Source organism: Nicotiana tabacum, chromosome 14 (assembly GCF_000715075.1).
Source record: "Nicotiana tabacum cultivar K326 chromosome 14, ASM71507v2, whole genome shotgun sequence".
In the NCBI taxonomy this organism is placed as follows: domain Eukaryota; kingdom Viridiplantae; phylum Streptophyta; class Magnoliopsida; order Solanales; family Solanaceae; genus Nicotiana; species Nicotiana tabacum.
In genome coordinates, this window is record NC_134093.1 from 8,984,321 (window position 1) to 9,056,409 (window position 72,089).

General features: G+C 35.6%; 5 protein-coding genes across 7 annotated transcripts in view; 1 reads left to right on the plus strand and 4 right to left on the minus strand.

The window, feature by feature from the left end:
* Positions 1-807, minus strand: part of LOC142168799 (F-box/kelch-repeat protein At3g23880-like) — a 1,089-nt gene extending 282 nt beyond the window's left edge. The window contains exon 1 of the mRNA XM_075229953.1: positions 1-807. This exon is cut by the window's left edge and continues 282 nt beyond it. Within this exon, the coding sequence (XP_075086054.1) occupies positions 1-807 (807 nt within the window).
* A 6,106-nt stretch (positions 808-6,913) lies between these two features.
* Positions 6,914-12,987, minus strand: LOC107763212 (ER lumen protein-retaining receptor). Its single transcript, XM_016581680.2, has 6 exons — positions 12,703-12,987; positions 9,704-9,969; positions 9,447-9,562; positions 7,616-7,689; positions 7,362-7,425; positions 6,914-7,275 (listed from the first exon to the last, which is right to left on the minus strand). Exons 1-6 carry the CDS (start codon positions 12,791-12,793, stop codon positions 7,239-7,241), a joined length of 648 nt encoding a protein of 215 aa, XP_016437166.1. The 5' UTR covers positions 12,794-12,987; the 3' UTR covers positions 6,914-7,238.
* A 7,607-nt stretch (positions 12,988-20,594) lies between these two features.
* Positions 20,595-29,589, plus strand: LOC107807820 (purple acid phosphatase 15-like). 2 transcript variants are annotated; one of them, XM_075229126.1, is made up of 8 exons: positions 20,595-21,979; positions 22,833-23,024; positions 23,720-24,053; positions 24,300-24,517; positions 24,696-24,886; positions 27,375-27,659; positions 28,571-28,687; positions 29,392-29,589. In XM_075229126.1, the coding sequence occupies exons 1-8, from the start codon at positions 21,709-21,711 to the stop codon at positions 29,401-29,403; spliced, it is 1,620 nt and encodes a 539-aa protein (XP_075085227.1). In that variant the 5' UTR covers positions 20,595-21,708; the 3' UTR covers positions 29,404-29,589.
* Positions 29,590-31,586: 1,997 nt separating this feature from the next.
* On the minus strand, positions 31,587-35,186 carry LOC107807818 (uncharacterized). Its single transcript, XM_016632252.2, has 3 exons — positions 33,821-35,186; positions 33,254-33,287; positions 31,587-31,945 (listed from the first exon to the last, which is right to left on the minus strand). The coding sequence occupies exons 1-3, from the start codon at positions 34,131-34,133 to the stop codon at positions 31,690-31,692; spliced, it is 603 nt and encodes a 200-aa protein (XP_016487738.1). The 5' UTR covers positions 34,134-35,186; the 3' UTR covers positions 31,587-31,689.
* Positions 35,187-35,641: 455 nt separating this feature from the next.
* Positions 35,642-43,533, minus strand: LOC107807819 (ubiquitin carboxyl-terminal hydrolase 2-like). Of its 2 annotated transcripts, none has more exons than XM_075229282.1 (3): positions 43,164-43,533; positions 39,192-42,028; positions 35,642-36,302 (listed from the first exon to the last, which is right to left on the minus strand). In XM_075229282.1, exons 2-3 carry the CDS (start codon positions 42,020-42,022, stop codon positions 36,068-36,070), a joined length of 3,066 nt encoding a protein of 1,021 aa, XP_075085383.1. In that variant the 5' UTR covers positions 42,023-42,028; positions 43,164-43,533; the 3' UTR covers positions 35,642-36,067. The 2 variants fall into 2 exon arrangements, with proteins under 2 accessions (XP_075085383.1, XP_075085382.1); XM_075229281.1 differs by having other exon boundaries at positions 39,165-42,028; positions 43,164-43,489.
* Between the last annotated feature and the right edge of the window lie 28,556 nt (positions 43,534-72,089).

Here is a 72,089-nt window from a genome sequence, read left to right on the forward strand (position 1 = left end):
TTTCCATTCATCTTGTTCCATGATCCAAACATCCAATTCTTTGCTACGGTTGTTGCCACCATATAAACCAACACGACCTTCCAAAGAAGTCAAACGAAACAATTCCTGACGATATCGATCACGTGTAAAATTTGGTTGCGGAAGCACCTTCAATTCATCTGACTTCAAGTCAACGTATATAATCCTATAATAATAACTATATACTAATTGGCTAATTTTATTAACGTTGAAACCCCAAAATACATAACCGTCAACGCTAATCCCCGAACAACACTCACATGACTTTGCATCAAGGTCTCGTACTTCTTCGGAGAAACTAATTGTTTTCTTCCTCCAATAATTCCTCTTTACATAATAGACAGCATAAAAAGATTTAAAGATTAATATAACCTTATAGTCATCGTCACTAGGATCATAACACAATCCGCAACCATGTGGAGTCATCCCATTCAAATATGGACATGCAATGGTTTGGCATTCATTGGTATAAGGATTCCACAAAGCATATTCCTTATAATCTATATGTGTTTTCATTAGTACCAAACTATTATATGAGCACAAGGCTGTAGGATTTCGAAATATCTTTAGAGGAAATTGTTGTTTTCCCCTTACAATTTGGGGACTTTCCAAGTCTCGAAACTCGAACATACTATCATCAATTTGTACCAATAAGAGTTTTTTAGGATTCGACACTTTAGGTTGATCGGATATTATAGTATTCCATGACTTAGAAACAGATTGAAAACGTAACAAAGATTTAAGTGGAAGCCTAGTAAAGACGGAAAATAGAATATCATAGGATTCCATGGTTGGAAAAATTGGCTTTGCGGCTAGTTGTGGCGGAGGAGAAAGCTTTGTATTAGGTTTGTTCGACTTTGTTTTAGTTTGATGTAAATTATAAATAGAGATGTTTTACCTCAATGTGGAAAAGGCTAAAAAGGAAAGAAAATAAAAGTGAAGGTATAGAGCTGAAATATGATTCTCAAGACCTATTATAGAGTTTTTTGTGTTTCGTACTCCCAAAGTATACCATTTTTTGTTTATTTGTACCATATTGCATTCTGTTATTTTCTACTATTTACCCCTAACGTGTTAGGAGTACAATTTATTTACATCCCTAAAATTCATAAACCTCTAGTTTTTACTTTTGTACTCATTACATTTTTGGAATTATAAGTTCAAAAATAATTTTACCTAAAATAGTAATGTTCTTACATCTATATCTATATTCCGTGTCAAAAATATTGGGACTAGTTGAATTCATTGACTATATGCTATATCATCCACTGCTACTAGTTTTAGTATCCAGATTCTATTAATCATATAATATTTTATGGTGACAGAAGAAGAATAAAAATTTTAATTTGTGAAAATTTTGAAAGAATAAACTAAATAAAGAAAGAAGAAGAAAAGTACTTAATTAATACCCAAAAAGTGACACTAGACATGCCCATCTCTCTTGGACGCTAGTTCCAGGGGATAAAATAATAAGATTAACATAAGATCTAAACTCAAAATCTCACTTGGATGTGCACCCAATAAATCGTATCATATATTACTTTGAGCTTGGGTTCACACACATATATTTAAGTTTCTTTATAAGAAATATGATATTACTATACTTCTATGCTCATTGCATTTCTTGTGTATTGACTCTTTATTCTCACATGGAATTGACCATTGCAACAAAAACAACAACAACAACAACAATAACAAAAAAAAAAAAAAAAATGCCCAGAAAAAATATCACAATTAATTTTCATTAACAATTTTCATTCATCTTTTTCCATGATCCAAATGTCCAATGCTTTACTATAGTAGTTGCCACCATATAAACAAACACAACCTTTCAAAGAAGTCAAACGGTACAATTGATTTCCTCATATAAAATCTGGTCTCGGAAACTCCTTAAGTTCATCTGATTCCAAAATAATCACGTACTAATTGGCTTAACCATCCAATACGACATAGACGAAAATACACAACCCTCAATGCTAATCCCCCGACTGCACTCTCGGGGACTTGCATCAAATGCTTTTACCTTACTACTTGTTTTCTTCGTCCAATAATTCCTATTTACGTAATAGATAGCATAAAAAGATTTATAGATCAATATTACCTTATAATCATCGATACTAGAATCATAACACAATCCACAACCATATGGAGCTCTATAGCTGTTATAAGCTTTCCCTTCAAATATGGACATACAAAGGGAACTGTTGTTTTCTCATTGCCATTTGGGGACTTTCCAAGTCTCTAAACTCGAATATACGATCATTCGTTGGTACCAATAAGAGATTTTTGGGACTCGGCGCTTTGGATTGATCATGGTGAGTTTTCTTGAATTTTTGGTCGGATATTATAGGTTTCCATGGTTTAGAAACATATTGAAAACATAATAAAGATTTAACTGGAAGCCTAGTAAATATTGAAAATAGGATATCATAGGATTCCATTGTAGTAGTATCTTCACCAAACAGCAATAGATGTGGCTGATGTATTATATTGAAGGAAACGTGCTTTACTTCAATGTGAAATAGGAAGAAAAAAGATTCGAGAATTAGAACTGAAATAGGATTCAAGACCTTCTTTTTATTTTTTTTTGTTCAATCTCTCCGACTCCCTCATAGAGAGTGGAATCATTTTATTAATAATTATAGTAAATACATAACAGAAGAGTTATATAAGCTCGCTGCACCTACTAAGAATGGAACAAGCTCCATTCTATATGTCAAGTAGGATTTCAAATAAGCTCTCAAAAATATCAAACACTCTGACAGAGAACCTCTTCTATACAATATGCACACCCACTAAGGGACATCAAAATTATAGATCCTATATAAGTTTTTATCTATCCAAAAAGAGCTTTTTTGAGTCTTCCTCCTCCTGAATGAAGGATATTGAATTCTATCCATGTGTAGCTCTCCTCTAGCCTCCCTAAGCATATTTTGAGACTCGAAAAAGAAAGTAGCTTCAGAACATTCAAGATCATAGTTAGCCAAAATATCTGTCACTTTGTTTCCTTCTCTATAGCAGTGTGTGATAGACCAACTCTGCATATGTGAAAGAAACCATTGTATGTCTTTGATAGTATTCAAAATATTCCAAGGAGGATCACTGATCTTGGAAATCCAATCAGTAAGTAGAGGTTAGAATCACATTTCTAGATTTTTTTTTTATGCCAGCCACATTATACCATTGAATTTCAAATTTGAGGGCTATAGCTTCAGCTTTATTATTGGTCATGTTACCAAAAGGAATAGCATAAGCTTTTACTAGATGTCCTCTATCATTTCTGATAATACCACCTCCTGCACTAAGACCTGGATTACCTTTGGAGAACCCATCAGAGTTGAGTTTCATGAATCCAGTTTGAGGAAAGGTCCATTTGACAGCCACAGAAGTAACGTGATCTCTAGCCATTTCTATGATCTCTTGAAAAGTCTTCCAATTTAAAAGAGGTGGAATCTTTGAAAATTGTTTGTGAGATATAATGATAAGTTGATCATAAATTTGGAGAATAATTATGTGAGACTGCATACGTACATTGTCAAACCTGCTCCTGCATCTAACCTTCCAAATATTCCAAATAATAATACGAGGGAGGATTTGTAGAGCCATCTTCTGAATATCATTTTTCCCTTTAGTCATCCACCAAGTGATAATCAGTTGCCCCAGACAGTGATGTTGTTGACGAATCCCAAAGGCCTGGTTAAAATATTCCCATACCCTCTGGCTAACCATACTGTTAAGAAATAAATGTTCTTCATCTTCTTGGTGATGAATAGTGCAACAGGAATATTTAGAGGGTAGGTGAATACCAAATCTTCCCATATTTTGATCAACGGTTACTTTATGTTTCAGAAGCCTCCAGAGAAAGAAGGAGATTTTAAAGGGATTTTTCTTATGCCAGATCATTTTATAAACTAAAGTACAATCATGATACTCCCTAATACAATTCCAAGCAGATTTACAAGTGAATTTTCCATCTGTGTTAGCAGACCAAATAGGTTGATCTTGCAAATGAGGAGATTCAATTATAATTCCATGAATATGGGAAACTATATCATTAGGTAGAACCTGATTAAGCTTAAATGTATCTCGGCGACAATTGAAGATATAGTCACACCTGACCTTTGACACAAGTAGAGGCATTTTCATATTGTGCTAATCTTCCTTTACCAGACCAATTGTCCCACCAGAAACTTATATTTCCTTTATTGATTTTCCACATAATCAAGTGATCAATTTTATCTCTACTTTTCATAAGTCTCCTCCAACAGTGTGATTGAGTATAAATCCACTTTCTGGCTACAGGATGAATTTTGCTGGCATATTTAGCATTCAGAAAATCAGCCCAAAGACTCTTCTTAGTTCTATACTGCCACCATATCTTAGCTCCTAAGCTGTCTGAGATGTCTTGAATGGATCTAATTCCAATTCCTCCTTCCCCTGTAGGGTGACATAATTTATTCCATGCTACCCAGTGATGCTTATTTTTCCCATCTTCTTTATGTTTGTACTCCTAGTGTATACATCATTTTCTTATGGGATCTTACATAAATATCCCAAAAAATCCCAACTTACCAACCTCTAGCCACTAATCATATATAGACTTACCAAAACTAGTCAAACACATATAAAAACTGAAAATTCAAATAAATTAGATTCTTTCTCTCCAAGAATCACACACAAAGATCTCCTTCCATATTTTTAAGCATGATTATATATATATATATATATATATATATATATATATATATATATATATATATATATATATATATATATATATATATATATATATATATATATATATATATATATATATATATATATATATATATATATATATATATATATATATATATATATATATATATATATATATATATATATATATATATATATATATACAAAAACTTTTTTCAATGGGTATGGTTGAGATTCATTGAAAACATATAGATGAATCAATATACAAAATTTGAGGAAGATTGGAGGTGATTTGGACTGAACTAGTATCAAAATTCGTAGTTAAAAAAATTCTTCTGCGACACATATATCAAACATGTATCTCACACGCAAGGTATACATGGATATACACGTGATATATATTTGATACAAATATGATATATCTCTGATACACGGTGTGATACATATATCATTTTTTCATGTTCATCTTCTACTTCGAATTTTCAATTCAAACCACCTCAAAACTCCACCAAATTATCCCAAAACTGAGATTCAAACTCCTTAAGATGTATCCAATCAATTCTATTAACACTCACTCAAAACAAAGCAAAATTTTGACTTTTGTTTTTGCTACAAATAGCTAATTGTCCAATATTAGTAATATTTTATAAATTGGCCAATTTTTGTAATAAACTACTTATAAATGGAAATAGCTTGTATTTTTTTTCTTATTTACACCATATTATTTTCTACAATCTCTCCGCCTAACCTTTACATATTTTAAGAACACTATTAATAAAATTATTTTAAAAAATTAAATCAAATTTACAATTGTTCTTATAAAAACTAAAAGACAAACAGTCAAATATCAATTTGTAAGGATTTGAAATGTAGGAAGAAGCCATTGGATTGGAATGTAATCAAAGGATCTCCTATGGAATAGTAATATATATGTAGAGTGTCCCGTCACTCCTTTCTCCAACCAAATATCAATTATTTACTCCGTTCACTTTTACTTGGCACGTTTTAAGTTTTCAGGCCCCTTAAGAAATAATAAATTAAATGCATAATTTATCACGATACTCATATTAATTGATGCATATTTTATTGAATTTGAGAAAATGATTTGAAATGAGTAATAAATATTGTGGGTATAACAGGAAAAAAAAATTATCTTCTCTTGATATGAGTAAAGTGACAAGTAAAAATAAAAATCTATTTTTAGTATACCTGCTAAGTAAAAGTGAACGGAACGGAGGGACTAGTACTTTCTCTCCTCCTGATTAATAACATATTTGGAAAATCAACTTATTTTGAAAGTACTTTTCAAAAAAATATTTTTGGAGAAAAATAGCTTTTATTTGACTAATCAACTTAAAAAGCATTTTTGAGCAATAATTTATATTTGACAAGCTTTTCAAAAAGTACTTTTAAATATCAAATTACGAGTAAGGACATAAAGAGGGACATAAAGAGATGTACTTAATAGTTAATATTATATAAATATATAAATAATTATAAATATTTATTATTAAAAACAATACCTAATTTTTTATTTAAGTAAGTAAATATAAAAATAAAATTGAAAAGTACTTTATCTTTCGAGATGATTTAAATATATCAAAAAAATTAGTCAACAAATATGAAAATTCATCCCAAAATTCATTATATATTACTTAATAGTTTAAACTAAGTAAAATTAATTTGATATATACAATATTTTGCTAAGGGTATTTTTGGTTGGAAGAAAATTCAAAATTACTTCTGCTTTTGGTGAGAAATTACTTTTTTTGCATCTCAAAAGTACTTTTTCCACCAAAAAACTTGGCCAAACACCAAGTTAAGAAAAACACTTTTAGCCTTGAAAGAAGCTTGGCCAAACAGGTTAATAAGACTACTCTACTGTGAGAATGAACGAACGACGATTCATTTAAATTCATAACTTTTGCTCTCTCTATATATATATATATATATATATATATATATATATATATATATATATATATATATATATATATATATATAAAGACGTATTAAAAACTCAATTAAAATTAAATCTGAATGCATAATTTAAACAAATATTAAAAGTAAAAATTATTAAATTTAAATTTTGAATTCACCTCTAATATGTAGGTGGTTATCAATTGGACTCAAAAGTTGTTTGCCAATGAAACGAAAAAAATATATATATTTTTTATAAACTGGTGAGGGATAGAAGTTGTGATAATTTTCTCTTTTTCTTGAACTGATAAGAATGCTTCCCCAAGCATAAATAAAGTCCAAGAAACAATTTCTAGTACAACAAAAATGAAGTCACAAAGTTTTCCTGTTACATAAAGAATATACTTCAACAACTTACTAGCAAAAACATGTTTCTTGATAAAAGCAGATTCTAAAAATTATGATATATGTATCTGGTATCTTACTCTGACCTAATTAGCCAACAAAATAAGGATGTTTTTAGCTCATTAAACATCCAGATGTTCATTGGATCATCTTCAAAGTTTCCGACCTGCTCCTGTTTTCTTCGATATGAGGCGAGCTCAGGCAGGAAGTTCGAGTTTGGTGTTATTCTTCCAGCTGCAACCGATTATTACCAATGAGGTTATAACGTTACAAGAATGTAGCCTGTATGCGGTTTTACATGGAAATGCTAATATTTTTACCTTTGGAAGTAGTAATAGAAGAAATCAGCGTAAAGCGCTGTCTGCACGAGGCCTGCAATCCAAGCTGCAATAACAAAGACCAATGAAGCGCAGAAAGTTGTCATTTCATAACAAAACACATGAAACAGGAGCCTTAAAGAAGATGTCTGTCTGGAGGTAAAATGCTAGTTAGATCTACAAACACAGGCATTGTATCTAAGCAAAGAATAAACGAACAAACAAAGAATTGAGAAGAGGTAGGTGGTGATTCGCACTTATCCAATGTACAAAGTGTGGTTCTGTGAAGTAGCGATATACCCAGTTCAAGATGTAAAGTGACCGATACGCACTGCAAAACAAGAATCAAGAAAACAAGTCAGGCAAATTTGTCAGGACTTCCATCGTCACATAAATGAACACCATGAAGAGCGAGATCAAAGAATGATTGCTAATCCCATGTCTCCAAACTTTTCCAGGACACTCTTAATCCAAGAGCACCTATTGGTTTGTAATAGCACAAACCATTGTTACATATCCTGTTGGTCTGTAACCATCACATCTAGGCAAAATATTTGTTACATCGGCCAAGCACGTGGCTTCTTTTATGATGAGGCAGAGAGCCAGAGACTCTTTAATGAAGGAAATCTGTCAATTTAATACCTGATGAATTATGTGACCATCTTATATAATAGCTTAATTATGTATTTAACCCTTAACAGGTCATGTGCTACAGCAAGAAGAATTGTTCCAGGGTCTGAACGAAGATAATGATACAGGGATGGCATGGATCCAACTACTGAAGAAGAAAACGAGGCGGCAAGTCAAGTAAGTAAGCAGTGATCTGAACCAAAGCACAAGCTTTGAAATAGAAAGAAAGAAAGAAGGAAAGCAAGAAAGAACTATCTGACATCACTATCTTTCGTAGAGCAGGAGAGTGCTCAGGTCCGTCTACGTGTGATTCCTCTTTTAGTTCCTAAAACGTGAGATGAGCTGCTGATTCTACTCTTGGAGTGACTCAACATAATTCTTCCAGAAAAGGATTTTAACTGGAAATAAGATAAAAGAATTAAAAAACCATAGTTTTGAGAGAAAGACGGGGGTGGATTGTTTTTTGCTCAACTGGCTGTGGGCTTGAAAATTGTGTTTCCGAGCAGAGGGCGGAGAGGAATTTGGTGCTGCAGGTTTGATGACTATGAGACAGGTTGAAAATTGCTAGTTGGGCAAGGTAATCTACGATCAGATCATACAGAAATAATAATAGTATCAATAAATTATCTTGTAACATTAAATGACCTTGTCAGCCAATTGAAACTAGTTCAGACTTCTCAACCTCTAGAGAATCAATGTGTTACACTCCAGCAGGCTGACTTTAGCCAATCCCAACTAATCATTCAATCAACTACACCTCATTCCTAAATTAGTTGGGATTGGCAATAATGAATCCTTGGTATCCTTTCCCTCTATCCAGGTCCACATTGTCAACAAAAGATTACCCGGGAAATTACTTTAGCCCATGCTATTATATCAGTAGATAACTGGTTCACTTCTCTAATGACCATTTGTCAATGCCCTTAACTATATGCTCTTCTCATTCAGTCATTCCTATATTTTAAGACGTAGTCTAAACCTTTTGCCCACTTATCGTAATTTCTTCTATAAAATAGATAGAAAAACAAACACCGAGAGCCTGTTATTTGAAGTTCATTTAACTTTCTAACCAATCAACAGAGAGAAAGAGAGAGAGAGAGAGAGAGAGAGAGAGAGAGAGAGAGAGAGAGAGAGAGAGAGAGAGAGAGAGAAAGAGATGTGTCTCTCCATGTACAAAGACAGTTATTCAAAAAGGATTTCAAAGAAAAGGAAGACTACAATTATGGATCCAAGGATAGCTTATCACGCTTGTTCACATTAATATCCAATCGCCTTAAGAATAAATAGCATCTACAAGTGGATAAATAGAAACTGAGATTTTCATTTTAACAAACAAACAAAAAAAAAACCGAGATAAAAGCCCTTAGTAAACAACATAAAGAAGAAGAAAAAAGTAAAGAGATTGAGATGTGAGCATAACCAACTCTTGCAAAAGGTAAGAAAGGAAAGATACATCACCCCAAGAGTAAAATGTATTGTCCAGTCAAGTTGTCTATATTTCTCGTTCTTTGCAACAAGACCAGCTGAGGAAGGATGGCAACAGCTTCCAAGAATATTGAAAAGGTCCACATTACCTGGTCAAAAATGCAACCACATGTCCTTGATAATGAATATACCAATTAACGAGAAAGTGGAAGCACATCCAAGTGACATAATAATATGAAATGCTACAACAAAGATTTAATTCCAATGAGCTATAGAGAGTGCATCAATACCTCTTTGAAGGTAAACTTCTCATGTATAACAAGAGCCAATACCAGGCAAGGAAGCACAAGGAAAATGTGACGAAACGTATCCTGGTCTTTGTCATAAGATCTGCGGACAATTTTGTGATGCCTCATGTACCACACAATTGATAAAGAGCTTCCCAAGAAAACCAACTTCATTGTAGTATTGTATAGTGAAATAAAGTCTGTAAATATGTCCAAGTAGCGAGTAACAAAGACGAGAGCATATAGCTCTTGAGTCTTCAGAGAAATACCTGTGAATAAATAACTCTACCATTAGTTAACACAGTCTAGTCACTAGATGTAGCTTTATACGGTCATAGGCCAAATTAACAATTTCATCAAGCAATAACAATTATGCGTATACAAACATTCGACAACTATAAAAACTATGAATGAACAAATTACATGTGCTACTGTACCATCTACATTCTTCTACTGCAACCAATCTGCTTGGTATAGATAAAAAGAATGCTTTTGTAGCTTGGCAGATTCTTTAAGGGATAAATCTCGACCAGCATAATGCAGAATGCATCAACAGTTCCAACAGTCCAGGTAAAACCCCTCTAGGCCAGTGTTCGTATTGTATCCTGCTTAAGGGCAATCAAAAGGGCCAAATTTTCGATTCACATGCCTTGATCCACTGCTTAAGTGTCAGTGGGTTTAATGAAAACAAGATTATTTGGATGACTTAAGCACTTTGAAACTAACATTCCAGCTTGTTCACTTTAACTTTCACTGAAACATTAACAAACCTAGCCTGCTTTTCCTTTATCTTAGTACGCGTAGTCACATCAAATAATTGATAGAATAGGCATCCATTTCAATGTGCTAGTAGGAAATTAAACATATGCAGATGTGAAGTCCCAGGCACGACACACATATGGCATATCCATTATAACCGCTACATCATTCTGCTTCTTCGACCTATTATTTCTATAATACTAGTACACACAAAAGCAACTAAATCCTTACTGAGATATCTTCTCAACCTCAATACTCCATTGTTGCACCTGGACTTTCAGATTCTTTTTTGTTCTGCTTGTTTTTTTTATGGGTGATTAAGGCTCCATATAAAAGTTCCTTTCAGGTTGACAAGCATTTCTTCTCCTCGAAATACACAATTCTAGGACAGATTGCTCTAGTAATAAAATACAGTCCCGAAAAAGTTTTCTAGCATATCAAAATTAAATTTAAAGTAAATGAAATAATATAACTCAAACAACAGGCACACAGGCATACAACATGACAGGTTTTTTCCTTTCTGTACCATTCCAATTTTATTGGATGTCCGACAAAAGGAGATTTTTCCCCTTATCTAAAAGAAAACCAAAGAAGCACAGACCCTTAAAATGAAGGCTTCCACAGCCCACCACCTACTTTTCCTTAAGTATCCCATATCCTTGTTTGAGATTTAAACCTTGCGAAGGAACCTTCAGACGCAAATTTACTTAACCTTCTGAGGATAATATCGTTCCACTAAAAACGTTAACCAAAAAACATTTAAGATCATGTTTCTCTCAAACAATTTTCTCCCTGTTTGTCATGATATTTATTCCTCTCCGAAAAGCATACTAGTGATTTTAACTTACTAAACTACTCTTCTCTAATTATTTGCTCTCAAACAATCTAAAAGAAAAGGACCTCTCAGGTGTTATAATTTCGTTTTACTCTACACACTTCTCATTTATTTTCTAACAAATATCACACCATTATCTAATGAAGCATTAGACTCTGCTTTCTGCAATATAGGAGCTTTTCGCCCAAATGAGAGCTAATTAAAGCAGCGGAAATGTGACATTTCTGTTCGCCGAACATGTTATTCATCGCGTTCTTCTATTGAAAGTGGTTAGATCTTTGATACTTTCTCCCATTTTTGGGCCACTTTTACATAAAATAACAGTATCTAGCGCAAAATTTTACATAACAAGTCAAAACACAAGTTAAAATTTCGAGAATAAAACAAATTATGAAAACCAGCCGGCACAAACAGATTGCCTCAAATAAAGTCTGCCCAGATTTATAATTAAAGCACAATAACATCCCTCAACCAACATAACCAAAAGCAATCATCCTCAATTTCAAAGTACAACATTTCTGTGTGCCTGTGGGGCACGCTCGAAACACGATGGATAATAGGCCCACCCTCTACTCTTCTCCACTTAAATACCGAGTTGTTGTCCGCGGAAAGGTTCGAGCTCATGATGTGTGCCTAACCTACACATCACGCACTACGCTGTTACCACTAGACCAAAGCCATTGGGGCAACATTTCTGTGCAAAACTGAATCTCTAATTTAAAAAATCCAACATTTTTATTCAAAGTTCTATTTATGAAGACAATTTTCCTACAAGAAGTAAGAGAGCAGCTGAATAACACTTTAAAATGAAAACTTAGCAGGCAGAAACGGATTTCCTCAACGTCTATCCGAATCAAAACTAAAGCAAAATGACATCCCTTAACCTCAAAAAGCAAAAGCCATCATCTTCAATCAAGAATCACCATATTTCCAATAAAACCCAATTTCAACAACAGGAAATACCAATCCATTCACCTCATCAGCACAAAAAGAAATTCCTTCCAATAAAATGGCAAGACCACAAACAAGACATTCCAATAAAATGCATTTATAAATCCAATTGAAAAACAAGGGAAAAAAAAAAAAAGGAAAATACCAATATAAGCATTATCCCATCATAATAAATAACTATAACTGTACACATCAATATATACCTATAGCTGAAAAATGGACAAAAGGATACACATCGAATGACAGCCAAAAAACACATAAAATGTAACAATATACATTAATTTTAATTTCTAAATACTAAAAATGCAGAAAAGGGTGCACATTGATGACAGCCAAAAAATAAAAATGTAACTATAGCACAAATATTACCCTATACAAAACACAAAAAATAAAATGTAACAATCCACATAAATTTGCTAAAATAATGGAGAAAATGTTTGGAAAATAAAAAAAATACCAGCACAAGATTTAATAGTATGGATCTTGAGGAGCAAAACAAGAACACTAGCCAAATGGGTCATGTCCCCAGCAAGCCTGAATATATTCATCTTTGGTTATATCCAAACCCACCAACAAAATTTTCACAAACCCCAAAAACAGATCTACTGAGAAAGTAACAGATCTTGTCCGATTTACACACACACACTGCCACCAGTTTTTTGTTCTTGAAAATTTTACGGGCCAAAAAGAAGGATTTTTGGTTGGGTAACGGTAAGAAAACGGGTTTCACGGCGTTAGGCTAAAGAGGGAAGTGGTGTTTGCAACCACCTATGTACGTGTCTTATCCAATCAAAATTTAGCTTCAAGCGTGTTAAAAGTGTTGATTAATAGTACTCCGAATTTATATGGCACGCTTGAGGAGTAATTAAAATTAAAATTAATAAAAAAAATTGCATGTTTAGTGAATTTCACATTCTTTTTATTTGGAAGTTAGTTTACTTTAGCATTTATAGAGAGCGTTTGGATTAGCTTTTAAAAAGTAGCTTATAAACTACAAGTCAAAAGTCATAAGTTGGTAATACTCAACTTTTGGCTCTTGGCTTATTTTTGTATTTGTTTGTCGTACTTTTAAGTATTTTTTATCATTGTCAAACACCACAAAAACTACAAAAGTATTTAAAAGCCAATAAATACTTCAAATTAGTAAATCCAACCACCATCTTAATGGTCCGACTAATTCAAATTTATATCATGTATAGCTTATCCCGTTTGGCCAGATAAATATTTATTTTTTACTTTTTTCGGAATCAATGTTTGTCCATGAACATTTCAAATTTTACTTGAAGTTCAATTTGGAACTTTCTGAAATTTGAAAAACTACAAAAAGTTATTTTTCATAATTTTCACTCCAAATCACTCACAAAAATTCAAATTCATATCCAAACACAACTCTAATTTCAGTTACTATTTTCACTTTTAAAAAAATTACCTTTTTCCGAAATTTTACCGTTATTATGTCCACTAAATATTCCATATGTGGAGCTTTTCCGTTTTTAGAGCCCTTGATTAAAGATGAAAGTATTCCATATATCCTACCATATCATCAATGTGATTAATTATATGTCGTATTCATTATATTTTTATTGTGTGGTTAGAAAGGGTAGTATTTTATATCAAACTATACTATAACAAGTCTCCTTGCACATATTTATTCATATATTTAAACAAAATAGTTCCTAATTTGTCTACGTTTCATACGTTTGCGATACACATAGGAAGAACAGCAACGAAGTATGACATTGGTAATAGTAGTATGCTTGACATATTTTTTTTGGTTTCTCATCCGCTATTCTATAATTTTATTATAGCTCGTCAAATTTAAATTCGTATTGCTAAATCCATTAAAGGGGAAAGTGTTCTCTACAGAATTTCAATCTTAGACATCTCAATCTATGGAATCTATGGGTACATAATAAATTGGAACTTAACACCTCACTATAAAAGACCATAGAAACCAAAGCATTAATTAGCTTGAGTATTAATTGCTTCAAAAAAAATTCAAATGCTAAAACCTTCAGATCCAATCTAGAGGCCATAAGCACATTGATTAGTTTACTAATTGCTTCAAAAAATTAAATTCATAGTAAATTAATTTCTAATCTGACATTTGCCATCTAGAGACTAGAGATATTCCCTGAGTACTTTGAATATTCTTTGTGAAAAGGGGAAAAGCAAACAACTCAGCGTACCAAATAGAATTTTATTGTGAGATTTTCTTGTTTGTGAAAATTTTTATTCCGAGATTAATAATCGGAAACTACTAGATATGTCCATTTATAAGTAAATTATTATAAAAATTGTTCACTTCATAAAATATTACTAATATTAGTCAATTAGTTATTTGTAGCAAAAAAACAAAAGGTCAAATTGTACGTTCTTTTGAGTGGTGTTATTAGAATAGATTGGGTATATTTTAAGGAGTTTGAATCTCAGTTTTGGGATGATTTGGCGGAGCTTTGAGGTGATTTGAATTGAAATTTCGAATTAGAAGATGAAACATGAAAAAAAAAATGATATGTGTATCATAGTGTGTATCATATATGTACCAAATCTGTATCACATATATATATATATATATATATATATATATATATATATATATATATATATATATATATATATGCGTATATAATGTGTGAGATACATGTGTGATATATGTTTGATACATGTATCGCAGAATAATTTTTTGAACTCGATTTTAACTTCTAATTTTGATACCAAATCACGTCCAAACTTCCTCAAAATTTGTATATTGACTCATCTATATGTTTTGAATGAATTTCAACCATACCCATTGAAAAAGGTCCTTTTTTGTTTAGATTTTTGGAATCTTGTATATATTTTTTTTTGTATTTCACCACCTTGGTTGCTACTTCATCCATGAAATTTTCTTTCCGTCTTGCATCTATTGTTGTTGATCACACATAAAAAATTTGAAGAAGGATTTTTGCGTGTGATTCTTGGGGAGAAGATACCTTATTTATTTGGGTTTTCAATTTTTATATGCGCTTGACTAGTTTTGGTAAGTTTATGATTAATGGCTAGAGGTTGGCAAGTTAAAAATTATTTGTGACATTTTTATAAGATTCCCTTAATAATTCTTATACTTTCAACCAAACGAGGCCCCTAATTTATAAGCTATGTTGGATTTTGTATCGAAACTAACTATAAAATGAGCTTTTTTGTCTAATTCTTTATCCAAATGAACAAGGGGTGCCAAATTCCTTTGTTTTATAGAGAGAACAATTCTGGGTTGGGCTTTTATGGTTAGGTTAGTGGTGTTCAGCCCATTACATATAGGCTTGGGTTTGTCCAAAACATGTGCTTGTCCGAATCATTCCGGTCAGCAATATAGTAGAAACGAAACTAGGTAGCTACTTTAATGAGCTGTTATTTAGGAATAAGCCAATGCATTATGAATTTTAGTTTTTAAGTTCAATTTTTTAGGACACAAATATCATATATTATTCTGAAATTAATATTTTTAGTTTAAAATTTCAGGACAAAATAAATAGTGGTTAATTCTTAAGTAGCAGCCCTAAGAATGACTATTTGTGCACTACGCCCGCAAATATATGACGCCGGACAATTGACATGTTGTGAGGCCCAATAAGCAATGAATGAAGAAACAGTGGGCTATTCCAGCTTTATGAGACCCAAATTCAGAAGCCCATTTCCAATTTGTTTTTGATTTTTACACATATAGCCGGCCATATTAATTATTTATTTTTTCTAGCCATATACATAGATTATACATTGATTATACATAATTATACATATATAATACATAAATTATGCATATATTATATATTTACAGGCTATTTTTAATTTAAGTGGTAGGATGAGCAGCTATTTGGGTTAATTCTTCTAATCCCCCCCCCCCCCAAACAAAAAATCAACAGAACTAGAGAAAAGATTCTCAGAACTAAATAATGTAAAAAGAAATAGGAGATTCCCTTTGTTGGAATGATATAACTATATATTTGACTTACAACATAATGAATAAATAACCACAAAAAAAAAGGAAAAATAAGAAGATTAAGACAAGTCTGTCATTGCCGGAATATCTAAATCTAGCACACACCAAATAAGGAGTGAATGATACTTTGTCTTATATATATATATATATATATATATATATATATATATATATATATGAGCAAAATACAGAATTGATCGGTCGGTCGAAATTAATTATATTCGTTAACCTAAAAATATATAAAATATATATATTTTTGTATATATATATTATATATAAAAAATATACATTTTATCGACTATTATTTTTAGGAGCAATAAAATATATTGTCTATATATTTTTCATCACTTAACTATAGCTAAGTGATACATATTCTTACCTTTATTTAATACATTAGCATGACATAAGGAGGAAAATATACTAATAGTGAGAAACCAAATCATATGGAATCTATGGTCATTTATTAAATAGAAACTTTGCGTCTCAACAAGTTCAAACTTAAAAAGGAAGCAACAAATAAATTTAGTGAGTTAATACTAAATCCTTCAAACTTAATATAGATGTCATAAAGCAAAGTGAATGCATTGATTAGTTTGACTAATTAGTACGTAATTACTTCAGTTTTTTTATTCAGCCAGTAAATTGATTTCCAATTAATTATGACATTTCCCATCTAGACAATAGAAATATTCCTTATGGTATTTTGAATATTCTTTGTGAAAAGGCAAATTAAACAGATAACTCATTAAAAAAAAAAGTCAATTTAAACCACTTTCATGTTCCAATCTGTAACATGAGTATTATATAATATGCTGCCATGTGAATTTTGAATTTTGAGATCTGAAGTTTCAATGATAATAATAATTCTATATATTCCATGTGTTGTAGTGTAGTTATGTACTAAATATTATCTACATCCACTTAAATGGTTGAACCAAAATTAACCGAATATAGTTTTATAGAAAATTCTCTATTATTTTTTGTAATAAAACTCCCTTTATGTAATTCAATTTATCTGTTATTCAAATTGAATACTCAATTCATATACATATTTCAAACCAAGAACAAAGTATATTATGTAAATCGTTATAGATAATGTATTAATAAACATGAGAAATAGTCTATATACTATATTAAAAGCACGAAAGCCCTTAACGAAATATCGTTCGCCTTTTTTACCCCTTAAAAATAGATTTTACATTGAATAAAATTGTCATTTTACTTATCTTCCTAATATTTAGGAATTTTACACCAACTAAAATTCTATTTATTATATCTTTTCTTATTTAAACTCTAGAAAAAAACTAAATTTAAAAATTAATGAAGAGTTTACCTTACATAAATACTTCACTTTAATTATGATACAACTATAACTATACTTTTTCAAATATTTAGGGGAAAAGGCCATAGAAGAGGCCGAAAATTACCGTAAATTAACGTTTTCAAGTTTCCTTTCTATTAGAAGTACTTAATTTTGTTTGGTTAAAATCACTCAACTTGAACTTTCCATGTTTCTATTCTGTTTACATTTTGATTTTGTGAAATTAAATCATAATAACATTGCATATAATCAACTACTAAGTTATTGAGCGTCGAAGAGTTGTTCTTACCAATTAAAAGTATTTGGACGGTTTTATATTCTTTAAATTGAATTTTACACTAGACAAAATAGTTATACAATTCTTTTCTTAACAAATAAGACGTTTTAATCATATAAATTTTATTTACTAAATCTTTATTTATTAAAGTTATGATGTTCTAAAAAGGACTTTAATATTAATTAAGATTTTACCTTATAAACTAATAGGGAAAATTAAATACTAAGGGCTCTTAGAATCTTTTTAACATTATTCGTTCATTATCACAAATCTATCTATCTATATTTAAATCTATATCTATCTATCTATATCTATATTGTATTAAAGGCATGAAGGTTATTAACGAAATATCGTTTGTCTTTTTTACTCTTTTAAAATAAAGTTCACACTAGACAAAATGGTCATTTGATTGTTCTATTAGCTAATATTTAGGAGTTTGATATTAAATCTAATTTAATAATCATTAAATCTTTTCTTATTTGAATTAAGCAAGAAGTCCTTATATTTAGGACTTTAAAATTATTAAATTTTACCTTATATAAATTTTATAATTAAAGTATGATTAAATAATACCAAATCTTTATGCGTATGAATTTTCTACAATTGAACATTTTTTAGCTCAAAGGAGATTGTATAATTGTGCTAAATTTTAGGTGAATAATTACGATGTAAACAAAATAAAATAAAGAAAAGATTGAAGAAAGATAAAAGCATTTTGCTTTGTTCTTTATCCCAAATCAGTAATTAATCTATAAATGTTGTGAGTAGTATGTGAGATTGGTCCACTGACTATTAATTTTATTCTTCGATCAATAATTTTCTTAGATATAAATATCAATATAGATTTTAAAATATAATTAGAAAAATAATTACGAAAATATTTAATAATAGCAAGAGAAAGAGAGAAAGAACGTAATTGACAAAAGTCATTTACTAACACTACGACAAAAGAGTTTTTGTGGATAAAAGTATTGTTATAATTAAATATTTAATATATGGTATGAGCTAATATTAATAACTTGAATCCTTAAAAAATAGATTTTTTAGTGATTAAACAGATAATTAAATATTTGAATTAACTAACTAGCAAAATAATCTAATTTTATTGCTTTCCGAATTCATCAAATAGGTAAAATTATTTTTCAAGGTTACGAAAATCTTAGAATACATAAATTATTTTTCATAAAAAGACCATCATAAGAATATAAAAACTAAATTAGTTATAGTATTAAGAATTAAATTGGTTAAAATGCAAACTTTAAGAAATAAGAATGAAATAGTAGAGACAAAATGTATTCATAAAGAGATATCGTATTATATATATAACTACAAAATAATGTACAACTAATTTAACTTGATTCACCATCTATGCATATTCAGAAGATATTGAATACAATTGCTATGTTAGTGTGAGAAAAATTATTTTCAATGTTTAAACCAATATTACATTTTATTTTAACGTCAATATATATACTTTTAATTGATAGACATTATACATATGTGCAACACACGTATCCTAAAATTAGTTTTCTGAAAATAATGGAAGAAACAAAAAAAGAAATCAAATACTTGACTCCCTGTTTCTTTTCTCACTGAGATATATTAAGAGAAAAAACTCCCAAAAAACTTCTTCTTTTTTTTTGTTGAGAAAAGTAACAACAAAGCTCAATGTTTTAGGAAGTAATATATAAAAGAGAAAAAAAAATGATATCTAGATATGATTTTCTCATTATATAACATGGTCATCAATACAGTTCACAATCTTCTCCTAGATACAATGTACCTTGATTTTCCTTTTCTTTCTGATTTTATATCTACAAAAACAACGATAGATCAGTGAAGTTCCACAAGTGAGGTTTAAGAATGGTAATGTGTATGTAGACCTTACCTCTACCTTGAAAAGGTATATGTTATTTTCGATAGACTATCGACTCAAGAAACATGGAAAGGAATAATAGAAATAAGCAATATCACCAACAAGGACCAGAAAGATAAAAATATTACATTAAGAACCAGAAAATAAATGGAAGAAAGCAATAGCAACAAGCATCAACCACAACAAGATACTAAGAAACCGATGCGAAAGGTAATAGGAAAATATGTAAAATTAGCAATCTAAGAAGAAGAAAACACTGCCAGACTAACCTTAATACCCCCGATACGGATCTGAAAATACGCTCGACTATCTACTAACCTTCTACCCTAATTCTCGACCTCCACACTCTGCTATCAAGGGCTATATCCCCAGTAAGCTGAAGACGCGTCATGTCCTGCCTAATCACTTCTCTCCAATACTTCCCTGACCTCCCTCTACCTCTTTTATACCCACCAAAGCCAACTGCTCACACCTTATTACTGAGTCATCTGAGTTTTTCCTCTTCACATGCTCAAACCGTCTAAGCTTCGCTTCCCATATTTTATTCTCCACGGAAGCCACACCCACTTTCACAACACATATTAAAGTATAATTCATACTCTCATCCTAAAAGAATTCAGTGAAAAAAAAAATACACTACAATTGGATGCCACCTTTCAAGAAATAATAAATTGCCTATCTTACGTCAAAAGTTAGGATGAAGTGATAAATATTAGTTCATTCTTGAGTATGTGTTTACCCTCTTCAAATTAGGACTTTTCAAGGCGAATTTAAATTAATTAAGCTCCCGAATAATTAAGAAAATCAAATGAGAAGTCTCATCCCAATATAAATAAAGAATATAGATTCGAATTCTTTTAAATATAAAATAGGAGGTGGCGTAGCGTGAGAAATTTGCAGGAGTGGGGATAGAAACAGCAAAAGAGGAACCCAAAAGCATCAATTTATGGGTAATATACTACTCATAGTATTTCACTAAAACCGAGGTTAAATTCATTGGATGCCACCATTTTTTTTTCCTGTTTTCTTTTCTGTTCAGGCTAACTGCCATAACTGTGCTTCCCCTGCCTAAAAAAACAAATACCACACCATTCCTCACAGTCTCTGCTGCTTTTTTCTTGAAAAGGAAATTAAAAAGAACAAGATTTTTCTTTTTTCCAATTTAATAAAGAAAAATAAAAAATAAAAAGAAACAAGAGTTTTCCCTTTTCCAAATTATATATAAGTGTCGAGCTTCAATTTTTTACTAGGAGCATATTTATAGCATATTCTTTAGTTTCACCAACTTGACCAAAGTTTCTTCCTTTCTTACATTTGACCTTTTGTTGGCTATAATTATATACCTCCCTTTGATTTTCTTCGAGTTTTGGAGCTGAAGTTTTAATCGTTGCTATACTTTGTGTAAAGCCTTTTGATTTCTTGAGTTTCTTTGCCTGCAATTTTGTTATTTGGAGCATACTTAGAGCATATTGTTTAGTTATACGACCCCTTTTGATATATTGGTGTAATTGTGCTAAAGTTTTAATCTTTTATATACTTTTTGTAAACCCTTTTGTTTTTTTGAGGTTCTTTGCCTAGAATTTGGTTTTTAAGAGCATATTCTCTAGTTATATGACCCCTTTTGATTTTCTTGGGGCTATTTTGCAAAAGTTTTAATCTTTGATATATTATTTGTAAACCCTTTTGGTTTCTTGAAGTTTGGAGTTTGATTATTTGGGGCATGCAAATTTGTTTGCTATAGTTATATGACCCTTTTTGATTTCTTGGGGTTTTGGAGCTAAAGTTTTAATCTTTGCTATACTTTTGTTAAACCCCTTGAAATTCTTGAGGTTTGGAGTTTGATTATTTTGGGACATGCAAATTTGTTTGCTATAATTATATGACCCCTTTTGATTTTCTTGAGGTTTTGGAGCTAAAGTTTTAATCGTTGATATATTTGTTGTGGACCCTTTTGATTTCTTGAGATTTGGAGTTTAATTATATTGGGGCATGCAAATTCTTGAATGAGATATGAAGTATTCTGGGTTTGTTGTGTCAATCTTGGTTTGGTTTTTGGTTTTTGTTAGCCTTGTTGAGGTTAATAAGGGTCAAATTCCAACCACACTCGATGGACCTTTTAAGCCAGTGACTGTACCTTTGGACCAAAGTTTTAGGGGACATGCTGTTGATTTACCAGACACTGACCCCAGAGTTCAAAGGAAAGTTAAAGGATTTGAGCCTGAGCAGATATCTGTCTCACTTTCTTCTACTTATGACTCTGTTTGGATTTCCTGGATTACAGGTAAATTTCCTAAAGTTTTCTTCTTTTTTTAGCCTATTAGTTTGAGTTTAAAGGGTAGCCTTGGCGTAACTGGTAAAGTTACCTCCACGTGAAGTCACGAGTTCAAGCTGTGGAAATAACCTCTTGCAGAAATGCAGGGTAAGACCCTTGTGGTCTGGCTCTTCCTCGGACCCCGCGCATAGCGGGAGTTTAGTGCACCGGACTGCCCTTTATTAGTTTGAGTTTAGATGTTAGCTTGAAGAATTAGTGCTTGTATCAATTCCAGTTAATCACATAGCTAGCAGAGTGCTGGAGTTACTATTTCTTTCCTGCTAATACTATTTGGGATACTGAGAAGCTATTTATGATAATATCCAATGTTTATCTTCCAAAATATATATATTAAATTCAGTTGTGTCGCCAATTTGAGTTGATAAAATGGAATCTTTGGTACATAATTGTATGCTTTTTAGTCATGGCCAGATTTTTGGTTGACAGTGATATGAGCATAATATTGGATATCAAAATCTTCTTTATTGGTTTGTGCAAATTTTTAAATTGTTTGAGATTAGATATGTTTACTAACTATTAGAGGGCTTTAACATCTTCGATCTGAGATATGTTAAATTCAATTATTTGTCACCAAATTTGAGTTGATAAAATGGTACCTTTGATACACAATCATATGCTTTTTAGTCGCGACCAACTTTCAATTGACAGTGATATGAGCATATTGTTGGAAACAAAAATCTTCTTTATTGGTTTATGCAATTTTAAATTGTGTGAGATATATATTTTTGCTAACTGGTTAGAGCGCCCTAACATCTTTGATTTGAGACGGAGTTTAAGAATGTGTGTTTTACTGTATTTGCAGGGGAATATCAAAGTGGTGACAACATTAAACCATTGGATCCAAGTAAAGTTGGCAGTGTTGTTCAATATGGGAAAGATAAATCCACGTTAAGGCACAAAGCAATCGGCGAGTCCCTTATATATAATCAACTTTATCCATTTGAAGGACTTCAGAACTACACTTCTGGAATCATACACCATGTTCAACTTACAGGTATGCTAGCAGAAACTGAACAGCTGTTCTTCTGTCCTAGCTGAGATTGCGTTCTGCTAGTTCGATGTTTAGTACAGTCTCTGAGATCTCAACTAGTAAACTTGCTACTTTTGAATATAACCAAACCATTCATTCATCTCGTGTCAGCTTTTACTCTTTTATGCAAAGAACTGAATGTTTGAACTAGATGTCAGTGTTCGTAACTTGACATCATGGACAAAGTGGTCGTATACTAAGAAGTAGGAATCATGCATCACACAGTTACTATTCATCTCTTAAATAAGTTTAGCTCGATAAATCTTCTGAATGATCAAACTTAGAATGTTGCCTCTATTAGATCGATAATGTGCAGAAGTATCTTCACTACAGTTTGATTTGCTGCTGTTAGGTGTCTCTAAGAATGCTTTTAGTTTTGGTTTTCTGCGGAAAATGTATATAGCTCATGCTTTGAGGCAGTTTGAAGACGCACAGTTTGACTTTCTTTAGGTCTTTGAATGTTTACAACTGCAACAAGTATCTTTTTCAAAGTCTCATTCTGCAAACTTCATGTCTACTGAATTGGTTGGTTGGGGTGGGGTGGGTGGGGGGGGGGGGGGTGGACCATTTTCAATGGATTAACTAATGCAAGCCTCCTATGTAGCTAATTTGTTTCTCATGTTTGATTTAGTCATCTGGTGCAATTTTTCCTGCTGCAGGGTTGAAACCAAATACATTATACTATTATCAATGTGGAGATCCTTCTATACCAGCTATGAGTACTATCTACCATTTCAAGACCATGCCTATTTCTTCTCCAAAGAGCTACCCGAAGAGAATAGCAATTGTAGGGGACCTTGGTCTCACGTACAATACCACTTCCACAGTTAGCCATTTGATGGGGAACGATCCAAATCTTGTTCTATTGGTGGGAGATGTTACGTATGCTAATTTGTATCTCTCAAATGGTACTGGTGCAGATTGCTACTCGTGCTCATTTTCTGACACTCCGATACATGAGACCTATCAGCCTCGGTGGGACTATTGGGGAAGGTGAGAGGTTGAATCCTTTTTGCCCATTCAAAAAATTTCCTTACACATCTCGAATAAAGTAATAACATGTGATTCACTATCATAGAACAAAATGGATAGTTCAACTTCTGTACTGAGAGTTTAGGGTTCAACTGAGATAACTCCTGATCATTCATGAAAGACCAGTTCTAGATGTCCGTCAGATCAGAAAAACACGTATACTTTGCTATATTAATTTGTGCTTCTTTTCTGACGTTGTCACCATAGATATATGCAGCCGCTGGTATCCAAAATTCCTATCATGGTGGTGGAGGGGAACCATGAGATAGAAGAACAAGCTGAAAATCAGACATTTGCAGCCTATCGTTCTCGTTTTGCATTCCCGTCAAAAGAAAGTGGATCATCATCCCCATTTTACTATTCTTTTAATGCGGGAGGCATACACTTCATCATGCTCGGGGGATATGTCGCCTATAATAAGTCAGGTAAACTACACTCTCAACCTTTCTTCAATCCTTTTCTCATTCCCCTTGTTATGCTTGCGGTCGACTTTGGAAATTTGTCTCAAATCATCGATTGGTTGGAATGTGTCCTTTGTTTTCATTCTTTGCCGCTCTGCTCCACCTAGTAAAGTGTTACGACTCGCTAAGCTTCTGATTACAGATGATCAATACAAGTGGTTGGAGAGGGACTTGGCTAATGTTGATAGGACAGTTACTCCGTGGCTGGTTGCCACTTGGCATCCACCTTGGTACTCTACTTACACGGCACACTATCGAGAGGCTGAATGTATGAAGGTAGCGATGGAAGAGTTGCTGTACGAGTATGGTGTCGATTTAGTTTTCAATGGACATGTAAGTGACAATATTAATTATCATTAGCCTAGAACACATAAATCTAATTGGGAAAACTACATAGTATAGCCGCTATCAAAGATAATAGCCAGCAAAATATACAAAAAATATAGATATTTTATACATAATCACTATATACAACAACAACAACAACAACCCAGTGTAATCCCACAAGTGGGGTCTGGGGAGGGTAATATGTACGCAGACCTTACCTCTACCCCGAGGGGCAGAGAGGCTGTTTCCAGGAGACCCTCGGCTCAAAGAGGCAACAAGAGACACTATATTAGTACTATCAATAGACTCATAATAAAACAACATAAAGTACCATAAAATCCATAACATAACATAAATACCATAAAAACAAAGTAACAACAATATAAGAGATATAGGAAATACGAGAAAGATGTAAGGTATTAATACACAGGAGATAAAGCCCATCATCAGTAGTTGATCAATAGCATCCTAAGACTACTTCCTAACTGGCTAGTCTCACTCTAGTGCGCTGTAACAAAGACATCACAATTTCCCTAACCTACCACCTTAATGCTCGATCTCCACAATTCCCTGTTTAGGGCCGTGTCCTCAGTAACCCTAAGTCGCGTCATATCCTGCCTGATCACCTCTCCCCAATACTTCTTAGGTCTCCCCCTACCTCTCCTCGTACCCACCACTGCCAGTCGTTCACACCTTCTCACCGGTGCATCAGTGTTCCTCCTCTGAATGTGCCCGAACCATCTGAGTCTTGCTTCCCGCATCTTGTCCTCCATGGGGGCCACACCCACCTTCTCTCGAATATCTTCATTTCTAATCTTATCCTTCCTTGTATGCCCGCACATCCACCTCAACATCCTCATCTCTGCAACTTTCATCCTCTGGATGTGTGAGATCTTCACCGGCCAACACTCGGTCCCATACAACATAGCAGGCCTAACCACTGCCCTATAAAATTTACCTTTCAGTAACAGTGGCACTTTCTTGTCACACAGGACTCCCGTCGCTAACCTCCATTTCATCCACCCCACCCCTATACGGTGTGTGACATCCTCGTCGATCTCCCCGGACCCCTGAATAAACGACCCCAGGTACTTGAAACTACCCCTCTTAGGGATGACTTGAGAATCAAGCCTCACTTCCACTCCCGCTTCCGTCGGCTCTGCCCCAAATTTGCACTCAAGGTATTCCGTCTTCGTCCTGCTCAACCTGAAACCTTTGGACTCAAGGGTGTGTCTCCAAACCTCTAACCTCTCGCTGACGCCGCGTCGTGTCTCGTCGATTAGAACTATGTCATCAGCAAATAGCATGCACCATGGCACCTCCCCCTGAATATGATGTGTTATAGCATCCATCACCAGGGCAAATAGGAAAGGGCTGAACGCAGACCCTTGATGCAATCCTGTAATAATCGGAAAATAATCTGAATCGCCTCCTGCTGTCCTAACCCGAGTCTTAGCTCCATCATACATGTCCTTAATCGCCCTAATGTAGGCAATCGGGACCCCTTTAGCCTCTAAGCATCTCCATAAGACCTCCCTAGGAACCTTGTCGTACGCTTTCTCTAGATCGATAAACACCATGTGGAGATCCTTCTTCTTATCCCTGTATTGTTCCATCGTCCTCCTAATAAGGTGGATAGCTTCTGTGGTAGATCGCCCCGGCATGAACCCGAACTGGTTGTCTGAAATAGACACCGTCCTTCGCACTCTCATTTCTACCACTCTCTCCCAGACTTTCATGGTATGACTTAGTAATTTAATACCCCTATAGTTGTTACAGATCTGGATATCGCCTTTGTTCTTATACAACGGGACCATAGTACTCCACCTCCACTCTTCGGGCATCCTATTAGTCTTGGATATCACATTAAGCAACTTAATAAGCCATTCCACGCCTGCTCTACCCACACACCTCCAAAGCTCAACCGGAATTTCATCTGGTCCGGTAGCTCTGCCCCTTCTCATCTTACGCATTGCCTCCATGACCTCATCGACCTCAATGTCCCGATAATCACTTAGTTCATGGGGGCTGTCGGCGTTCCTCAATTCACCTAGTACAATATCCTGATCCCCTTCCTCATTTAGAAGCTTATGAAAGTAGGTCTGCCATCTCCTCTTTATCTGGTCATCCCCCAACAAAACTTTGCCGTCCTCATCTTTTATGCACCTCACTTGGTCCAAATCCCGAGCCGTCCTCTCTCTCACCTTAGCGAGTCGGAGTAACTTCTTCTCCCCGCCTTTGTTCCCTAGTTCCTCATACAAACGAGCAAAAGCTGCCGTCTTTGCCTCCGTCACTGCCATCACTATATGTTTTGTATATATGTTTTGTATATTGGATATCAAATGTAATTATTTTTCGCCGACCGGCCAAATGTGTAACTTTCCCAAACTAATTTGTACCACTCTAGGTGCAGAAAGATTAATGCTCGTGTATGCTCTTTCATTCAAATTGCACATCTATGTATCAAATACTGATAAGTTGAAGAAATCGACAGGTTCATGCCTACGAAAGGTCAAACAGAGTCTATAACTACACACTGGATCCTTGTGGTCCAGTCTATATAACTGTCGGTGATGGTGGAAACCGTGAGAAGATGGCAATTGAACATGCTGATGAGCCAGGGAAATGTCCTAAACCAGATAGCACACCGGACAAATTTATGGGCGGATTCTGTGCTTATAATTTTACATCAGGTCCAGCAGCTGGTAACTTCTGCTGGGATCAGCAACCTGATTATAGTGCATACCGAGAAAGTAGCTTCGGCCATGGAATACTAGAGGTAAATATTTATTTCTTTCATTATGATCTTTATCAATTCTACTCCTACTGAATTTTAGGTATACCTCACATACCTTTAACTTATACCTTAACAACAACAACAACCCAGTATAATCCTACTAGTGGGGTCTGAGGAGGGTAGTGTGTACGCAGACCTTACCCCTACCCTGGGTAGAGAGGTTGTTTCCGATAGACCCTCGGCTCCCTCCCTCCAAGAACTCTCCACCTTGCTCACTCGAACTCACAAACTTTTGGTTGGAAGTGGAGGGTGCTCACCACTAGGGCAACACACTCTTGTCATTAAGATATACCTTAAGATTAAGATAATTGTTTTCTAGCAGCCTCTAGAGCTGTGGTCTAGTGGTAAGAGCGCAACTCTTGATGTGTGGTAGGCGCACATCACGAGTTTGAACTCTACCATAGAAGGGCTGGTCTGTCCGTTGAGTCTCAAACTGTGTGCCAACTGGCCCTCGAGGATTTCTTGGTTATCAAAAAGTACCTTTTGTAGCACAAGATTATCTTGAAAGTCAATTTATAGACCGTGCAAAAAATCGCTAGAACTTGTCAAATTAGCCTATAAACCAAAAAAATTCTAAATTTTCTCATATGGGAAGTAGGAATGAAGGCATTTCATCATGTTATATGTTCTAGTTCTTGCAACTTTAGCTATCGGCTAATTGCCGTTAAATGCCATAACATTGTAACTTCTTGCAACTTTAGTTATCGGCTTAAAAAGGGCAGCCCGGTACACTAAGCTCCCGCTATGCGCGGGGTTCGAAGAAGAGCCGGACCACAAGGGTTTATTGCACGCAGTCTTAGTTATCGGCTTATTGCCGCTAAATGCCATAACATTCGCCATTTTTGTTCATAGTTACAGAAATCTGAAATGTTATCTTTGTTGATAATTTGCAGGTGAAAAATGAGACACATGCTCTATGGACATGGCATAGGAATCAGGATATGTACAATAAAGCTGGAGATATAATTTATATAGTCAGGCAACCTGAGAAATGCCCTGTTAAACCAAAGGTAATTAAGCCCTGGCCAATTGGTGAATACCAATTTGATTGGATCTAAAAGATCATCTGACCTCAATTTACTTGTAAATTAGCTGAGAGAGGAAAAAAGAATAGGAAAAAAATAACTCTATTCTTTGGAAATGATGATTCATAAATCATGATTGACAATATTAATATTCTTTAATATATCAAAAATTGTACATGTAATCAAGAACCCTCAAATTTGATGTATATTTGGAAGACTGTCACATTTGAATTTTAATATTTTCTGTAATTTATATATGATTTGTTGTGATTTCTGTAATTTCCTGAGCCGAGGGTTTATTGGAAATAACCTCTCTATCCTCACAAGGTAGGGGTAAGTTTTTCGTACACACTACCCTTCCCAGACCCCACGGTGTGGGATAATACTAGGTATGTTATTGTTGTTGTATCTAAATTAAACTCATTCCTCTTCATCTAATTATTATATTCTTTTTATCAAGTAAAATATTCATATTTTTCCTTTATTTTCTTCTCCATTTATAAAGTTTTTCGTTAGATTGAATATTTCAAATTGTGAATAATCAAGAAAACCCCTTTATGTGATGTGCAATTTAGAGTCATCGGGTTAGTTTAGTTTTTATATTTTTTGCCATTTATTTATGATTGGTTTTGAATGAATGTAAAATAAACTAATTTTTTCCTTTTTCTTTTGACTTCTCCATTTGTAAGGTATTTTCTTAAAATGGAAATTATGTAATTTCCGCGGTGATATCAAATAGAGAAGCCGATGATGGGAGACGGAAGCAAACGGATTAGAGACAATGTACCAGCTTTGTAGCTTATTAATAATAAATAATAAAAATATAAGGAAATTCAGAAATATATAGCTGTATTTCCATTCAAATATAATATCAATACTCATTTTCGGAAGGAAATTTTGTGGAAAGTTTACCTTGTTCTTATGTTGATGGGATATCGCAAATTGGTTTGGACACAAAGAAAAAAATAACCTCTTAAACCATTGGTCTTAAAGTAGGAAATATATAGGATTAATTACTTCATTTTAAATCATAATTCCAAGAATCTAGATTTTAATATCGTCTTGTATGAAAAATATGAAGTGGAAAAGATGAGATTTATTTTTAAACAATGAATAATTTGTAATATTTTCCTCACACCAAAGGAAAAAAAGAAGGTAAAAGGTCCAAAATTGTCCATCTACAATGGTATATAGTTTAAGTCTGTCCGCCGTTATACTTTTCGTTCAGATCCATCCCTATCGTTAACAAATTTTTTAAAATTGCCCTTAACCCTAACGGATGTACACTGTGGCAGCTGACCCCTCAATTTTTTTCATACTCATCTCTAATCTCATGTACCCATTTATCTCTCATCCTTTACCACCCCCACTTATCTGAACCCCTCACTTTCTCTCCCTTTCCATCATCAGCCCCTTTCTTCTTAATCTACATAAATCGACAATAAACTCATAACAAAGCACACTTCTAAGGAAATCCAACAAAGTTCTATCATAACAGAAAGGTACGTATTTAAGTGAAATCTTATAGATGAAACAGGGGAAGTGGGTTAGGGTTTTCTTGTTGGTAAGCGACGACGTTCATCGGTGGTCAATGAATGTTTGGATTTTTTCGTTGGTCGAAAATGGGGCTATTGGCTATGACGATTTGTTTGGGGATGTCGCTACTAGAATATTCTGGTGGTGGAGTTCGGCAGCGGCTCGATTTTAGTTGTGGCGGATGGCTATAAGCTTACATGGTGCTTTAATGGTGGTTTTGGGATTTTATTTGTTCTTTTTGTTGGTTGGTTCATATTTACTTTATCACCATTAAAATTTTTCTGTTCATGGGAGTTTTCTGGCGATGTGGAGTGCGTTTGAAGAGAAAGAAAAAATATGGGGTGGAGAAGATTCCTGAAATTTTAAAAGAATTTTTTTTCCATATCTCAAAGTGGGGAAAATGGCTAATGGCTAAAAACTCATGGGCAAATGAGGGTAATCTTTATATTTTGGAGAGCAAGAAACAAATTAATAGAGGGATCTACAAATGAGTGTGTGATGATGAGGTTAATTTTAACGTGGGACCTGTTGATATGGCAACTGATGTGGACAAATTAATAGAGGGATTGGGTGCTACGGTGTAGATCCGTTAGGGTTAAGGGCAATTCTAGAAAGTTTGTCAACGGTAGGGATGGATCTGAACGAAAAGTATAACGGGAGACAAACTTAAACTATATACTAGAGGGGCGATTTTGGACCTTTCTCCTCCCAAAAAAAGCAGCTCAACACACTAAGCTCCCGCTATGCGCGGGGTTCGGAAAAGGATTGGACCACAAGAGTCTATTGTACGCAACCTTACCCTGCATTTCTGCAAGAGGCTATTTCTATGGCTCGAATGCCGTGACCTCCTGATCACATGGCAATAACTTTACCGATTACGTCACGGCTCCCTTCGCACCAAAGAACAAAAATAGAAATATAATCAAAAGAAAAACAGTCAAAATCATTACACTGTGACCCAATTATCAATATGAAGTGAAATGCAAAGTATAAACTAAATGAAATGGGTATGCAAAGTATAAACACAGAATGGTAGAACTTGGACATGCTAACAAATGAAATGGTTTTAACATCAAAAGGAACATAGCCTTGTCTTTTTTATAACCAAGAAATTCTCAAAGGCCAGTTGCTCACATTCGAAACTGGGTGAATAATGAACCATTCTCCATTTAAAAGGTCAGGTTTTTGTCTGCCGCAGAGTTCAAACTCATGACGTACGCCTAATTCACACATCACATGTTGCGCTCATACCACTAGATCAACGCTGTCGGGTAGGACCCAACCTTGTTATCGACATGCCAAGACAATTGATATTAATAAAGACCAGATGTTACTCTAATGGGCTGAAGTTTTCATAATAACAAAATGAAAACTTCCATTTTCTAACCAAAATTGTATTGTCCTAGTCTTCAAAACTAGCATAAAGTGTGGCTTTACTCTACTAGAAATGCCTACAATGGTTGAAAAATATGAATGAAGAGAAGCATCAAAGATGCAGGAACTAAATTTGAACACTTGGGAGAAGCTTTAGATTCCTCCGAGTCAGGAATATCAGGTCCAACGCGCGGTGTTGTTCCTCCATTGCCATTGAAAGGATTTGCAGCCCCTGGTGGTGGCGGATAAAGAGTTGGCGTCGTGATTGGTGTCGTCGTCCCTCCATCCGTGCCACCACCACGGGTGCTCGGAGTAGTAGAGCCACCAGCAGTGCTGAAATATTACAGAATCCAAGTTTGCATTTAAGATCAGAATGCCAATTTTGTACAACAGAATTGACACGAATAATAGCATACATGATAATCATAACTTGTCCATATACATGTTTGATTTGAAAGAGCAAATGATCTTTAATACAGATACTAGCAGATTGATTGATGCATCAGCAAGCTACTAACTAGCGTTCCATACAGTGGCGGATTCAAAATTTAGACTCAAAATTTAGACGTAGGTTACTAAAATACATATCTAAGTTGATCTATACTTATTTTCTGCACATATATGATGCATACACTATGAAGTCACTTAGGAGACGTTTGGTATGATGGATAAGTAAAAATATTATTGCGATAAAAATTTAGTATCACCTTACCCCTTGTTTGGTTATTAATTCTGGGATAAGTTATTCCAGGATTAAAATTAGTAGCGGGTAAACTTATACCTGCCAGAGGATGAAATAGTAATCCCAGGATAAAGCGGTAAAATTGACAATCTCAGGATTAATACAACATATCAAACAATCAATAAAAAATAATATAAGGATATCTAATCCCAACAATACATAACTAATCCTAATATGACTAATCCCAGCATAACTTGTTTTCGAATCAAACGACCTCTTAAAAGATAACTGAAAATAAATTAGATCAATAACCTGCACGTTAAATTACATTAATAATATACGTAATTACACAATGTATATTAGTGAAATCCATACATTGTGTAATTAAACTCCATACACAGTTAAAAATGTATAGTCAAAATCAAAATGCTCTGCTCGAGATGACTATTGTCGCCAGATAGCTTAGCTGGCTTTTGCAGCTTTTTTTAGACTATCCATATAAAACAAGGACCATTGAATGGTTCAAAACTAAAAGAGGTTTAGCAGCAAAACAAACGCCAAAATAGTCCTACGGTCCTACCCCATGCATTCAAAGAGTTAAAAGAATAAAAAAGGAAATTTATATATTTTGCTCTTTTTCTAAGAGATTTTCTTTTTGTAGTTTTACTTTCCAAATATAGAGAATATTTGGACATTCTTTTAGTAGTCAAAGCAGAAGAACAAACACCATCTGCAAAGAGATTACAATATAATAATCCTACTAATCACAAGTGTTCTAGAGATTCTTTGCTGTCTACAAGTTTCTTCTCTCTTCTTCTTTATATATATTATATTAGGACCACTTTCAAGAAATTTTAAAAACAAAAGTTAAAAATAACTAGAAAAATGTACAGCATCAAAAATATCAAGAATTACACAGAAAAGGCAAAGCATTGTACAGAGAACGTTAAAGTTCATACCTTGGAGATGCTGGATAAACACAAGATCCATAACCTACATTACACAAATAAAATAAAATAAAATAAACAATCACTTCTCAACCCATAAATAACTGATCTTTGATGCATATATAGAAGGAAGTTTTGACGTAGGTGATAAATTTAATGTCATATGACAAGGAGGTTATGGGTTCTAGGCTTCAACTTGTAGAAACAAACTTTTGCAAAAAATATAGGGTAAGACCGAAAAATTGCAGAAATATAGCGCAAGACCGAATAGAATAGACCATTTTGGTCTGACCCTGATCATTTTTTTTTATCCATCATAAGGGTCAAATCATTTAAATTTTTGTACTTTTTTGAAATAAAATTCATATATATGAAAAACTATATAAAAAGTATTTATAAAATATTTAAGAAAACCAACAACAACAACAACAAAATATTTAAGAAAATCATGGTGAGAAAAACTTCTTTGACTCCTGAAATAGTAATAGTGTAACGTAAAATGGAACTGACGGAGTATTCATTTGCAAGATAACAAGAAAGTGAAAAAGAAAATGAAAAAAAAAAGAATAGAAGATTTACTTGGATCAGTTTTGGCAATGGTGGCAGTGCCAGCAAATTCACAAGAACCAGGGGCTCTATTTCTGCGCTGATAATAACTATTAAATGCATAAGAAGCATGCGCTTGAATTGTATTAGGAAGAAAACAAAGCCCATTTTCCAAAAGAGTAACACAATCTGCACCAGAACTACAAGCATAATCTAATGCATTTTGTAAAGCTGTTTCACTTGCATCACTTCTTGTTACACACCATGTTGCTTTTACTTTAACTATTTGGGTGCAAAATGAAAAATATATGAACAAAAACACCACTTGAAATGGTGGTTTTGCCATTGATATGAAGCTAAAAGTTCAAGAAAATTTATGGGTTTTGTTGGGGTTCTTTTTTCTTTTTTGGTGGGGTTTGAGAGTGGGAATTTTGAGAGTGACAAGTTGGGGTTTTTGTTAAAGAAAGGGCAAAAAAGGAAATGGCAATTTTATGGTACAGTGTGGACAAAAGGACTGAAGCAGAAAGAATCAAATGGAGGAATGGGAACTAAGTATAATTAATAAGGTCCATCACACAATGTTGTGACATGGATAGTATTCTTCGGTTTTGATTAGAGGTTTCGAATTCCATTACTAAAAGCTAAAAAAACGCAAAACAAAGTTCTCTCTTTCGTGAGCTATGGGCAGTGCAAATCTTCTTAGATTTTTACTGCTATCCGTTATTTTTTTTCCTTTGATTTTTTTATTATATTGTTATTGCTAGTGTTTTTTTAATGACTTTTTCACTATTGTATTTCCTTTTTACTAATGTCCGGATTTTGTTTTCCTTAAGCCGAGAGTCTATCGAAAATAGACTCTCTACAGTTACAAGATAGAGATAAGATTTGTGTATATGTTACTCTCCCCAAACCCCACTTATAAGATCATACTGAGAATAATATTGTTATTGTTGTAATGCATTAAGGTGAATCATGCGCGGTGCAAATCCAAATTAGTTGAACCTATAAACTTAGATTGCGGAATATAAAAAGGCAGAATGAAGAATTAACAAGAAGGTGGTTTCTTTTTTCTTTTTCTTTTTTTATGTGTTCTTTTAGCTGTTTCCTTTTTCTTTTGTTGTGTTCTTTTTGTGGGTATGCTTTTTCTTTTTGGTGTTTGAGATTTTAAGGACTTTGAATTGTTGAAAGTGATGAACTGAATGAATGTTTTCTTGGACAGATGATATTATATTATTATTTGTTTCTTTTTGTATGCTACTATTTAATCTTTGGATGTATGTCTTTGGAACATTGCCTAAAAGATTCTTTTATTTTCCTGAATTTCATCCTCTCTGTCTTGAAACTTACCAAAGTAACCACAAGGTACAAAATATAGGCAGACATACTAACCAAAGAGGATGCTCAAAATACTATTAAATTTTATTATTACTCAATAGTTACCTCAAATAGTACTAATTTATCATGATTGAAATATGTATTAAAAATTATAATTTAGTAATAATAGTGTATGTAACTATATGTATTATGTGTTTATTAGATTGATGTAAATATAAAATATATTCCATACATATTATCTGTCTTTCAGATTTTAGCAAACTTTTTAGATAAGCATGGACAACACTGTAGAAATAACACCGGGTAGCCACTCTAAAGAGCTTTTATTTAGAAATTAACCAATACGTTCTGAATTTCAGTTTTTCAATTCAATTTTTGGAACATAAATATCGTAAATTATCCTAAAATTAAGATTTTTAGTTCAAAATTTCAGGATAAAATAAATACTAGCTAATCCCTTAATAATAGCCCTAAGAATGGCTGTTTGTGCACTTCGCCAAATAACATTCACAAAGTTCATGGGCCAATTTTAACTTTTCCCACTAAAGGAAAAATGTTGAATGACAATGTACAGTCAAACTCATCATTTTCCAACATGTACATTTTGGTAAACAATTGATACAAAAATAAGAAAAGAAATTAATAAGCATAAACTTACCACCCCATGCTGGTAAATAAGGATTGCTTTTTTTGCATAACAAAGAATTGAACTCTTTCTCTACATGCATTTTTCAACATGTACATCTTTAAGTAATGGCATTTTGAAATTTGAAAAATAACAAAAAATGGGTGTTAATACTCTATGATTGTAGTAATACAACTCACCTTTCTACCTTCAACCCCTTCTCGTTGTGTATACGTATTTGTTTCTAATATGCGAACCTGTAGGGTGATCAACTGAACCCCGAGCATTTTGATGTCAAAAAAATTGCGAAGAAATTCGTGTCAAATTTCTTCATAGAACAAAATATAGGCTTCACTCCGAAGAACTTCTTCCAATGAGACCTCTCGTACGTAGGCATCACTGGCATAATACCACACATAATCTTCCGCGTCCTTGTCTTTCCCAGCGATCTTTGGGCCGCCTCTAACATATGCAACATAGTGACCTCCCCTCATAGTCCCTGAATGTTCTACGACACCCACAAGCCGGTATTTGTAAACCTCCTTCTGCAGGCACCTGCAGTTACATCATTTCATTATCAGACAACTGCAGGCAGACAACATTTTGCAAAAGAGACTTGACCTACTCGGTCCTGGAAATAATATGCACCCTTGCAAAAAATACTATTACACGTTTTCAATTGAGTCTCGCCGACTTGGTTTCAAAAGTCTTTCTTTTTCTCTTTTCTGGTTTCACAGCACAAAAAATACCTAACATCATCAATTTTACGGATATCAATATACTCTTTCTTTAATGGACAAATCAATCTTTAAAATGGGTTAATCAGCAATAAACCAAATAAGCATTTGAATAAGACTAAAGAGTTCATAGCCAACTACAACAACAAAACCAGTGTATTTAAGTGGAGTTTGAGGAGGGTAGTATGTACGCAAACCTTACCCTTACCTTTAAAAGGTAGAGAGGCTGTTTTCGGTAGACCCTTGGCTCAAGAAAGTTAAAAGGAAGGGGCAATGACAAGCAAACCAATCAGAAAACCAAGCGAAAACACAAAACAAACAACTAGGTAGTGCAATCAGAAGCCGAAGCAAAGACAACAACAAATAATAATAATAGAAGTCTAGAAATACGAAAATACACTAAAGAATAGATAAAGATCCAACAAAGGATAGATAAAGATCCACCAATAATTTCATATTTTACAACCGTTTTTGGTGAATCCTCTCCAACATCAGGTTCGCTACACACTCACGGAACACTAACTTCAAACCAGTGACAGATAGTGCAAAATGAAAACCAAAGCACTGGAATATCAATTAAGATGTTCGTATCACTTGGATAACAAGTTCCATGCAGAAACATCAATCATATCAAGTGCTTCAATATAAAATTAAAAAAGGTGAAAAATAAGCTGATGGAACATATTAGAGCTGAGATTCAGAGACAATTTTCTAGCTTAACTAATCAAAAGAAAAAAAACTATGGCTTCCCCGGCGTCCGCCCCCAGAGGGGTAAACAGATACAAGTTTGCTTGTGTTTCCATGTCAAATTAGTTTCAAAGATGTTCCAAAATACTTTTATACAAATCCAAGGGTAAATAATACTCCTGAAATCAGAAGACCTTACTTAGAACCCACCACCCAAAAAAAAGAACTTCTAAGATCAAAGATGGACTAGAACCAATCGGGAGAACAGTTTCTAAACTGTCAAGCAAAAAACGGACAGTAACACTATCTTGCATGGATAAAACCGAAGGCACGTCACGGAGAGGAGCAAGAAATTCAATAATTCAAAGGACTGGAAACGACTGCCAATCCACGATAAAAAGTGTGCGGCCCTCTTAAAATGATATTTGACCCCAATATGCTTACGCATAACAGGAAGAAGCAGTTGATGGTGTTTTCAGCAGTTCTTTAGAAAGTAAAAAATGAGAACAAATTTCAGAAATCCCGAGGCACAAATTAATAAGATCCTTTGACTATTTAGACAGGCTACTGGCAGGTTTAGCAGACAGTCCATTTGACCATGTCGAGGTACCAAACTTTTCTTAAATTATAATACTAAACATTAGCTGTTACTTTTCATCATGATCAGACACTAGTTGCTACCTTTTTGAGTTTATTCTGGAAGTTAAAATACCCAAAAAAAGATAAATAAATGTTTCTGTTCTCTAGTTGACAAGATTTATTATTTGGACAGGATCCTCTAAAAGCTACAATATTGTTCTCAAGCCCTAACATAAACAAGTTCCAAAAGCATTTCCGAAGCCTCTTAATCTGTACACACAGCCATGATGCTGATAAAAATTAATTGACGGTGATACTCCTTTTCTTTGTACTATTTTCCTGTTATTTAAAGCCATCAACGAAACATTAAGTGATACATGAACTCACATAATCCTGAAATCAGCACTCTGGCTAACAAAGTTTTAGAACTCACATAATAAAATCATTTCCTTTTTTTTTTGAAATGCTAATTTGCTCGCCTTGGTGACTCGAACTCGCAACCCTAACGTTGGAGGTAGAGGTGCTTTCCACTTGAGCTACCCCTTTTGTTTTAATAAAATAATTTCCTATCCAAGACATAATACAGAGACTAACTTTGACAACATCCCAATTTGGTTGAGCGGAGGTAATCTGATGTCAGAACAAAGGATCTGATCCTTACTACAATGATTAGGAAAATGAGCCTATGAAGACACAGGGAGAGGTGAATTTAAGGCATTAGGAATAATCCTAAAAATGGAATTCATGACCATATACAAAATAAGAATGTGACGAGATGAGAATGACATGATAAATTTGGAATTTTGGGATGCAGAGACGTAATTGTTATTTGTTAGTACTCTAAGATACTAATAATTGAGATATTTTATTAACTAAAGCGCCAAGCCAATTATGTGCAACCCAAAATCAAATATTTATAACATAGAAAAATGTATGCATCCATACTTATGATAAAGGAACATCATTAATTTAGTCTACAAGACTACACCAATCTTACCATCACATGCTTTAAGCTATACTTGCTGGAAATCTCCAATGAACTATTTTATTTAATAACTTTGAAAGTTCAATGACTCGTGCTCCTGCTTCTTTTGTTATTTTCATCCGCTTTAATGAACTTGAATACAAATAATCTCAAACAGAGAAGAAGGCGACAACTCTGTTTCTCCATAAATCTCGATATGATAGTTATTTCTTCAGTCTAAGGTCAAGCTTTCTCTAATTGGAAGGAGACAATATTACATTACACAATCATTTCTCATCTCCAAAAGCTTATTATGTTTAAAGAGTCCGCTTAACTGACATGGATTTCATCAGTTTTGAATAATCTATTGCAGGTTTTTATTACAAGATGAACAGAATTACTCGAAACTCAATTTAGTGAAGACAGCCAAAAAATCTGGTTTTAACTGACCTTTCAAAGGAAGGAAAATTAACACACCTGGGATCAATAAATGTTTTGATATCAATAGTATCTCTGAAATTCACATGGCCACTGAGCTTACTTAAGCGTCCTCGAGAATCTTGGCTGAACCTCTTTAGATGAACAGTCAAAATTGGAGGGACTTTATCAATGAGTATCCTTTTAGTTGCATCTCTTTCCACTTTGACACCTTTAGAGTCCGTTTCATTTTCACTTTCTTCAGATTCAGGTTCGTACAACTTAACTCTATTATCGCGATTTACTACACTACAAGCTTCATCTTGACTTGAGTAGCCATTTGTTCTATTTTGGTACACCAACCCGTCATCAAAAGCATCTGACACACCTTTCACAGCACTTCCGTTAGTGGTTCTCAGTTCAATATCCCTTGGATTACTGTCCTTTGGCGCATTCTCCAGATCGCCTGATCTAGGTTTCAGCAATTTCTTGTTCAGTCTCATCCTCTGTTGTCGTAGAAGTTTTGCACAGTTTTCACATTGCCAAGCATGTTCAATTTTAGATAGAAGCTCAGGCTTTGTGAAACAAGCCAAACAACTCTCCACAGACACTGGAGCATCAGTATTATCAACCTCATCTGGATCAGACTCAGTGCTATTTCCAACAGCAGAGCTAGCTTCTCCAAATCCATTTGACGTAGAAGCAGGACCATTTAGTAAAGGCTTTTCAGCAGGCCCTGCAACCGGCTCAGGTTCATTGAATAGGCCGCCGAAACCATCAAAGTCCGTAAAATCTTGTTCACGGACAACAGCATCATAGGACACCTCGCCTTCTGCTTTTGGTACGTCACTGGTAGCTGAGGTCTCTTCCTTATAAGGAAGCAACAGAATTTCTGAATCTTGTACCTGTAATGGGACTTCATCTTCCCAAAGCCTTGTTGATGAATCTTTTCCAAGATTTGAATCCGCTGAGAAGACCTGGCTGTTTGATGCTGAGTTACGCGCAACTTCACTAGCATCACAGTCTTTAACTGGTGCTTCTTCACAAAATTGAGAAGCTATATTGCAGTTTGGTGACCTAGATCGTCCTTGATCGTCCAAGCAAATCGAATCATCTGGAGAACAAGCTTCCTCTCCACAACCCTGATTAATTTGCAAGGAGACATTAGGTTGAACAGCATATTCAGTTCCACAACCCTGATTAGTTAGAATATCATCATTTTGTGATGCGATGTCATCACCCTTGGGCAGAATATCTTGATCAAGATTAGTCGAACATGTAAAGTTGTCCACTGAATTCAACTGTCCAGTAATACCATTCTGAGAGGAAGATAGATCAGGAGAAGTTACTTGAGAAGCGATGTCATTACCATTAGGCGGGCTATCTTGATCAAGATAATCCAACCATGTAAAATTGTCCATTGAAGTCGACTCTCCGTCAACATTTTTTTCATTATTGGACTTCAGAGAGGAAGATAGATTATGTGAAGTTAAGCCCATATTATCAGCAACATCACTAGCATCAACGCAATCTAGCAATGCACCATCAGAAGGAACTGTTGTTCTTTCAGTGATTGGCGCACTAGACTGCATCGAAGTGCTTTCTTGAGCACTTTGAGCATTAAGAGAAGCTGCGTCTCTGCTAATCTTGGGGCGGACTCTTCCACTTCTCTTTGGAGGATGTTTTGATTTCTTCGCACGGGAAACTGGCTGAGTCTTTTTAGGTGGAGGCTTCTTAGTGGGAACCGGCAACGAGAGATCCAAGAATGGCTCATATACTAATGAAGAGTGTCCACACTCCAGACAAGTAACAGTACTAGAGAGTCGACCCCCAAAGATGGCATCAACAAAAGTAGGAGGAGATTTGCCATCATCCTGTGAACACTTGAGTTTCTTTCTTGCAGTCAATTCCTCAGTACACAAACCGTCAAGCAAACAATGAAGCAACTCGTGACTGTCGTGCTGTTGATATCCCCTAAACTGTGGAGCCTTCGCACACAAGGAACCAAAGAAAGTTTTTGGATTTATAGCATTTCTTAAGGTATCCTCAGGACTCGTCTCAGCAAAGAGCTTCGTAAAAGAAGCAGTAAGAGGACCAGCACAATCGTCCATTTCAAGAAAGTAATCCCGTAATCTATTCATTGCAAGTAGGTTTTGAATTATAGAATTAAAAAAACAAGTATTTCCTAAATTAAGCAATCCCCTAACAACATAACCACTTTTTCCGTAGGCACCAATTTCAACACTAGCTTCCGACTTGATCCCACTCGTGATACTCCCCGTCCCAAACCAAACATCCTCAACATCAAGACTAGGCTCTTCAGACGACCGCCCTTTAATCATCTTCACAATGTCCTGTAATACATATTTTTGTTCAGTGCTCTCCTCTATCTTTTCGGCAGGAATTAGTCTATTGCACGGGAAACACCAGCGCAGCTGAGGATTTTCAAACTGTACTGCCAATGAGTGGCGGTACTGTCTTGCATGCCGAACTGCATGGCTCTGAGGAGTAGTTGGAAATCCAACACCTCCGCACGAGAAATGACCACACTCTAAACAGATCCAAATGGCTTTGGAATCTGACTTTGATTCTCCACCTCCCTTCTTTTTTCCATGTTTACCTTTTCCTTTCCCAGCCCGTCTATTAACCGCTCCTTCCCTACAATCTTCACACCTAACAGGTCCTGAAGAGCCAAGTTTAGCAGAAACTTTCTCCACATCAATACCCTTATCAATATGGTCGCATATTTTTTTATCATTCACAGCTGTAACTCCATCCTCGGGGGTATTAACTTTTTGAGTGTCTTGTTGAGCAACAAGATTTGGAGATGCCACTGGATTCCGCTTCTCCTTCAAACCACCTTTGCCCTTTCTCTTAACCTTTTTCACCATTATATCCTACAATCGACAACAGAAAACATCATACACCCTAAGTACAATACACTAATACATAGCTCAAATAACTAAGTTAGAGTATTTCATAGGCACCACTTCTGGCCCATGTCCAAACTATTAGTATTCCTTAAACTTATCCTCAGAAATCATTCACTTAGATGAACACTTGACAGTAGGTCATGACACAATAATCGAGCTCACATAAATAGGCCTACATTGAAGGGAAGAACAAGACAAGATTGCAAGTCTAGTAAACATATCAATTTCAACTGAATAAGGAAAAAACATAAAAACTAAATCAAATAAACATATCTCATTCATCTCTCTTAATCTTACTTATGTTTATTTATGAAGTGCTAATATAGAAACGAAGCAACATCAATACCAAAATCTAGCTTACATGCAAACTTGCAAGTCTAATAACCATTTACACAAGCAACAAGTCAATTAAACATCTCATTCATTTCTCTTCCATCGACCTCACCGACAGATGATCGAACGCCTTAACTAGTAAAATATAAAGAAAGATCTTTAAGTCAATTAAATAAACTAGTCAATCTCTAGTCACTAAAAGTGAACTTCCTTCTTTCGACAGTTGAAAAGGATGTATTTATTTACAATGCCCTAATAGATAAACTAAAGAAAACCAAGACCAAGCAAAAACACTAGGTGATGCCTTGGTGGACAGAGTTAGCCGATATCTGTGCATGTGTGAGGTAGCATGTACCTGTTGAATTAGTCGAGGTGGACGCAAACTGGCCCGCGCACTACGGTTATAAAAGAAGACCAAAATCTAGCTACTGGATTGAAGAGAAGTATTAAAATTGCAAGTCTAATAACCATTCACACATTTTTCACTCTTTATAATCAAATTCCAAATACCCAAAAACACACCCTTCGGAAAACTCCAATATAGTAAAACTAAACAAGTTACAAATCAACTAAAATTGTCTTCAATTTTTTTTTTTTTGGGGGGGGGGGGGGGTTACCTTTAATATTCATACCCATGGGATTGGAATTCAAAAGGGTACACAAAAAATCGATTCTTTTATCATATAGTTGCAATAACAAGTCAAAATATATACATCTAAGTAAAAAATAAGCAAGCTCAAGAAAAGGGGTAGCATCAGAGATTCACCTGAAACTATGGAGGAAAGAAAGATTGGATTTTTCCCAGTAATTTCAATAGATTATCAGTCACATAAGAAGGGCATGTATAGATTTAGTATATATCAGATGAGAACTGAGAAGGAGCATTACAGAGAGAGAGAAAGAAAAAAAAAACGAAAAAAAAAGAAGAAGAAGAAAATAATGGGTTTTTTTGGGGCACTTCAAAAATGGCAATGGTGGTGAAAATTGAAATAACAGAGGTAAAAGACAGTGAAGGAGAATGTGGGTTTTGGGGGGCGGGGGAGGTAAGAGGCGGGGGGATGGGGGTTGTAAAATCCGTTGGTATTTTAGCCTATGGTTCAAAACCTCTCAAGTCTCAAATATGGTAAAAGTGTTATGAACATGTTAAGGGACATCCCTGTTGCATAAACTATTTGAGTTCTATGTGTCTAGTTAATTTATCACTTAATATTTGTAATACCTAGGTATATTCTTGTAAACTTTAATGTATCTTATATTCTATAAATAAGGTGTTCTTTATCCTATGAAGTATATAGAAGAAACACACTTGAATAAGATAATTTCTACACTCTACTCATATACATCTTGTCTCTATTACTATATTATTCTATTTTGCTCTCATTTCTTAACACGTTATCAGCACGATTATTCTAACCAATTGAAATATTTACTCCAACCGGGTATTATCTTCTTCCTAAAGGGTTAGTCAATTTTCTTACAAATTCAGGTACACATCCATTTGCTTCTACCGTATTTGAATTATATAAATCACTACATGCATGACTTTGCTTTGGATATACATGACTTGGTATAATAAAAAAAACAGTAAGCTTTAATTTAAATTGTCATGCCAGCTTGTTCTAAGTTTAACCTTATGAAATAGGAAAGCATGCTATCATTACTTTGACATGATATTGAAAGAACCTTGTGAAATATTAGGAGGAAGTCAGTTTATTGTTAGGTATAACATCTGATTTAAAATTCTTTGATCTTTGAAACTAGTAATCTTGATATGCGTGATATTTTTTTAATGGAATAATAATGATAACATATCCTGAGCTTTGCTTAAATCCAAAGGTATTAGTTATTGAATCTTCGGTATTTACATTTACGTAAGTTTGGACGATGTCAAATATTAGTAATATGTAGCAAATCGAACGGGATTACTAGTTATAGTACATATGAATCGGTGTGTTGAAAGTAATTGGTGAATTTGTATGGAACGACTATGATACATATTTATTGTTTTAATGATTCACTACTATTAATATGCCTTCGTGACATGTGTATATTTATACCCAGAATATTTAAGGCATACTACTTGTTATAATTTTTTTTTTATCATGTAGATTAATTCTACTATTTAGTAAGATAGTTTTATACTATATTAAATTTATCAAAACTTGAATTTGTGGCGATCTAAAATTATGTTCCATTCTCTAAAGAGAATGAGATAATTTGTGATAAATATTATATGAGCATAAGATAGTGGGTTCAAGTCCCACTGCACCATGAGGGTAAGACACCGGGTTCAAGTCCCGGTGCACCATGATGATAAGATATTGGGTTCATGTCACATCATATTAATGGCCTAACACGTCTCATATGTGTAAGACATTGGGTTTAGGTCCCAATGGTCCATATTGATGATATAATAATGGCAGTGTGATAATGATACCTTTTAATGAAAAATCATGAAGTCCGCCCCAGTACTGAATCGACTCAATTCCCAGAAGCGAATGTGATAGCGATAAATCAAAAGTCTGAAAGAAGACAAAATAATTATCATGGTCGTATAAATATATGTAGGCATGGCAAGGGACGAAATAATAATCACCATGATGGTGGTCGTTATAAACAAGAGAACAATAAGGGTTCTTAGAATAATCCTTTAAAAGGCAAAGGTAATAATGTCCACCGATATGGTATGAAAAATTATTGGGCACGAATTTGACGTACGCCTGAATATTTTGTCAAACTTTATCAAGCCTCTATAAAAGAGAAACAAAATAAAGTTAACACTCACTTGACCTTTCAAAATGATGTTGAGGCGGGGCCTATGAATAATCATGATAAAGTTGAAGCAAACCTTGCCTATAAAGATGATATTTTTGAAGGCCTTGCAGATATTACTCATTTAGAAGTTGGAGACTTATTTGAGCATCATAACTGAAGACTTATTATTGGAAAAAATTATAAGAATAAATGTATTTCTTTTTATGAAGTTCATGTTTTGAATAAAACTTTTTATGTTGTCAGTATCTAATTTCATAAATGTAGTCTCTTTTGTTTTTAAATTTTTCAATATTACTTATGATGTATTTTTTCTTCTTCTTGAAGAATATGAAAACTTCCCAGTCTTCAGTTGGCCGTATGAATAATAAAGAAGAAATATGTCTTCTGGATAGTGCTATGACGCACACCATATTAAAAGATAAGAGATATTTCTCTTATTTAATTATGAAAAAAGCCAATATCATAACAATATCTGGTAGTAAAAAATTAATTGAGGGCTCTGGAAGAGCGACTGTATTACTACCAGGAGGAACTATATTGGCTGGTAATGATGCATTATATTGTAGTAGGTCTCAAAAAAACTTGTTGAGTTTCAAAGATATTCGCCAAAATGGCTATCATATTGAGACCACCAATGAAGGAAAGGTTGAATACCTTTATATTACTTCAATAAAAACGGAAAAGAAGTATGTGCTTGAAAAGCCTCTCGCATTTTTCTCCGGATTATACTACACTAATATTAGTGCTACGACGCACACCATATTAGTAAACAAGGAGTTTACTAATGATTTTATTATTTGGCATGACCGGTTGGGCCATCCCGGTTATAATATGATGCGCAAAATAATTGAGAATTCACATGGTCATTCATTGAAGAACCAGAAGATTCTTCAAACTAAAAAATTCTCTTGTGCTGTATGTTCTCAAGGAAAACTTATTATTAGACCATCAGTAATTAAAATTGGAGTTGAATCTCCTGCATTTTTGGAACGTATACAGGATGATATATGTGGGCCCATACACCCTCCATATGGACCATTCAGATATTATATGATTTTGATAGATGCATCTACAAGATGGCCACATGTGTGCTTGTTATCAACCCACAATTTGGCCTTTGCGAGGTTACTAGCTCAATTAATAAGATTAAGAGCACAATCTCCAGATTATGCAATTAAGATACTTCGTCTTGATAATGCTGGTGAATATACGTCTCAGACCTTTAATGATTATTGCATATCAACTGGGATAACAATTGAGCATCCAATCGCTCATGTTCATACTCAAAATGATCTAGCGGAATCATTGATCAAATGCCTCCAATTAATTGCTAGACCAATGCTTATGAGAACAAAACTTTCCATTTCGGCATGGGGCATGCTATTTTGCATGCAGCAGCTCTTGTGCGGATCAGACCTACAAGTTATAATAAAGTCTCTCCAATACAATTGGCTTTTGGTCATGAGCCAAATATTTTCCATCTTAGAATATTTGGATGTGCAATATATGTTCCAATTTCTCCATCACAACGCACAAAGATGGGACCCCAAAGAAGATTGGGGATATATGTTGGGTATGAATCTCCTTCTATTATAAAATATTTGTAACCTATAACTGGAGATTTATTTACGACAAGATTTACTAATTGTCATTTTGATGAATCAGTATACCCAATATTAGGGGGAGAAAATAAGCAGCTGCAAAAGGAGATAGATTGGAATGCATTATCACTATCTCATTTAGATCCTCGAACAAATCAATGTGAACACGAGATTCAAAAGATAATTTATTTGCAAAATATTGTAAATCAACTACCTGCATGCATTCACTAACCTACCAAGGGTGACTAAGTCACATATTCCAGCTGCTAATGTTCCTATTCGAATTGATGCCCCGGTTGGACAATCTATAAATGCAAATGAGTCTAAGCCACACTTGAAACGTGGTAGACCAATTGGTTCCAAAGATAAAAATTCTCGAAAGTGAAAAGGAGCAAATGATCTAGGAGATCATAATATGGAGGTAATTTCTCAAAAAGAGACTTGTGACATAGCAAATGATAAGACCTCAGAGGAGGTCCATGTATCTGAAAATAATAAGAATTAAGAGATCTCAATAAGTTATGTCTCTACGGTAAAAAGGTGGAACCGAAATAATATTATTGTTAACAATATTTTTGCTTATAATGTTGGTGTTGAAATAATGCAACAAGATGAGGATCTTGAACCAAGATCTGTCGATGAATGTAGATAAAGAAATGATTGGCAAAAATAGAAAGATGCTATCCAGGCAGAATTAGCGTCACTTGAAAAACGTAAAGTATTCGGACTTATAGTCCGAACACCTGAAGGAATAAAGCCAGTGGGATACAAATGGGTTTTTGTGCGAAAACAAAATGATAAAAATGAATCATTAGATATAAAGCACGACTTGTGGTGCAAGGATTTTCGCAAAGACCTGGCATTGATTATATGGAGATATATTCTCTTGTGGTGGATGCAATCACTTTCAGGTATCTTATAAATTTGGTAGTCCATGAAAAACTTGATATACGTCTGATGGATGTTGTCACAACCTATTTGTATGGCACATTAGATAACGAAATTTATATGAAAATCCCTGAAGGGATCAAAGTTCCTGAAACTAATAAAAGTTTCGGGAAACTTGTTCAATAAAACTTCAAAAATCCTTATATGGATTGAAACAATCAGGAGGAACGTGGTATAATCGCCTGAGTAAGTATTTGTTGAAAGAAGGGTATGAGAATGATCCAATTTGTCCTTGTGTATTTATAAGAAGGCCTGGATCTAAATTTGTTATAATCGTTGTGTATGTTGATGATCTAAATATCATTGGAACTCCTAGGGAACTTCCAAAAGAAGTAGACTGTTTGAAAAAAGAGTTTGAAATGAAAGATCTTGGAAAGACAAAATTTTGTCTTGGTCTACAAATTGAGCATATGAAAGATGAAATTTTTGTCCATCAATCAACTTATACCGAAAAGATCCTAAAGTGTTTTTATATGGATAAAGCACATCCATTGAGTACCCCGATGGTTGTGAGATCACTTGATATAAATAAAGATCCATTTCGACCTCATGAAAATGATGGAGAGCTTCTTGGTGATGAAACTCCATATCTTAGTGCAATTGGGGCACTAATGTATATTGCAAATAATACTTGACCAGATATAACTTTTGCAGTAAGTTTATTAGCAAGATTTAGTTCCTTTCCAACAACAAGACACTGGAATGGTGTTAAGCATATTTTTAGATACCACCGAGGGACTATTGATATGAGATTATTTTATTCTTATGAATCCGATTCACAGTTGATTGGTTATGCAGATGTAGGTTATTTATCTGACCCACATAAAATCCGATCTCAAACAGGCTATCTATTTACTTGTGGAGGTCCAGTTATTTCATGGTGTTAAACAAAACAAAATTTAGCTGCTACATCTTCCAATCATGCAGAGATAATAGCTATTCATGAAGCTAGTCGAGAATGTGTATGGTTGAGATCAGTGACTCAACATATTCAATAGTTGTGTGGTCTTTCTTTAAAAACGAAGATTCCGACGATATTGTATGAAGACAATGCTGCTTGTATAGCTCAACTTAAATGATGATATATCAAAGGAGACAGAACAAAGTATATTTCACCAAAGTTCTTTTTCACACACGATCTTCAGCAAAATGGTGAGATAGATGTTCAACAAATCCGTTCAAGTGACAATCTAGCAGATTTTTTCACTAAGGCATTGCCAACATCAACATTTGATAAGCTGAGACATAAGATTGGAATGCGTCGTCTCTGAGATATCAAATAAAGCTTTCATCAGGGGGAGTATAATACGCGCTGCACTCTTTTTTCCTTAACCAAGGTTTTGTCCCAATTGGGTTTTCCTGGTAAGGTTTTTAATGAGGCAACACTCAATGCGTATTATAAGATATGTGTACTCTTTTTCCTTCACTAGGCTTTTTCTCACTGGGTTTTCCTAGTAAGGTTTTAACGAGGCACATTATCTTTTAGATGGACATCCAAGGGGGAGTGTTATGAATATGTTAAAGTGGATGTCCATTGAATACTCCTAGACATCCCTATTCGATGAACCATTTGAGTTCATGTACTTAGTTAATTCATCACTTAATATTTGTAACCTTTAGGTGCATTCTTGTAACCTTTCATGTATTTTTGTCACTGCTCGAAATTCCCACCTTCGGACCGTGATGGCGCCAAATATTTCACTTGCTAGGCAAGCCAACGTTAGAATAATATTATCTATTTTTAAAATAATTTTTAAATTTATTAATAATCAAAGAACAAATACGGAAGTAAAGTCTGAAGTATAGTGAAATAATCCATAAAATCAACGGTGTCTAAATACAATCCCAGAATTGGTGTCACAAGTGCACGAGCTTCTAGAATAATACAAATAAAGATCTAAATAAAATAAAGCTGTATGGAAATAAACACACAACTAAAGTAAAAATAGACGGGGACTTCAGAACTGCGGCCGCCATGCAGTTATACCTCAAGTCTCCTCCGAGTAGCTGAAATCCGAGCAAGTCTATAGCACGCCGCTAGGACCAACTCTGAAATCTGCACAAGAAGTGCAGAGTATAGTATCAGTACAACCGACCCCATGTACTGGTAAGTGCTGAGCCTAACCTCGACGAAGTAGTGACAAGGCTAAGGCGGGTCACTTACATTTACTGTACGCAATATTAGTTACAACAACAATAATAGAAATAAATCGGGTAACTCATTTATAATAATTGAAGCCAACTCAGCAGTCATAACCAATTATCATTTCCATCAATTCTGTTTGCAGCGTGCAACCCGCTCTCTCATTATATTCACATTCAATTCTGTTGCAGTGTGCAACCCGCTCTCACAATATATTCATATTCAGTTCTGTTATAGCGTGCAACCTGCTCTCACAAAATATTCATTTTAATAAGTCTGTTGTGGCGTGCAACCCGATCCCCCAATATATATATATATATATATATATATATATATATATATATATATGTCGACTTTTAAATAAGTCTGTTGCGGCGTGCAATCCGATCCTCCAATATGGACTTTTAACAAGTCTGTTGCGGCATGCAACCCGATCCTCCAATATGGACTTTTAATAAGTCTGTTGCGACGTGCAATTCGATCCTCCAATATGAACTTTTAATAAGTCTGTTGCGGCGTGCAAACCGATCCTCCAAAATATTCATTATAATTGATTCTGTTGCGGCGTGCAACCCGATCCTCCAAAATATTCATTATAATCAATCCTGTTGCGGCGTGCAACCCGCTCCTCCAACATATTCATTTACCAATTCTTATAGAAGAATTTTCCCAATAAATGCAACAATTAATAAAAATTATAAGACAACAAGCATACAATAATTATGATTTAATTACGAAACAAACAAAGACAAATAGCAAATTATTATACAAATCAGAGAGAAAATATGCAGTTTAATATTTAATATGCTAAATGTTAAATAACAATTAAGGCACATAATTCAAATAGCATGTAACAATTAATGCATGAATTCAAGAATTAATATTTGGCAAAGAATAGGAGAGAAACAATTATTATAACAATTAATTCATAATTTAAAATAATTTATGATTTTTTAAGTAAATACGCAAACAATTAATTTGACGACGTATAGACACTCGTCACCTCGCCTATACGTCGTTCACATGCATTTCACATAGCAAATAATTTAAGGGTTCTATTCCCTCAAGTCAAGGTTAACCACGTCACTTACCTCTCTTTGTAAATTCCAATCAATTACTCGACCATGGATTTTCCTTTTAAATTTCTCTCCAAAAGCTTCAAATCTATTCACAAACAATTCGATATACTCAATACGAATCATAGGAATTAATTCCATATGAATTTACAAATTTTCTGGATAAAAATCCGAAATTCATTAAAATAATCGATAGTGGGACTCACGTCTCAAATCTCAGAAAAACTTACAAAATCCGAATATCCATTCCAAGACGAGTCCAACCATACAAAAATTATCCAATTCCGATGTCAAATGGACCTTCAACCTTAAATTATCTTTTTTGGAAGGGTTTATAAAAATCTGATTTTTCTTCCATAAATTCACGGATTCATGATATAAATGAGTATGAAATCATGAAACATAATCAATATAGGATAAGGAACATTTATCCCAATGTTTTCCCGTGAAAATCGCCCAAAAATCGCCTTACCCGAGCTCAAAAATGGAAAAGGGTTGAAAATGGGACGAATCCCATTTTCCAGAACTTAAGTTCTGTTTCTGGGACTTTTACCCTTCGCGAACGCGGTCAGTGCCTCGCGTTCGTGAAGCACAAATTTGTGCTGTCCCATTTTATACTTCGCGAACGCGAGGGCTACTTCGCGAACGCGAAGCTTGCCTAGCTTGGCCTTCACGAACGCGAAGGCAATAATCCTGGCCAGCCTCTTTCCCTTCGCGAACGCGAGACTTCGGTCGCGAACGCGAAGCTTTGAACCTCAAGCCTTCGCGAACGCGGTCACTCTGTTGCGAACGCAAAGCACAAAATGTGCCAACCCCAATTTGCTCTTCGCGTTTGCGAAGAAGAACACACCAAAAGCCTGAAGTCTGCAGAAAATCACATTTCCTAAGACCGAAAATGATACGTTAACCACACGAAACCAACCCGAGCCCTCGGGGCTCCAAACCAAACATGCACCCAAGTCCTAAAACATCGTGAGAACTTGCTCGCGTGATCAAATCGCCAAAATAACACCAAGAACTATGAATCGGACACCAAATCAAAGGAAATTTTCAAGAAAACTTTAAAACTTATATTTTTACAACCAGATGTCCGAATCACGTCAAATCAACTCCGATTCTCACCAAATTCGGCAGACAAGTCATAAATATTATAGTGGACCTACACCGAGATCCGGAACCAAAATTTAGACCCGAGGTCAATAAATCCAGTATCAGTAATTTCTTAAAAATCATTAAGCTTTCAAGCTTTTAATTTTTTTATCAAAATTCCATATCTCGAGCTAGGGACCTCAAAATTAGATTCCGGGCATACGACCAAGTCCCAAATCACGATACGGACCTATCGAAATTGTTAAAACACTGATCCGGGTCCGTTTGCTTAAAATGTTAACTAAAGTCAATTCAGTTGAGTTTTTTAAGTTGTATTTCACATTTTAATCTATTTTGCACATAAAAACTTTTCGAAAAATTTTATGTACTACACACGCAAGTCGAGGAATGATAGATGGTATTTTCCAAGGTCTTAGAACACAGAATTACTTGTTAAATTTAAAGATGATATTTTGGGTCATCACATTCTCCACCTCTAAAACATGCGTTCGTCCTCGAACGGAGTTAGAAAAAGTACCTGAGATGGTGAATAAGTGTGGATATTTACTATGCATGTCCGACTCGGACTCCCAGGTAGATGCCTCTATCGGCTGAGCTCTCCATAGCACCCGAACTGAAGGATAACTCTTAGACCTCAACTGTCGGACCTGCCGGCTAGAATAGCCACCGGCTCCTCCTCGTAAGTCAAATCTTTGTCCAATTGGATTGAGCTGAAATCTAACACATGGGACGGATCACCATGATATTTCTGGATCATAGACACATGGAACACCGAATGAACTGATGATATACTAGGTGGTAATGCAAGCCTGTAGGCTACTTCACCCACCCTTTCAAGAATTTCAAAGGGTCTGATATACCTAGGGCTCAACTTGCCCTTCTTTCCGAACCTCATTACACCTTTCATAGGTGAAACTCAAAGCAATATTCTTTCTCCAACCATGAATGCAATATTACGAAATTTACGGTCGGCATAACTCTTTTGCATAGACTGAGCTGTGCGAAGTCGATCCTGAATAATCTTGACCTTATCCAAGGCATCCTGTACCAAATCGGTACCCAACAACCGAGCCTCTCCCGGTTCAAACCAACCAACTGGTGATCGGCATCATCTTCCGTATTATGCCTCATATGGAGCCATCTGAGTGCTCGACTGGTAGCTATTATTATAAGCAAACTCCGCAAATGGCAGGAAATGATCCCAAGAACCTTTAAAGTCTATAACACAAGCGCAGAGCATATCTTCCAATATCTGAATAGTGCGCTCTGACTGTCCGTCTGTCTGTGGATGAAATGCGTACTCAACTCCACCCGTGTGTCTAACTCATGTTGTACAGCCTTCCAGAAATGTGAGGTAAATTGTGTACACGGGCACCCCGTGAAGGCGGGCAATCTCACGAATGCAAATTTCAGCTAACCTCTCTAAAGAATAGGTAACTGCCACTGGAATGAAATGTGTTGACTTGGTTAACCTGTCCACAATGAACCAAACTGTGTCAAATTTTCTCTGAATTCGTGGGAGCCCAACAACAAAATCCATAGTGATACGCTCTCTCTTCCATTCAGGAATTTCTAACTTCTGAAGCAAACCACCAGGTCTCTGATGCTCGTACTTAACTTGCTGACAATTCAGACACCGAGCTACATATGCAACTATATCCTTTTTCATTCTCCTCCACCAATAATATTGCCGCAAATCTTGATATATTTTGGCGGTACCTGGATGAATAGAATACCTGGAACTGTGTGCTTCTTCAAGAATTAATTCACGAAGCCCATCCACATTAGGCACACAAATATGACCCTGCATTCGCAGAACCCCATTTCCCCCCACAACAACCTGTTTGGCATCACCGTGTCCTTAAGGACAAGTAAATGAGGATCATCATACTGCCTCTCTCTGATGCGCTCATATAAAGAAGACCGAGTGACTATGTAAGCTAGAACCCGACTGGGTTCTGAAACATCTAACCTCACGAACTGATTAGCCAAAGTCTGAACATCTGCAGCTAATGGCCTCTCACCAACCGGAATATACGCAAGACTATCCATACTCACATCCTTTCTACTAAAAGCATCGGCCACCACATTGGCCTTTCCGAGGTGATACAAAATGGTGATATCATAGTCTTTCAACAACTCCATCCATCTTCTCTGCCTCAAATTAAGATCTTTTTGTTTGAACAGATAGTGAAGGCTACGATGATCAGTAAATACCTCACACGAGACACCGTAGAGTTAATGCCTCCAAATCTTCAGCGCATGAACGATGGCTGCCAATTCTAAGTCATGAACAGGATAATTCTTCTCGTGAACTTTCAATTGCCGCGATGCATATGCTATTACCATTCCATCTTGCATTAATACCGCACCAAGCCCAATGTGAGAGGCGTCACAATATACCGTATACGATCCTAAACCTGTGGGTAATACCAACACTAGCGTTGTAGTCAAAGCGGTCTTGAGCTTCTGAAAGCTCAACTCATACTCATCTGGCCATCTAAATGGGGCACCCTTCTGGGTCAATATGGTCTTAATAGTTGTTCATAATCAATTACAGAATTGTTAATTAACTTCATGTTAACAAAAATCTCGTTTCAAACCTTCACAATACTAATAACGAGATGCGAGACATGAAGATCTCATAATTATTTACCCGAATTAACGAGTCACATTTAACGCCACCTGGGCGGGCACCTACCTCGTAGGTTACAACTCAATATTGCAACACGAATTTGGTAAGTATGCACAGAGAATTTCATACAAAAATTTCTCAAATAAGCCTAGCAGGCATGACTCCCTATTAGTACTATAGTAGAAATTTAATTTTCACACGGGAGAATTTAAACACAAGAATTTTTTATCACAAGGATCTCGTCCTTATATAACTTCCACTGCAACTCATAGCCAAGTTTAAACATATCAATTTATTTTAAAATACGAGGACCTCGGCCTCAGTTCTGAATCACAAGTAATATGCACATCTTGCCAATCAAAACTTTTCATTTTCTCCTTTTAAATAACTTTCGTTAAACAAATTCACAACACATAATGAACCCCACACCGGTAGGGCATATAATTCATAATTTGTAATTAATTATCCGAAAATACATCAAAACATAGCGAAATAAGTACCAGAAAGGCACCTTTAGCCTCACAGATCTTATTAGAGTCCTTCATGGAATGATAGGTGTAGTTATCTCCATAAAACCTCCCAACAAAAGTAAACACATAAGTAGATTATAGAATTACAAAGCTCACTCATAAGTGGAGCACAATAGGAGGACTCGTCTTAATACTCACCCCGAACACATTCTAATATATTGGCAATTTCTACCACTAGTGGAAATGAAGTATCAGTCTGTAGCTCCCGAGTCATACAAAATTTTACGATCATAATTAAGTCCTTTAATGAGTACGTGGACTCGCTCTCTGGCTGTAGGAAGCAAAGTAGGAATATGACGGGCTAACTTATTGAACCTGATGGCATATTATGATACCGTCATGGTGACCTGACGCAATCGTTCAAACCCTATGCGCAATGCATTACAGAGAGTCCGGGAAACAAACACTTTCAACAGTATTTCTGAGAACCGAGCCAAGTGGGCGGTGTTGTATTGACTGGTTTGCCCTCTTCATAGGCTTGCCATAGACACCTGTGGAGAATTATCTCTCCCAAGGCCAATTTCTTCTTTTGTTATGCTGACTCAACATTGTTGAGCTGGCCCATTTCTTAGCAAACTCTTCGATTCCTCTTCGGGGTAAACTTTACCCCTACTTATATACAATGATCACAAAAGTAGGGCTCCATACAGACAATTCTTAGTCCAGAATCTCGTCAATCACTGTACTTCCTCTGAAGCACTCCAAAATCCGCAACCGTGACGTCCATGCTGAGTAGACCTTCTGTAAATTTAATGTCGTTTCTTTAACTCCTTTGGTACTGAAGTATAAGATTATTACGGAGGCGAACATACCGCAAGTCCCTACCTTATTCTCTACAAGATCTCAGGCCTTAAACACATATAAATTTTGGGAGAACCTTTCACTACCACATATATACATTTCAGGCCAAAACTGATATAACACATGACTCGCAATCCATTCATTGATAGTGGACTCCCTCACTCGGCGCGAAGTCATAGTTCACCAAGTCCGATGGTCCACAATATGAACCTTCACAACTCGTATAAATCAACCAGATACCAAGGTACGTTGCACCCCCCATATTATTCACTAGGTGATCTCTTTATACGTATGTATCTTTAGTCGGAATCACACGTTGAGGCAATATTTGAGCATCTCTGGCTCCCTCGTAGTTCATTTGTGGCATCACGAACCGTCGACGCACAACTGATACCGAGTGCGCAATGTCATACACGAGTATATACAAAGGAATGTGAGATATAGGTTTCAAGCAAAATCAATGCCGCACGATAAGGAATGAAAGAGGTGATATTGTTCCTAAACTTCATAGCCTCTAAGAGATAAGTACAAATGTCTCCGTACCGATCCTTCAGACTCTATTAAGCAGGCTTGTGACTCTTGAGACCTATGTAACCTAGTGCTCTGATACCAACTGTCACGACCCAAAATTCCCACATTCGGATTGTGATGGCGCATAAGTCTGAAGTACAGTGAAATAATCCATAAAAATAACGGTGTCTAAATACCATCCCAGAATTGGTGTCACAAGTGCACGAGCTTCTAGAATAATACAAATAAAGGTCTAAATAAAATAAAGTTGTCTGGAAATAAACACACAACTAAAGTAAAATAGACGGGGACTTCAGAACTGCGGACGCCATGCAGTTATACCTCCAGTCTCCTCCGAGTAGCTGGAATCCGAGCAAGTCTATGGCACGCCACTGGGACCAACTCCGAAATCTGCACAAGAAGTGGAGAGTGTAGTATCAGTACAACCGACCCCATGTACTAGTAAGTGCTGAGCCTAACCTCGACAAAGTAGTGACAAGGCTAAGGCGGGTCACTTACATTTCCTGTACGCAATATTAGTTATAATTACAATAATAGAAATAAATCGGGTAACTCGTTTATAATAATTGAAGCCAACTCAGCAGTCATAACCAATTATCATTTCCATCAATTCTGTTGCAGCGTGTAACCCGCTCTCTCATTATATTCACATTCAATTATGTTGCAGCGCGCAATCCACTCTCACAATATATTCACATTCAGCTATGTTATAACGTGCAACCCGCTCTCATAATATATTCATTTTAATCAAGTCTATTGCGGCGTGCAACCCGATCCTCCAAAATATTCATTATAATTAATTCTGTTGCGGCGTGCAACCCGATCCTCCAATATATTCATTATAATCAATCCTGTTGCGGCGTGCAACCCGCTCCTCCAACATATTCATTTACCAATTCTTATAGAAGAATTTTTCCAATAAATGTAATAATTAATAAAAATTATAAGACAACAAGCATACAATAATTATGATTTGGAAAATAACAAATTATTATAGAAATCAGAGAGAAAATATGCAGTTTAATATTTAATATGCTAAATGCCAAATAACAATTAAGGAACATAATTCAAATAGTATGTAACAATTAATGCAGGAATTCAAGAATTAATATTTGGCAAAGAATAAGAGAGAAACAATTATTATAACAATTAATTCATAATTTAAAACAATTTATGATTTTTAAGTAAATACGCAAACAATTAATTTGACGACGTATAGACACTCGTCACCTCGCCTATACGTCGTTCACATGCATTTCACATAGCAAATAATTTAAGGGTTCTATTCCCTCAAGTCAAGGTTAACCACAACACTTACCTCTCTTTGCAAATTCTAATCAATTACTCGACCACAACTTTTCCTTTTAAATTTCTCTCCAAAAGCTTCAAATCTATTCACAAATAATTCCATATACTCAATATGAATCATAGGAATTAATTCCATATGAATTTTAAAAAATTTCGGATAAAAATCTGAAATTAATTAAAATATTCGACAGTGGGACCCACGTCTCAAATCTCAGAAAAACTTACGAAATCCAAACACACATTCCGAGACGAGTCCAACCATACAAAAATTATCCAATTCCGATGTCAAATAGACCTTCAAATCTTAAATTTTCGTTTTTGGAAGATTTTATAAAAAAATAATTTTTCTTTCATAAATTCACGGATTCATGATATAAATAAGTATGAAATCATGAAACATAATCAATATAGGATAAGGAACAATTACCCCAATGTTTTTCTGTGAAAATCGCCCAAAAATCGCCTTACCCGAGCTCAAAAATGGAAAAGGGTTGAAAATGGGACGAATCCCATTTTTCAGAACTTAAGTTCTGTTTCTGGGACTTTTACCCTTCGCGAACGCGGTCAGTGCCTCGCGTTCGTGAAGCACAAATTTGTGTTGTCCCATTTTATACTTTGCGAACGCGAGGGCTACTTCGCGTACGCGAATGCAATAATCCTGGCCAGCCTCTTTCCCTTCGCGAACGCGAGGCTTCGGTCGCGAACGCAAAGCTTTGAACCTCAAGCCTTCGCGAACGCGGTCACTCTATCGCAAACGTGAAGCACAAAATGTGCCAGCCCCAATTTGCTATTCGCGTTCGCGAGAGTACCTTCGCGAACAAGAAGAAGAACACACTAGAAGCCTGAAGTCTGCAGAATACCAGATTTCCTAAGTCTGAAAATGATTCGTTAACCACCCGAAACCAACCCGAGCCCTCGGGGCTCCAAAACAAACATGCACCCAAGTCCTAAAATATCATACGAACTTGCTCGCGCAATCAAATCGCCAAAATAACACCAAGAACTACGAATCAGACACCAAATCAAAGGAAATTTTCAAGAAAATTTTAAAACTTATATTTTTACAACCAAACGTCCGAATCACGTCAAATCAACTCCGATTCTCACCAAATTCGGTAGACAAGTCATAAATATTATAATGGACCTGCACCGGGCTCCGGAACCAAATTATGGACCCGAGGTCAATAAATCCAATATCAGTAATTTCTTAAAATTCATTAAGCTTTCAAGCTTTTAATATTTCATCAAAAATCCATATCTCGAGCTAGGGACCTCGGATTTCGATTCCGGGCATACGCCTAAATCCCAAATTATGATATGGACCTACCAAAATTGTCAAAATACTGATCCGGGTTCGTTTGCTCAAAATGTTGACTAAAGTCAACTCAGTTGAGTTTTTAAAGCTCTATTTCATATTTTAATCCATTTTTCACATAAAAAATTTTCGAAAAATTGTACGGACTGCGCACGCAAGTCGATGAATGATAGATGGTGGTTTTCGAGGTCTTAGAATACATAATTACTCGTTAAATTTAAAGATGACATTTTGGGTCATCACAATCTTATATCCTATAAATAGGGTATTCTTTATCCTATGAAGTACATAGAAGAAACACACTTAAATAAGATAACTGCTACATTCTCCTCATATACATCTTGTCACTATTACTATATTATTCTATTTTGCTCTCATTTCTTAACAAAAAGTAGGATTTAGGTCTCTCGCGTAATAGTGGTAGATTCAATTCTCATAGCTACTTATATAGTAATAATCTTATATCTGATCTCGTCTCTCACGTAATAGTGGTAGATTCAGTTCTCATAGCTACTTATTTGCGGTTAATTATTTACTCCATAATTTAATGGACATTTACAGTCTAGTAGTATCTCGTTTCTCATGTAATAGTGGTAGATTCAATTCTCATGGCTACTTATATAGTAATATCTTATATCTGATCACGTAATAGCGGTATATTCAGTTCTCATGGCTATTTACATAGTAATATCTTGTATCTCACACAATAGTCGTAGATTCAATTCTCATGGTTACTTATTTAAATTTAATTAAAACTAACAGTTTAAGTATCTCGTATCTCACATTCAATTCTCGTGGTTATTTAATATTAATCAAAACTTATAGTAAATGATATCTCGTGTCTCATATAATAGCATCACATATTTAATTTTCACTGTCTCTTCTATATTGCTTCTTAAATCTATTAATTTTATTTTTTTCTTTGAAGAAAAGGCTTAGATTTTATTTTGATTAACTTAGTTTTCTTCATTGTGGTTGAGATGAGTATACAGAGTAATAAATGGGAGGGTTGGTGAGAATAAAACGATGTACTGCAACACGTTAATTAGGGTTGTTAATGCATTGATTTATAATAAGTTACTTAAATTTAATTTTAGTTTGTTATATTCTTTTATTATGATTCGGTAAAGGGAATGGTAATAAATAAACTCGATTGTAAATGAAAAATTAAAGAGAATTGTTGAATAGACAGATTTTAATAAGTTGTACAATTCAATAATAAGGTCGGTTACGCAAATTTGACTCAATTCACTCGTAATGTGATAGATTTTAAGTATCCTTCCTCCTAACACATTATTACATGCATTCATATCCAATTGATTACTTTATCCTAAAATAGTCAATTGATTTTTGCATGGATCTTGAAAATTAAGAATAAAATTTCAAAATCAAATTGAGGAAATGTTAAAATATATTTCTCTAGATTAGTTTTCTTTCCTAATCGTACTTTTGGAAAAAGAAGATCAGAATTATTGGGTGTTAAGAGTGTATGTTTGATACAAATCTAAAGATTTTAATTTAGAATAATGCAAGAAGGACGATTGCAGATCCCAACCCAAGAAGTAACGGTTGTTATTCTCACATTATAGTTAGTGACGAACTATCCAAAAAATAAAAATAAAAATAAAAATTGGAGTCCCGATTAATCCGGATTCAGTCCGCGTAAAGTATATTTAAAGGGAAAACGCTGTCTAACATAATTTTTTTCATGGTCAGAGCTTGAAGTCGAAAGCTCTAATTAAGGGTGGAAGTATATATTCCATCTATCCCAACACAATCCTTGCTGGTACATAGTTCAAAAAGAAGATTAAAACTAACTAGCTCGCTATTATTTAAAAAAAGGAGGGGTGGAGTGGGGGTGGGGAGGGTTCAATGAGCATACTTTAAGACTATAGAAAGTTATTTGTGAAATGAAAGTAGATAACATGCATAGATTCAAACTCTAATCTTGTTTTCTCTTGATTGGGTGAGAAGATGAATTTAGCCACGAAAGAAATTGTCACGACTCGAAATTTTCATATTCGAGATCGTGATGGCGCCTAACATTTCACTTATCAGGCAAGCCAATGTTAGAATAATTTTAACCATTTTTAAACAAATTAAATTAAACAAAAGTCCATTACTCAAATAAAGCGCGGAAGACCATAACAAACGAATCATCCAATACATCTCTGAATCCGGTGTCACAAGTGCACGATCTTCTAGAATAATTCAAATAAAGGTCTGAATAAAATTCAAGCTCTTTGAAAGAAAACACACAGCTAAAATAAAGTAGAAGGGGACTTTAGAGCTGCGAACGTTTTACAACTATACCTCAAGTCTCCACTGGTAGCTGAATCCGAGCAAATCTAGAGTACTCCGCTGGGACCAACTCCGGAATCTGCGCAAGAAGTGCAGAGTGATGTATGAGTACAACCGATCCCATGTACTCTGTAAGTGCCGAGCCTAACCTCGACGAAGTAGTGACGAGGCTAAGGCAGGTCGTTTACATTAACATGTACGCAAAATAATAATAATAATAACAGGAATAGAGGTAAAACATGAGGAATAGAGGTAAGACAGGTAAAGCACGTCAATAATTGAAATCATTTAAGTAGTCACCATCAATTATTTCTTTTCTCATTTCCGTTTCGGCGTGCAACCCGCTCCAACAATATAAATTTAAAATATAATCCGTTATGGCGTGAAACCCGCTCCAACAATATAAACTTAAAATATAATCCATTACGACGTTCAACCTGATCCCCCGATATATTTATTTTTATTTCCGTTGCGGCGTGCATCCAGCTCCAACAATATAATTTAACAACTCTTAAATATAATAAAATATTCCAATAAATACCACGTCCAATAATAAATTATTAGGCAACAAAACACACAATATTTATAATTTATTTGGGGAAACAAGTAATGACAAGTAGCAATTAATTGTGAAAATTAGGGGAAAATGGGTAATTTTATATTTAATGTGCGAAATGTCAAGTAGCAATTAAGACACATAATTCAAATAAACATGTAGCAATTATAGCATGAATTCAAGACATAATATTGGACAATGAATATGAGAGAAATAATTAATATAATAATTAAGTCATGATTTAAAATAATTTATGATTATTAGATACATATGCAAATAATAAATTTTGATGACTTATAGGCACTCGTCACCTCGCTTATACGTCATTACACATGAAATTCACTACAAATAATTCAAGGGTTCTATTCTCTCAAGTCAAGGTTAACCACGACACATACCTTGTTCCACAATTCCAAATGATCACTCGACCACAGCTTTTTCTTTTGAATTATTCTCCAAACTAATCAAACCTAGCAAATTATTTACCAACAATTCAATTTGAGCTTTAAAAATTATTCATAATTCGAAAGAAACTTAATTTAAGTCATTTTCGGAAAAGTCAACCAAAAGTTAGGTAAACTTCATATGGAAGGGTTTAGAGGTGGTGATTCCGACCCCCGAAGATGTCACGATCCGAAATTTTCACCTTCGGACCGTGATGGCGTCTAACATTTTACTTGCTAGGCAATCCAACGCTAGACTAATATTAACCAATTTTTAAACAATCTTTACATTATTAATAATAAAGAAAACAAAAGCGGAAGTAAAGTTTGAAATATAGTGAAATAATCCATAAATGTAACGGTGTCTAAATACCATCCCAGAATTGGTATCGCAAGTGCACGAGCTTCTAGAATAAATACAAATAAAGGTCTGAATAAAATAAAGTTATCTGGAAATAAACATACAGCTAAAGTAAAATAGACGGGGACTTGAGAACTGCGGACGCCATGCAGTTATACCTCAAGTCTCCTCTAGTAGCTGAAATCCGAGCAAGTCTACGGTACGCCGCTGGGACCAACTCCAAAATCTGCACAAGAAGTGCAGAGTGTAGTATCAGTACAACCGACCCTATGTACTAGTAAGTGCTGAGCCTAACCTCGACGAAGTAGTGACGAGGCTAAGGCGGGTCACTTACATTACCTGTATGCAATATTAGTAACAACAACAATAATAGAAATAAATCTGGCAACTCATTTATAATAATTGAAGCCAACTCAGCAGTCATAACCAATTAACATTTCCATCAATTCTGTTGCAGCGTGCAACCTGCTCTCACAATATATTCACATTCAATTCTATTGCAGCGTGCAACCTGCTCTCACAATATATTCACATTCAATTCCGTTGCAGCGTGCAACCCACTCTCACAATATATTCACATTCAATTATGTATATAGACTCTTTAATAAGTCTGTTGCGGCGTGTACTCCGATCCCCCAATATTGATTTTAATAAGTCTGTTGCGGCGTGCAACCCGATCCTCTAATATGGACATTTTAATAAGTCTGTTGCGGCGTGCAACCCGATCCTCCAATATAGACTTTTTAATAAGTCTGTTGCAGCGTGCAACCCGATCCTCCAATATGGACTTTTTAATAAGTCTGTTGCGGCATGCTACCCGATCCTCCAATATGGACTTTTTAATAAGTCTGTTGCGGCGTGCAACCCGATCCTCCAATATGTTCATTTACCAATTCTTATAGAAGAATTTTCCCCAATAAATGCAACAATTAATATAAAATTATAAGACAACAAACATACAATAATTATGATTTAATTATGAAACAAACAATGACAAATAGCAAATTATTATGGAAATCAGAGAGAAAATATGTAGTTTAATATTTAATATGCTAAATGTCAAATAAAAATTACGACACATAAATCAAATAGCATGTAACAATTATTGCAGAAATTCAAGAATTAATATTTGACAAAGAATAGGAGAGAAATAATTATTATAATAATTAATTCATGATTTAAAATAATTTATGATTTTTCAAGTAAGCAGACAAATAATTAATTTGACGACGTATAGACACTCGTCACCTCACGCCTATACGTCGTTCACATGCAATTCACATAACAAATAATTTTAGGGTTCTATTCCCTCAAGTCAAGGTTAACCACGACACTTACCTCGCTTTGCAAATTTCAATCAATTACTCAACCACAGCTTTTTCTTTTAAATTTATCTCCAAAAGCTTCAAATCTATTCATAAACAATTCGATATATTCAATACGAATAATAAGAATTAATTCTATATGAATTTACTAATTTTTCAGATAAAAATCTGAAATTCATTAAAATATTCGACAGTGGGACCCACGTATCAAATCCTGGAAAAACTCACGAAATCCGAACACCCGTTCCGATACGAGTTCAACCATACAAAAATTGTCCAATTCCGATGTCAAATGGACCCTCAAATCTTAGATTTTCGTTTTTGAAAGATTTTATGAAAATGTGATTTTTCTTTCATAAATTCACGGATTCATGATATAAATGAGTATAAAATCATGGAATATAATCAATATAGGATAAGGAACACTTACCCCAATATTTTCCTGTGAAAATCGCCCAAAAATCGCCTCACCCGAGCTCAAAAATGGAAAAGGGTTGAAAATGGGACGAATCCCATTTTCCAGAACTTGGGTTTTGTTTCTAGGATTTTTACCCTTCGCAAACACAGTCAGTGCCTCGCGTTTGCTATCCCATTTTACTCTTCGCAAACGCGAGATGCCCTTCGCGAACGTGAAGGCTAATCTTTCCTGGCCAGACTCTTTCCCTTCGCGAACGCGAGGCTTCGATCGCGAATACGAAGCTTTGAACCTCAAGCCTTAGCGAATGCGGTCACTCTGTCGCGAATGCGAAGCACGAAACGTGCCAGCCCCAATTCGCTCTTCTCGTTCGCGAGAGTACCTTCGCGAACGCGAAGAAGAACACACCAGAAGCCTGAAGTCTGCAAAAAACCAGATTTCCTAAGTCCGAAAATGATCCGTTAACCACCCGAAACCAACCCGAGCCTTCGGGGCTCCAAAACAAACATGCACCCAAGTCCTAAAATATCATACGAACTTGATCGCACGATCAAATCACCAAACTAACACCTAGAACTACGAATCAGACACCAAATCAAAGATAATTTTCAAGAAAACTTTAAAACCTTTAATTTTACAACCGGACATCCGAATCACGTCAAATTAACTCCGATTCTCACCAAATTCGGTAGACAAGTTATAAATATTATAGTGGACCTACACCGGGCTCCAAAACCAAAATACGGACCTGAGGTCAATAAATCCAACATCAGTAATTTCGTAAAATCATTATGCTTTCAAACTTTTAATTTTTCATCAAAATTCCATATCTCGGGCTAGGGACCTTGGAATTCGATTCCAGGCATACGTCCAAGTCCCAAATCACAATACGGACCTTTCGGAATTGTCAAAACACTGATTCGGGTCCGTTTTCTCTAAATGTTGACCAAAGTCAACTTAGTTGAGTTTTAAAGCTCTATTTCACATTTTAATCCAGTTTTCACATAAAAACTTTCCGAAAAATTGTACGGACTACGCACGCAAGTCGAGGATACATGGTGCTTTTTGAGGCCTTAAAACATAGAATTACTTATTTAATTTAAAGATGACATTTTAGGTCATCACATTCTCCACCTCTAAAACAAACGTTCGTCCTCGAACGGAGTTAGAAAAGGTACTTGAGCTGGAGAAAAGGTATGGATATTTACTCCATATGTTTGACTAGGACTCCCAGGTAAATGCCTCTACCAGCTGACCTCTCCACTACACCCGAACTGAAGGATAGCTCTTAGACCTCAACTGACGGACCTGCCGGGCTAGAATAGCCACCGGCTCCTCCTCGTAAGTCAAATCTTTGTCCAATTGGACTGAACTGAAATCTAACACATGGGACGGATCACCATGATATTTTCGGAGCATAGACACATGGAACACCGGATGAACTGCTGATAAACTAGGTGGTAATGCAAGCCTGTAGGCTAATTCACCCACCCTTTCAAGAATTTGAAAGGGTCCGCTATACCTAGGGCTCAACTTGTCGTTCTTTCCGAACCTCATTACACCTTTCATAGGTGAAACTCGGAGCAATATTCTTTCTCCAACCATGAATGCAATATCACGAACTTTACGGTCGGCATAACTCTTTTTCCTAGACTGAGCTGTGCGAAGTCTATCCTGAATAATCTTGACCTTATCCAAGGCATCCTGTACCAAATCGGTACCCAACAACCGAGCCTCTCCCTGTTCAAACCAACCAACTGGCGATCGACATCGCCTTTCGTATAAAACCTCATATGGAGCCATCTGAATGATCGACTGATAGCTATTATTATATGCAAACTCCGCAAGTGACAAGAAATGATCCTAAGAACCTCCAAAGTCTATAACACAAGCGCGTAGCATATCTTCCAATATCTAAATAGTGTGCTATGACTGTCCATCTGTCTGTGGATGAAATGATGTACTCAACTCCGCCCGAGTGCCTAACTCACGCTGTACAACCTTCTAGAAATGTTAGGTAAACTGCGTACTTCGATCTGAAATAATAGACACGGGCACACCGTGAAAGCGGACAATCTCACGAATGTAAATTTTAGCTAACCTCTCTGAAGAATAGGTAACTGCCACTGAAATGAAATGTGCTGACTTGGTCAACCTGTCCACAATGACCCAAACTGCATCAAATTTTCTCTGAGTCCGTGGGAGCCCATCAACAAAATCCATAGTGATACGATGCCACTTCCACTCAGGAATTTCTAACTTCTGAAGCAAACCACCAGGTCTCTGATGCTCGTACTTAACTTGATGACAATTCAGACATTGAGCTACATGTGCAACTATATCCTTTTTCATTCACCTCCACCAATAATGTTGCCGCAAATCTGATACATTTTGGTGGTACCTGGATGAATAGAATACTTGGAACTGTGTGCTTCTTCAAGAATTAATTCACGATGCCCATCCACATTAGGCACACAAATACGACCCTACATTCGCAGAACCCCATCTTTCCCCACAACAACCTGTTTGGCATCACCGTGCCGCACCGTGTCCTTAAGGACAAGTAAATGAGGATCATCATACTGCCTCTCTCTGATGTGCTCATATAAAGAAGACCGAGCGACTTTGCAAGCTAGAACCCGACTGGGTTCCGAAACATCTAACCTCACAAAATGATTAGCCAAAGTCTGAACATCTGCAGATAATTGCCTCTCACCAACCGGAATATACGCAAGACTGCCCATACTTAGAGCCTTTCTACTCAAAGCATCAACCACCACATTGTTCTTTTCGGGGTGATAAAAAATGGTGATATCATAGTCTTTCAACAACTCCAACCATCTTCTCTGACTCAAATTAAGATCCTTTTATTTGAACAGATACTGAAGGCTACGATGATCAGTAAATACCTCACACGAGACACCGTAGTGGTAATGTCTCCAAATCTTCAGCTCATGAACAATGGCTGCCAATTGTAAGTCATGAACAGGATAATTCTTCTCGTGAACGTTCAACTACCGCGAAGCATATGCAATTACTTTGCCATCTTGCATTAATACTGCACCAAGCCCAATGTGAGATGCGTCACAATATACCATATACGATCCTGAACCTGTGGGTAATACCAACACTGGAGCCTTAGTCAAAGTGGTCTTGAGCTTTTGAAAGCTCATCTCACACTCGTCTGACCATCTGAATGGGACGCCTTTCTGGGTCAATTTGGTCAATGGGCTTGCTATAGATGAAAACCCTTCCACGAACCGACGATAATAACCTGCTAAACCCACGAAACTTTGGATCTCTGTAACTGAAGTAGGTCTAGGCCAATTTTGAACAACCTCAATCTTCTTAGGATCCACCTTTATGCTTTCTGCTGATACAACATGCCCCAAAAAGGCAATTGAGTCTAACCAAAACTCACATTTTGAAAACTTGGCATATAACTCATTATTTTTCAAGGTGTGAAGCACACTTCAAAGATGCTGCTCATGTTCCTCTCGACTGCTGGAGTAAATTAAGATATCGTCAATGAATACAACTACGAAAGAATCCAAATAAGGTTTGAATACCCGATTCATCAAATCCATAAATGCTGCTGGGGCATTTGTCAACCCAAATTACATCACTAGGAATTCGTAATGCCTATACTGAGTTCGAAAAGCTGTTTTAGGGATATTAGATGCCCTAATCTTCAACTGATGGTAACCAGACCTCAAATCGATCTTCGAAAATACCTTGACACCCTTAAGCTGATCAAATAAGTCATCAATTCTTGGCAGCGGATATTTGTTTTTGATCGTGGCTTTGTTCAACTGCCGATAATCTATACACATCTGCCTAGAGCCATCTTTCTTCTTTACAAATAACACAGGTGCACCCCAGGGCGAGACATTGGGTCTAATGAATCCCTGATCAATCAAGTCTTGTAATTTCTCTTTCAATTCTTTCAACTCTGGCCGGGCCATACAGTATGGTGGAATAGAAATGGGCTGAGTGCCCGGAGCTAAATCAATACAGAAGTCAATATCTCTGTCGGGTGGCATCCCCGGCAAATCTGCAGGAAATACTTCTGGAAATTCACGAACAACTAGTACTGAGTCCATAGTAGGGACATCCGCACAGGGATCGCGAATATAAGAAAAATATGCTAGACACCCTTTCTCTACCATACGCCGAGCTTTCATATAAGAAATAAACCTGCTGGCAGAATGACCAGGAGTTCCTTTCCACTCTAACCGAGGTAATCCCGACATAGCTAGGGTTACTATCTTGGCATGACAACCTAATATAGCATGATAAGGGGACATCCAATCCATACCTAAGATGACATCAAAATCTACCATATCAAGAAGTAGATGATCCACACTAGTCTCAAGATTACCAATAGTAACCACACACGAACGATAGGTATGATCTAGTACAACAGAGTCTCCTACAGTGTAGATACACACACATAAGCACTCAGAGAATCACAAGGCACAACCAAATATGAAGCAAAATAGGAGGACACATAGGAATAAGTAGATCCTGGATCAAGTAGAACTGAAGCATCTCTATGGCAAACTGGAATAATACCTGTGATCACAGCATCAGATGACTCGGCCTCAAGCCTAGCTGGAAAAGCATAAAATCTGGGCTGGGCCCCACCACTCTGAATTGCGTCCCTGGGACGGCCTCTGACTGGCTGGCCTCCACCTCTAATGATCTGACCTCCACCTCTAATGGCCTGACCTCCACCTCTAATAGCCTGACCTCCACCTCTAGCTGCCTGACCCCTACCTCTAGCTGGCTGAGCAAGCGGTGAAGCAACCGGTGTCGGTATGATGGCACGAGAATCTTGCCGAGATCTGTTAGTCGCCAATCTAGGGAAATACCTCCTAATGTGACCAATGTTTCCACACTCATAACATCCATCCTGATGCCGTGGCTGCTGAAGCTGAAGCTAACCCAAATGGGCTGGATAACCGCTATAGTAACTCTGGAGTAGTGATGCACTGATAGGAGATGAATGTGCACTGAATATTAGCTGCCCAGAGTAAGGAATAATAGGACTGTGACTCCCTGAAGCACTAGGAGATACATGAAGTGCTGAATGAAACGGTTTGGGAGGATATCCCCTACCAAAATTACATCTGCCTCCAGACGAGGCACCACTGAAACCACCAAACTGACAAGGCGTCTTATCGGACCTCTGCCCTCTCTCCTGTGCAAGAACCATCTCGATCCTCCTTGCGACATTAGAAGCCGCCTGAAAAGAAATCTCACTTCCGATCTCCTTGGCCATCTAAAGTCTGATAGGGTGAGTGGTCCTTCAATAAACCTCCTCACTCTCTCTCCCTCTGTACGTAGTAAAAAGGAGAGCATGTCGGGCCAAATCCACAAAACGGGACTCATACTGAGTAACAGTCATACTGCCCTGTTGCAGACGCTTAAATTGCTTGCAGAATTCCTCCCTCAGTGTGATAGGAAGGAACTTCTCCACAAATAGCTGAGAGAACTGCTCCCAGGTAAGTGTAGGTGATCCGACTGGTTGGGTCGATGTATAATCTCTCCACCACCTCTTGGCGGAACCCATCATCTGAAATACAGCAAAATCAACCCCATTGGTCTCAACTATACCCATGTTCCGCAGCACCTCCTGGCAGCGTTCAAGATAATCCTGTGGGTCCTCAGAAAGTGTACCACTGAAGTGAACTGGAAAGAGCTTGGTGAACTTATCCAGTCTCAATAAGGCCTCAAAAGACATGGCGGGCCTATCACGATCTGTGCGCAACAACTGGCTGAACTACTCCAACTGGCGGGGCTGCTGGAGCCTGATTTTGGGGAGCCATATGCTCCGGAGCGGGAGTAGTGGGAGTTTGTGCTCCTCCCCCAGCCTGTGAGACGGCTGGTGCCACTGGAAATGTACCATTCTGGGCCATACCCTCCATAAGACTCACCAATCGGACTAGAGCGTCCTGAAGCACTGGAGTGGCTATGAATCCTTCCAGGACCTGAACTGGTCCAACTAGTACATTCTGAACTGGGACCTCCTCCTGAAGGTCTACCTAAGGTTCGACAACAGGTGCAGCTGCTCAAGCTCTGGACTGAGCTCTACCTCGGCCTCTGCCTCGGCCTCAAGCACGACCTCGACCTCGACCTCTACCCCTGGCCATAGTTGCTACCGGGGGTTCTGGTCATTGTCTATCGGTAGAGGTATTACGTATTCTCACCATCTGCAAGAGAATAAGAGTAGAATGGTTCAATCATCAATGATAGAATAAAATCGCACGATAGAATAAGAAAGAAGTGATATTGTTCCTAAACTTCATAGCCTATGAGGGATAAGCACAAACGTTTCCGTACCGATCCTTCAGACTCTACTAAGCTTGCTCGTGACTCGTGAGACCTATGTAACCTAGTGCTTTGATACCAACTGTCATGACCCGAAATTCCCAACTTCGGACCGTGATTGTGCCTAATATTTAACTTGCTAGACAAGCCAACATTAGAATAATATTAACCAATGTTTAAATAATCTTTACATTATTAATAATTAAGGAAACAAAAGCGGAAGCAAAGTTTGAAATATAGTAAAATAATCCATAAATGCAATGGTGTCTAAATACCATCCCAAAATTGGTGTCACAAGTGCACGAGCTTCTAAAATAAATACAAATAAAGGTATGAATAAAATAAAGTTGTCTGGAAATAAACACACAGTTAAAGTAATATAGACGGGGACTTCATAACTGCGGACGCCATGCAGTTATACCTCAAGTCTCCTCTGGTAGCTAAAATCCGAGCAAGTCTACGGTACGCCGCTGGGACCAACTCCAAAATCTGCACAAGAAGTGCAGAGTGTAGTATCAGTATAACCGACCCCATGTACTGGTAAGTGCTGAGCCTAACCTCGACGAAGTAGTGACAAGGCTAAGGCGGGTTACTTACATTACCTGTACGCAATATTAGTAACAACAACAATAATAGAAATAAATCAGGTAACTCGTTTATAATAATTGAAGCCAACTCAGCAGTCATAACCAATTATCATTTCCATCAACTCTGTTGTAGCGTGCAACCCGTTCTCATAATATATTCACATTCAATTCTGTTGCAGCGTGCAACCCGCTCTCACAATATATTCACATTCAATTCTGTTGCAGCGTGCAACCCGCTCTCATAATATATTCACATTCAATTATATATATACACTCTTTAATAAGTCTGTTGCGGCATACAATCCGATCCCCCAATATTGACTTTAATAAGTCTGTTGCGGCGTGCAACTTTTTAATAAGTCTGTTGCGGCGTGCAACCCGATCCTCCAATATGGACTATATAATAAATCTGTTGCGGCTGCAACCCGATCCTCCAATGTGACTTTTTAATAACTCTGTTGCGGCGTGCAACCCGATCCTCCAATATGTTCATTTACCAATTTTTATAGAAGAAATTCCCCAAATAGATGCAACAATTGATATAAAATTATAAGATAACAGGCATATAATAATTATGATTTAATCATGAAACAAACAA

What these genes read in the sequence shown, in the direction of transcription:
- LOC107763212 (XM_016581680.2), bottom strand. Translation starts at nt 12,793, where the DNA reads ATGAATATATTCAGGCTTGCTGGGGACATGACCCATTTGGCTAGTGTT. An exon ending in CAATACATTTTACTCTTGGG is followed by an intron (nt 7,690 to 9,446) that starts GTGATGTATCTT and finishes CTTGTTTTGCAG; the next exon opens with TGCGTATCGGTCACTTTACA. An exon ending in TTCTATTACTACTTCCAAAG is followed by an intron (nt 7,276 to 7,361) that starts GTAAAAATATTA and finishes AATCGGTTGCAG; the next exon opens with CTGGAAGAATAACACCAAAC.
- LOC107807820 (XM_075229126.1), top strand. Translation starts at nt 21,709, where the DNA reads ATGAAGTATTCTGGGTTTGTTGTGTCAATCTTGGTTTGGTTTTTGGTT. An exon ending in ACACCATGTTCAACTTACAG is followed by an intron (nt 23,025 to 23,719) that starts GTATGCTAGCAG and finishes TTCCTGCTGCAG; the next exon opens with GGTTGAAACCAAATACATTA. An exon ending in TGTCGCCTATAATAAGTCAG is followed by an intron (nt 24,518 to 24,695) that starts GTAAACTACACT and finishes TTCTGATTACAG; the next exon opens with ATGATCAATACAAGTGGTTG.
- LOC107807818 (XM_016632252.2), bottom strand. Translation starts at nt 34,133, where the DNA reads ATGGCAAAACCACCATTTCAAGTGGTGTTTTTGTTCATATATTTTTCA. An exon ending in CATTGCCAAAACTGATCCAA is followed by an intron (nt 33,288 to 33,820) that starts GTAAATCTTCTA and finishes TGTGTAATGTAG; the next exon opens with GTTATGGATCTTGTGTTTAT. An exon ending in GTTTATCCAGCATCTCCAAG is followed by an intron (nt 31,946 to 33,253) that starts GTATGAACTTTA and finishes GTAATATTTCAG; the next exon opens with CACTGCTGGTGGCTCTACTA.
- LOC107807819 (XM_075229281.1), bottom strand. Translation starts at nt 42,022, where the DNA reads ATGGTGAAAAAGGTTAAGAGAAAGGGCAAAGGTGGTTTGAAGGAGAAG. An exon ending in AATTTTCCTTCCTTTGAAAG is followed by an intron (nt 36,303 to 39,164) that starts GTCAGTTAAAAC and finishes ATGTAACTGCAG; the next exon opens with GTGCCTGCAGAAGGAGGTTT.